General features: G+C 46.6%; 1 protein-coding gene and 2 pseudogenes across 1 annotated transcript; all 3 read right to left on the reverse strand.

Annotated features, from left to right (window-relative positions):
• Window positions 1–23122: 23122 nt before the first annotated feature.
• On the reverse strand, window positions 23123–23789 carry LOC125518025 (annotated as a pseudogene).
• Window positions 23790–26209: 2420 nt separating this feature from the next.
• Window positions 26210–26893, reverse strand: LOC125518477. Its single transcript, XM_048683306.1, has one exon. The coding sequence runs from the start codon at window positions 26891–26893 to the stop codon at window positions 26210–26212; it is 684 nt and encodes a 227-aa protein (XP_048539263.1).
• A 35602-nt stretch (window positions 26894–62495) lies between these two features.
• On the reverse strand, window positions 62496–67007 carry LOC125519011 (annotated as a pseudogene).
• Window positions 67008–72089: the final 5082 nt, after the last annotated feature.

The following is a 72089-nucleotide window of genomic DNA, read 5'->3' on the forward strand; positions in this document are numbered from 1 at the left end:
CCAAGATTGTGTGGGCGTAAGTGGTTAACTTACTGCTGCTGCTACATAGTTTTTGTTATATGGTTTGTGTGAGCCTTTTATAGTACCTTGCTGCATGGCAGGCTGTTCTGCAGGTACCCTATTTTCCTTATTACCATTCCTTGCTGTGTAAAAATGCCCAGGCGTTAGCAGCAGTAGAAGCAAAATTTAATTTCACAACAAAAAGAGGAGATACATCCCGTGGACACAAAAAACGGCACTGCCGGAGAGGCACATATTGTTTCACGCTATAAGCACACATCTAGATCTATTATTAGAGCACGGATGTTGATATGAGAGAGGCACATAATTTGAAACAGATACAATCAACGGATATATAGAATCTCGTGTAAATAGCAGGTTTTGAATTTAAGGATGCTCTCATGGTTTGAATCTAGAGCGGTGTCCTAGATAGTTCTGGCATGCACAATACGTTTTAGGCAAATATCTTGCGAGCAGATTTCTGTGGCGGATAGTGGTAGCATCCTATTGCACGCGTGTCTACCTTATTTCAATTTTGCTAGAAAAGTCTAAACAGACGTTTTGGAAACGCGGTTTTGTCTGGCGGTTAGGGTTCATGTTCGTCAAAAAGGGGGAAAACCGCTTTGATCGAACTATGGTAATGGAATGTAATGGATTAATATTTTTTACCTTCGATTGCTTGTGAGGGACTCGTCGCATCCATCGGCTACTTTTTCTCCCTGCTCTCTGTTGGTACCTCCGCCGCGAGCAGGGGTCGTCGCCATCAGTCGCCGCCGCCGCCGGGAGAGGTTTTTGATGCTTTCGCGGGCACCCACCGACTGTCTGTATCTCGAAGTGGATGGCGGCTAGTGGGTGAGGCAAACGCGATTTGGATTTTTGGTTGGTCTGCTGGATTGGACAATGCGGGCAGAAGGAGAGAGGAGGGTGTTCGAGAGAGGGGAACTGGTGAAGTGTTCGAGATTTTCGGTGCGAAAGCAAAAGGAAGAAAGGAGTGGAGGAAGAGAGGGAAATGCTCCAACCGTCGTGAATCTTCGATCGTCCGGTTTCACATCAAGATTGGTGTAACTTTTTGTGGGCTTCGATGCGGGAGAATTTTTTTATTTTAGTGTGGTGGCATCGACGTGGGCATGGTTTGGTGTCACCCAGAGTCACGTTCGTGCCTGCGCGTGTTGCAGACATTTTCTATGAAGTTCCACGATGAGGCGCATGGAAGTGAGGCCACCAGCGCTCAGCCTCCTATGGAAATGGCGAAGCGTCTCGAATCTTCGACCGTCTGTTTGGACATCAAGATTGGTGAAACTTTTTGTGTACTTCCATGAGCTTGTTTTTTGCTTGCCATCTTAATTGTTAGTCGGTGGGATGTTAGCATTTTTTTGATTTTAGTATTTTTGTGTGATCCACAGGGGCATGCCTTGGCGTTACTCAGAGTTACGTTCATGGTTTTTTGTGTTCCAAATGATTCCGCTCGCCAGTTCATTTGGAGAGGAATGGACATGAACTCATGGGAAGCATGTTAACGCATTGGTCAGAGTCAAGTTACCACGGTTGTATGCTTTTGGTATTTCCAAATGATTCTACTCCCTCATTCTCTTGGAGAGGAATGGATGTGAAAACGGCGGGGGCAAGTATTGTTATTAGCCAGAGTCACGTTTGTCCACGCGTGTGTTACATGCATTTTCTCTAGCGAGTCACTGTGAGGTGCGTGGAAGTGAAGCCGAGTTGGCACTGTGTTGCCAATGCAACAAGCACACTACCGGCGTTGTGTATGGAAATGTTTTCCTTCCTTTTTTGTGGAGAGTTGCGGTGGTGCGTTCCAGGGAGGCACTGTTTGTTATTAGAGAGAGTCACGTTGCATGGTTTTTGTGTTCCAAATGATTCCGCTCGCTAGTTCATTTGGAGAGGCATGTACATGAACTCATGGGAAGCATGTTATCGCATTGGTCAGAGTCAAGTTACCATGGTTGTATGCTTTTGGTATTTCCAAATGATTCCGCTCGCTCCTTCTCTTGGAGAGGAATGGATGTGAAAACGGCGGGGGCAAGTATTGTTATTAGCCAGAGTCACGTTTGTCCACGAGTGTGTTACATGCATTTTCTCTGGCGAGTCATTATGAGGTGCGTGGAAGTGAATCCGAGTTGGCACTCTCTTGCCAATGCAACAGGCACACTACTGGCGCTGTGTATGGAAATGTTTTCTTTCCTTTTTTGTGGAGAGTTGCGGTGGTGCCTTCCAGGGAGGCACTGTTTGTTATTAGAGAGAGTCACGTTGCATGGTTCTTTGTGTTCCAAACGATTCTGCTCGCCAGTTCATTTGGAGAGGCATGGACATGAACTCATGGGAAGCATGTTAACGCATTGGTCCGAGTCAAGTTACCACGGTTGTATGCTTTTGGTATTTCCAAATGATTCCGCTCACTCGTTCTCTTAGAGAGGAATGGATGTGAAAACGGCAGGGGCAAGTATTGTTATTAGCCAGAGTCACATTTGTCCACGCATGTGTTACATGCATTTTCTCTGGCGAGTCATTGTGAGGTGCGTGGAAGTGAAGCCGAGTTGGCACTGTGTTGCCAATGCAACAGGCACACTACTGGCGCTGTGTATGGAAATGTTTTCCTTCCTTTTTTGTGGAGAGTTGCGGTGGTGCGTTCCAGGGAGGCATTGTTTGTTATTAGAGAGAGTCACGTTTCATGGTTCTTTGTGTTCCATACGATTCCGCTCTCCAGCACATTTGGGGAGGCATGGACATGAACTCATGGGAAGCATGTTAACGCATTGGTCATAATCAAGTTACCACGGTTGTATATTTTGGTATTTCCAAATGATTCCGCTCGCTCATTCTCTTGGAGAGGAATGGATGTGAAAACGGCGGGGGCAAGTATTGTTATTAGCCAGAGTCACGTTTGTCCACGCGTGTGTTACATGCATTTTCTCTGGCGAGTCACTGTGAGGTGCGTCGAAGTGAAGCCGAGTTGGCACTGTGTTGCCAATGCAATAGGCACACTACTGGCGCTGTGCATGGAAATGTTTTCCTTCCTTTTTTGTGGAGAGTTGCGGTGGTGCGTTCCAGGGAGGCACTATTTGTTATTAGAGAGAGTCACGTTGCATGGTTCTTTGTGTTCCAAACGATTCCGCTCGCTAGTTCATTTGGAGAGGCATGGACATGAACTGATGGGAAGCATGTTAATGCATTGGTCAGAGTCAAGTTACCACGGTTGTATGCTTTTGGTATTTCCAAATGATTCCGCTCACTCATTCTCTTGGAGAGGAATGGATGTGAAAACGGCGATGGAAAGTATTGTTGTTAGCCAGAGTCACGTTTGTCCACGCGTGTGTTACATGCATTCTCTCTGGCGAGTCACTTTGAGGTGCGTGGAAGTGAAGCCGAGTTGGCACTGTGTTGCCAATGCAACAAGCACACTACCGGCGCTGTGTATGGAAATGTTTTCCTTCCTTTTTTGTGGAGAGTTGCGGTGGTGCGTTCCAGGGAGGCACTGTTTGTTATTAGAGAGAGTCACGTCGCATGGTTCTTTGTGTTCCATACGATTCCGCTCGCCAGTTCATTTGGAGAGGCATGTACATGAACTCATGGGAAGCATGTTATCGCATTGGTCAGAGTCAAGTTACCACGGTTGTATGCTTTTGGTATTTCCAAATGATTCCGCTCGCTCCTTCTCTTGGAGAGGAATGGATGTGAGAACGGCGGGGGCAAGTATTGTTATTAGCCAGAGTCACGTTTGTCCACGCGTGTGTTACATGCATTTTCTCTGGCGAGTCATTGTCAGGTGCGTGGAAGTGAATCCGAGTTGGCACTCTCTTGCCAATGCAACAGGCACACTACTGGCGCTGTGTATGGAAATGTTTTCTTTCCTTTTTTGTGGAGAGTTGCGGTGGTGCATTCCAGGGAGGCACTGTTTGTTATTAGAGAGAGTCACGTTGCATGGTTCTTTGTGTTCCAAACGATTCTGCTCGCCAGTTCATTTGGAGAGGCATGGACATGAACTCATGGGAAGCATGTTAACGCATTGGTGAGAGTCAAGTTACCACGGTTGTATGCTTTTGGTATTTCCAAATGATTCTGCTCGCTCGTTCTCTTGGAGAGGAATGGATGTGAAAACGGCGGGGGCAAGTATTGTTATTAGCTAGAGTCACGTTTGTCCACATGTGTGTTAAATGCATTTTCTTTGGCGAGTCACTGTGAGGTGCGTGGAAGTGAAGCCGAGTTGGCACTGTGTTGCTAATGCAACAGGCAGACTACTGACGCTTTGTATGGAAATGTTTTCCTTGTTGACTCGTTCCTTTTTGTGGAGAGTCGCGGTTGTGCATTGTAGGGAGACACTGTTTGTTATTAAAGAGCGTCATGCTCGTGCCTGCGTGTGTTACGGACGTTTTCACTAAGGTGTCACCTTGAGAAGCATGCAAGTTAATTCGCAGATATTGTAATATTTTGAGATAAATATCATTTCAAAAAAATTGGCAATGGATAATAGTATGAATTCGAAAGTAATTTCTCTGGAATACAGACAGACGTATACAGTAAGTTAACTGTGTTTGAGATGTTTTTTATTGAATATATACGGACCATTTGAAAGAAGTTGAGTGGTTGTAGTGTGGACGAATGCACGTGGAGACGAAATGATAGTACTTGTGTTTCCCAGGCGTCCGGAGTTTGAGGTATTTAAGAGAGATTGTGAGAATTCGAGGCGTCGGTTAGTCTGTTTGACCATCTGACCGGTGTGCATGTGTTATAAAAAGGTACCTACTCATGGAATACTCCACGTCCACAATCCTCCTGAGACAGGCACCTCTTTCTAGCTTGTACCTCCTTGCTTGCGCCATGGCAGGTAAGAGGGCTTCTGGGTGTTCAAGCAACCACGCAGCGAGGACCAAAGCCGCGGAAAGAAGGGAGAGGTGTCGCCGCTACGCTGTAGCGGCGGCAGGGATATCCTGCCCCGTTGCCCAGGTGTCCAACGATCTCTCGCGTGCAGGCGAATCCTCCCACAAGCGCATTCGCGATGGAGACGATCTCGGCAAGATGGCAGTACCAAATTCCTTAGCCAGCGATGACGTGCTCGATGAGCTAATTAAGCAGTAGCAGTTCATCGCTCGCCTGGAGAAGTTGGTGCAGCAGAGCAATGCCTCTATGGAGAAGTCCACTGGTCTCATATTTCGATCTCTGTATGAGAATGAGAAGCTTCTCAAAGAGCTCCACTAGAAGGATCAGGAGGCCGCCCGCTGGAAGAATCTGTATGAGCAGAGCCATGCATTGGTGTAGAAGCTGTCGGGCGAAGTGGAGCAGCTTATGGATGAGAATGTTGAGGTTCTCGTCAAGTACAAGAGCCTGGTTGAGGATTCATATGCTGCTGTGAAGGAAGGTCATGAGGCGATGAAGAAGAAGATTGAGGATGCGCTCGCCCACCAGCCGATCAAGAACGTTGCTGGAGTGTAGGCAGAGAGCTTGAAGCGTGTGTTTTTTCATTGCGTTGGGGCATGTGGCCTTTTGTACTTACATGAACATGTAAAGCATTTATGCGTTGCATTGTCGTCGTGCTGTTTCATTCGTTGGTACGTGTAGATGAGTAGGCTCTGGGCATGGACGTCCCTTGTTAGCGTCGGTCGTGAAGTGAATACAACGTTGGTTCTGTATGAGGCAGTGACATGAGTTGTGTACTGACAATGGCGTGGACGTTCGTGGTACTGTTAAGGGTCACAGGCACGAGCGTGTAGCGCTAAGAGGCATGTTGCCGTATAATATGGAGTCACGCTCCCCTGTGTTTTTGTTCCGATTGCTTCCGTCAGACTCTATCAGAAGGAGAGGCACGGCCGGTGAGGCATAGCTTTTCATTACGCACAGTCACGTTCGTTTCTTTAACCCAGCGGAATTGGTTGAGACGCCAACACTTACTATTGACTCTGTTGTTAAAAGCTTGTTTCCTTACTCACAGTCACGCTTCTTTCTTGATGTTTCGTATATTACTTGATAAAGGTGTGGACTCGATTAGATGGAGAGGCACGGGCATGGTGTGGAGTTATATAGAGTCACGCTCATCTGTGTTTGTGTTTCGAATAATTCCATTGAATTGATCAGATGGAAACCAAGCAGAAAGGCATCATTTGGTCTTACTCACAGTCACGTTTGTTTCTTTAATTGCGGAAACCCAGTGGAAAGGGTAAGAGTTCCTTGTTTTTAAAAAGCCACGGCTCTGTGCTGAGTTGCATGGCGCTTCTTTTATTAGAAGCACAGGCGTGAAGTGACTACAGCCACGGTTCTGTTCCAGGTAGCGACATGACCTGTGCACTGACGATGGCGTGGACGTTCGTGGTAGTATTAAGGGTCACAGGCACGGGCGTGAAGCGCTAAAAGGCATGCTGCCCTACAATATAGAGTCACGCTCCCGTGTGTTTGTGTTCTGAATTGTTCCGTCGACTCGATCAGACGGAGATGCACGGGCGTTCAGCCCACAAAGGTTCTTTAATTGGGGAGATCCAGCGGAATTGGTTCAGATGTGAATACCCGCTGTTTACTCTGTGAAGCACGGAATGGCCTATTCAAATAGGCACGTACGCAGGTGAATCCCATGGGGGCATGTTTTCGTCTTTCGCATAGTCATGTTCGTACATTTATCATGGAAAGAAAGCAGAATGGGTTTAGATGTTAACGCTAGTTGTTTACTTTGTGAGTGGCCGATTCGAGAGTTGAGTTGTTTAAAAGCGTAAGTTCCTTGTTTTTAAAAGCCACGGTTCTGTACTGAGTTGTTTCGCGCTTCTTTTATTAGAAGCACGGGCGTGAAGTGACTACAGCCACGGTTCTATTCAAGGTTGCGACATGACATGTGCACTGACGATGGCGTGGACGTTCGTGGCAGTGTTAAGGGTCACATGCACGGGCGTGAAGCTCTAAGAGGCATGGTGCCGTATGATATAGAGTCACGTTCCCCTGTGTTTCTGTTCCGAGTGCTTCCGTCGACTTGATCAGAAGGAGATGCACAGCCGGTGAGCCCACAGAGGCATAGCTTTGCATTACGCACAGTCACGTTCGTTTCTTTAACCCAGCGGAATGGGTTGAGACGCCAACACTTAGTATTGACTATGTTGTTAAAAGCTTGTTTCCTTGTTTTCAAAACCACAGTCACGCTTCTTTCTTGATGTTTCGTATATTACTCGATAAAGGCGTGGACTCGATTAGATGGAGAGGCACGGGCATGGTGTGGTGTTATATAGAGTCACGCTCGTCTGTGATTGCGTTCTGAATAATTCTGTTGACTCAATCAGATGGAAACCCGGTGGAAAGGGTTCAGGTGTGAACACTCACTGTTTACTCAGTGAGGCACGGAATGGCTTGTTCGAGAGAAGCTGTTGTGGTGTATTCTTTGCATGGTGGTGGGTCCCAGGAAGTGACGGCATGGTATTGTGAAGAGTTACTTTATGTTGTTTTCGTGTTCTAAATGATTCCATTGAACCGTTCGCAACGGCAGGCACATCCATGCAGCGCGAAGAGGCATGGTTATGATTTACCAAGAGTCACATTCGTGCGTTTATCGTGGAAACCCAATGGTTCGACGGCCGTCTCTTCGTACCTCGGGAGTGAATGCCACGTGGCGCCGCTCCAGAGACCTAACGGTACAACGAGCGTCTCCTCCGGTGACGCCGTTCTGGCTCATCGCCCGAGGCTAGGCTCCGGCTATTTAAGGCGGACGGACGGAGTCGCGAAACCCTAGCCACATTCTACTCCTCGCCTCGCTCGCCGCCAGGGCTTCCATTCCTCTTGCTCATCACTATTCACTGACCATCTCCGCCATGGCTAGGCAGAAGGAGACTACTCCGGATGGCCGTACCCTATCGTGGGAGGAGATCCCAGCTCGTGAGGGTTCCTCGTCTGTAAGTTCACCCTGTTTCTGCTTCTCCTTCATTCGTTTTTTGTTTCTTTCGGCTACTTTGATTTAGTTTGTGAAACATGAATTATTGTGGTCAGCTGACTCCTAATTTGATGTGTGTGTGTCTTGCTGATACTGATTTACAGTCAGTTGGAGGTAGGGTTAGTCTGCGTCATGGTCTTGAACAGAAGTCCCTTGCTGTAGAATTGGGAGCAGTTATGGCTCGAAAGAGATGGGAATGGTGAGCGGGGCGGCGACGGGAATGGTGCGCGTTGTTTCAATTGCAGAGGCTAACAAAACGTGTGACGAGCTGGTGGAGATCATCCACGGGTGGCAGGAGCTCTTCCAGGAAGCAAGGGAAGATTTGAAGAAGGCGAATGCCAGGATCGTAGAAATTACGGTTGAGAAGAACAATCTCCTTGAAAAGCACGTCGGGTCGTTGCAGGAATCGGTTGCAGCTGCGAAGCGACATGACGAGGATGTGAAGGCGCTGAAGAAGGATATTGATGAACTGCGCGTGGCGCAAACCAGCAAGAATCGGTTGTTGCGGGAATCAGCCCAGGTTTGAAGCGACATGACAAGAATATGAAGGCGCTGAAGAAGGAGATTGATGAACTGCGCCGGGAGCAAACCAGCAACAAGGTCGTTGGGGACTAGGTATACAGCGGCGTCCCTGGCTGTTGTGTGCGTCTGGTGTTCTTAAGCAGTGGAGTGGAGTTTCTTACCTTTACTTGTGAAATTTCGCTGGCAGCTACCTTGCAAACAAAATGTATTTTGGTTTTGAGTATCGTTGTAATTAGGCACCATTACTTATGATGCGCGGTACGTGAAGTCTCTGCATCCACGGTTGTTAACCTAGTATTGTAATGACTTGTGTACTGATGAAGGCGTGTACGTTCGTGGCTTTTCTGTGTTGCAGTGTTTCGGGTCACAAACACGGGCTTGCATCCCACAGATTCATGGTGTGGTTTTATATAGAGTCACGTTCGCCTGTATTTGTGTTCGAAATGTTTCTGTCGACTCGTTGAGAAAAATAGGCACGCACGCAGGTGAATCCCATGGGGGAATGGTTTCGTCTTTTGCATAGTCACGTTCGTACGTTTATCATGGAAAGAAAGCAGGATGGTTTAGATATTACCGCTAGCCGTTTGCTTTGTGAGATTCTAGAGTCGAGTTGTTTAAAAGCGTAAGTTCCTTGTTTTTAAAAGCCACGGTTCTGTACTGATTTACATCGCGCTTCTTTTATTAGAAGCACGAACGTGAAGTGAATATAGCGGCGGACGATGACTTGTGCATTGACGATGGCGTGGACGTTCGTGTCAGTGTTAAGGGTCACAGGCACGGGCATGAAGCGCTAAAAGGCATATTGCCCTATAATATAGAGTCACGGTCTCGTGCGTTTGTGTTCCGAATTGTTCCGTCGACTTGATCAGACGGTGAGGCACAGGCGTTCAGCCCACAAAGGATCTTTAATTCGAGAGACCCACCGGAATTGGTTCAGATGTGAACACCCACTGTTTACTCTGTGAGGCACGGAATGGCCTATTTGAGAGACGCTGGTGTGGTATATTCTTTGCACGGTCATGGGTCCCAGGAAGGCACGGTGTTTTATTGTGTAGAGTGATGTTAGATTGTCTTGGTGTTCCAGATGGCGTTGTTTTATGTAGAGTCACGTTCGCCTGTATTTGTGTTCGAAATGATTCCGTTGACTAGTTCAGTAGAACAGGCACGGACATGAATGCCATCAGGGCATGGTTCGGTCCGTCGGAGAGTCACGTTTCGTAAGTTTATTGTTGAAACAAAGCGGAATGGGTTTAGGTGTTAACGCTAAATGTTTACTTTGCAAGTGGCCGGTTTGAGAGTCGAGGTGTTTAAAAGCGTGATTTCCTTGTTTTTAAAAGCCACGGCTCTGTGCTGAGTTGTGTGGCGCTTCTTTTATTGTAAGCACAGCGTGAGGTGTTTAAAGGCACGGCGTGGTATTATGTAGAGTGACGCTAGTTTGTCTTGGTGTTCCAGATGGCGTGGTTTTATGTAGAGTCACGTTCGCCTGTATTTGTGTTCGAAGATTCCGTTGACTCGCTCAGAAGAAGAGGCACCGACATGAATGCCATCAGGGCATGGTTGGGTGTGTCGGAGAGTCACGTTTCATAAGTTTATTGTTGAAACAAAGCGGAATGGTTTAGGTGTTAACGCTAAATGTTTACCTTGTGAGTGGTCGGTTCCAGAGTCGAGGTGTTTAAAAGTGTAATGTTTTTAAAAGCCACGGCTCTGTGTGGTGCTTCTTTTATTAGAAGCACGGGCGTTAAGTGACTACAGCTACGGTTTTGTACCAGGTATCGACATGACTTGTGCACTGACGATGGCGTGGACGTTCGTGGCAGTGTTAAGGGTCACAGGCACGGGCGTGAAGCACTAAAAGGCATGCTGCCCTATAATATAGAGTCACGGTCTCGTGTGTTTGTGTTCCGAATTGTTCCGTCGACTCGATCAGACGGTGAGGCACAGGCGTTCAGCCCACAAAGGATCTTTAATTCGAGAGACCCACCGAAATTGGTTCAGATGTGAACACCCACTGTTTACTTTGTGAGGCACGGAATGGCCTATTTGAGAGACGCTGGTGTGGTATATTCTTCGCACGGTCATGGGTCCCAGGAAGGCACGGCATTTTATTGTGTAGAGTGACGTTAGATTGTCTTGGTGTTCTAGATGGCGTGGTTTTATGTAGAGTCACGTACGCCTGTATTTGTGTTTGAAATGATTCCGTTGACTAGTTCAGTAGAACAGGCACGGACATGAATGCCATCAGGGCATGGTTGGGTCCGTCGGAGAGTCACGTTTCGTAAGTTTATTGTTGAAACAAAGCGGAATGGGTTTAGGTGTTAACGCTAAATGTTTACTTTGCGATTGGCCGGTTTGAGAGTCGAGGTGTTTAAAAGCGTAATTTCCTTGTTTTTAAAAGCCACGGCTCTGTGTTGAGTTGAGTGGCACTTCTTTTATTAGAAGCACGGCGTGAGGTGTTTAAAGGCACGGCGTGGTATTGTGTAGTGTGACGTTAGTTTGTCTTGGTGTTCCAAATGGTGTGGTTTTATGTAGAGTCACGTTCGCCTATATTTGTCTTCGAAATGATTTTGTTGACTCGCTCAGAAGAAGAGGCACCGACATGAATGCCATCAGGGCATGGTTGGGTGTGTCGGAGAGTCATGTTTCGTAAGTTTATTGTTGAAACAAAGCGGAATGGGTTTAGGTGTTAACGCTAAATGTTTACTTTGCGAGTGGCCGGTTCCAGAGTCGAGGTGTTTAAAAGTGTAATGTTTTTAAAAGCCATGGCTCTGTGTGGTGCTTCTTTTATTAGAAGCACGGGAGTTAAGTGACTACAGCTACGGTTCTGTACCAGGTATCGACATGACTTGTGCACTGATGATGGCGTGGACGTTCGTGGCAGTGTTAAGGGTCACAGGCACGGGCGTAAAGCACTAAAAGGCATGCTGCCCTATAATGTAGAGTCACGCTCCCGTGTGTTTGTGTTCCGAATGATTCCGTCGACTCGATTAGATGGAGAGGCACCGCCGTTCAGCGCACAAAGGTTCTTTAATTGGGGATACCCAGCGGAATTGGTTTAGATGTGAATACCCACTGTTTACTCTATGAAGCACGGAATGGCCTATTCGGGAGACGCTGGTGTGGTATATTCTTCGCACGGCTATGGGTCCCAGGAAGGCACGACGTCACATTGTGTAGAGTGATGTTCATTTGTCTTAGTGTTCCAAATGATTCTGTTGAATCGTTCGCACTGAAAGGCACAACTATATGCGTTACACGGAGTCACATTCGCGTGTTGATTGCAGAAACCCCACCGTTCGACGGGCGTCCCCTCGTATTCGGTGTGAACGCCGCTCCGGAAACCCAAGGGTCCGACGTGTGTTTCCTCCGGTGACGCCATTCTGGAGGAGGTGGAGGTATTTAATAGAGTGAATGCCACGTGTCGGCGCTGCGGAATCCAAATGGACCGACGGCTGTCTCATCCGTCGGTGAAGTGAACTCCGCGTGTCACCGTTCCGTCGCCCGAGGTCAAGAAAAAGTTATTTAAGCTGAGCGGCGTCCGCCACCACTAGACATCATCCTGCTTCTCCCTCTTTCACTGGCAATCTTAGGAAATCACCCATCTTCCTCTTTTCGTTTGTGACGTTCCCCACCATGGTTCGACACAAGATAACTACTTAACCGATGCTTACTCCCGAGCGTCGCTTTCAATTGCAGGAGGACATTCATTCGAGGCGCGCCGCTCGGGTCGTAGCGGGCATGTCTCCGGACTCGCCGGGGCCAGAGGAGATTGGGGAGGTGGAGGAAGTGGAGGGGGATCCGTCGGAGGTCATGCAGGGAGTTGATCCAGTTGAGGGAGATGTGATGGAGGAAGAGGAGGGGGTGACAAGGATGAGGAAGACGACGTGGAAAGCATGGAAGAGGATGACGAGGATGACGAGGAAGGCATGGACGAGGATGAGGAGGAGGACAAGGAAGGTGTGGACGAGGACGACGAGGAAGGCGTGGACGAGGATAACGAGGACGACGAGGAAGGCATGGACGAGGATGAGGACGACGACGATGAAGGTGTGGACGAGGATGAGGACGAGGACAAGGAAGGTGTGGACGAGGACGACGAGGAAGGCCTGGACGAGGATGACGTGGACGTCGAGGAAGGCTTGGATAAGGATGATGAGGACAACGAGGAAGGCATGGACGAGGACGACGAGGACAATGAGGAGGGAGATGACGAGGACGACGAGGAGGCGGGTGACGAGGAAGACGAGGACGACGAGGAGTGGGGTGACGAGGAAGACGAGGCGGAGTTCTATCTCGGTGAGTCGGCCTTGATGGCGGAGCAAACCGCTATCCTGGAGTCCATCCAAGATGAGGCGTATGTGGAGTCCAACCGTCGCTTCCTCCGGGAAGAGCAGGCGAAGACCGATGTGCTCTTCGACGAGCTGGATGCGGAGCAGGAGGCGGAGGCCAACGATGTCGATGTCAGAATGGAGATAGTGGATGTCGGTGTCAAAACCAGCGGATCTCGGGTAGGGGCTCCCGAACTGTGCGTCTAGGCCGGATGGTAACAGGAGGCAAGGGACACGAAGTTTTACCCAGGTTCGTGCCCTCTTGATGGAGGTAAAACCCTACGTCCTGCTTGATTAATATTGATGATATGGGTAGTACAAGAGTAGATCTACCACGAGATCAGAGAGGCTAAACCCTAGAAGCTAGCCTATGGTATGATTGTTGTGTATGAATGTGTTGTCCTACGGACTAAAACCCTCCGGTTTATATAGACACCGGATAGGGTTAGGGTTACATAGAGTCGGTTACAATGGTAGGAGATCTACATATCCGTATCGCCAAGCTTGCCTTCCACGCCAAGGAACGTCTTTCCCGGACACGGGACGAAGTCTTCAATCTTGTATCTTCATAGTCCAGGAGTCCGGCTGAAGGTATAGTCCGGCCATGTGGACACCCCCTAATCCAGGACTCCCTCAGTAGACCCTGAACCAGGCTTCAATGACGACGTCCGGCGCGCAGATTGTCTTCGGCTTTGCAAGGCGGGTTCCTCCTCCAAGTACTTCATAGAAGATTTTGAACACAAAGATAGTGTCCGGCTCTGCAAAATAAGTTTCCACATATTGCCATACAGAGAATAATATTTACACAAATATAATCTGTTGACGTATTCTGTAGTGTGACATCACACCACGGCCAAGCTTCTATTCGAATCGTTTTACTGTCCCATCTCAGCGTGTTATGCGAGGCGGTTTCCTTGGCACGTCTTGTTAAAGCAGAGATCGTGTCCCCTTATTCCGGGATTCTCATCAATACGGGCGTGGGTAACCCAACCGCTTCTAGGACTCCTAAACTATAGGCAAGTCCAAACGGCCACGGAGAGGACGCTTGATATTCACCTTCTTTATAAAGGGACAAGGTTTTTACTTTTTCCCTCCCGTGCTCAATCGAATCCGTCCCCCACCTCAAGCTCAAACACTTAAGGTTTAGGTCAGGTACTCCGAACCCTCAATCATGTCCGGATCTAGCCTTCAAGGCCTATGGATGCCTTCCTCCGTCACGGAAGAAGACATCAAAAAGTTGAGGGAGGCCAGATATCTGACCGCCACGGTTTTGCATCGGCTGCCTGCCCGAGGGCAGGCCGTCCCCTCCCTCGAACCCAACGAGAACATCGTGTTCGTCTCCCACTTCCTCCGAGGTCTAGGCCTTGCTCTGGATCCTTTCGTTAGGGGTTTGATGTATTATTACGGGCTAGATTTCCATGATCTAGCTCCGGACTCCTATCTTCATATCACGACATTTATTGTCGTGTGTGAGGCCTTCCTCCGGGTTACCCCTCACTTTGGCCTGTGGCTCAGGACCTTTGAAGTAAAGCCGAAGATGATCGAGGGGCAACATGCAGCGTGCGGAGGTGCCTCAATACGCAAGATGACGGGAGCCCCCTGGCCCAAAGGTTTGATTCCAGAGGTGTCTGAATTGTGGCAACAGGAGTGGTTCTAGATCACGGCTCCTAGAAGTGCCAAGTGGGCGGCCGCCCCTATTTTCCGCTCGGGCCCTCCACCACAACTGATGTCATGGATCAGCAAAGGTCTGAGCTGGGGTCCAGCCAAGGACGTGCCTATATTGCAAAGCCGCATTCGAGATCTCTTCAATGGAGATTTTAGTTTGGTTGCGGTAATACAAGTTATGGTGGTTCGTCAAGTCCAGCCTTGCAAACGCTGGCCCCTTCGCTTGTGGGAGTTCAATCCCGGAGGACCGCGTGTCATTCAAAATTTCCTCGGCCTGATGCACGAGGAGATGTACAAGTCATTCTTTAGACCTCGGGTAGAGTGTCCGGAAATCACCGAGGACGCGGGCCTGAGCAGTAACCGCGCCGCCGAACAGGTAAGGAATCTTCCGGCTGAACATACTATCTCTCATTTGTTACAAAGTTATTTCTGAGAGCTTGCTTTTTGACCAGGACTAGATAACAAAGGAGAAGTTGATTCGTTGTTCGGCCCCCCTCCCTGAGGATTTGGACAATCCGGTATTGGAAAAGATGCTCCAGGTCGCACCCTGCCCGGAGCCCATGAAGGAAGATACTGGGAAGGATAATACGGGCGGATGTGGGCCCCCAACGCTGCCCATTCTAACCAAGGGAGCGAGCGTCTCCATGAAGGAAGACGGCCGTAGGAGGAAAAGGACTGCGCCCTGGGATTCGGAAGCCGAAGCTTCCAAACAGGAGAAGAAGTCTCCCACAGAGGGTCCTATCTCGGGGGGTGCTTTTGCCGCACCAAGTCCACGGGGGGATCAATCCTCCAGCGAGTCGTAAGTGACCCGAAATACTTTAATAGTACAGGTATGCCATCTTTGTCTTCTGAGAAAATAACCACTGCATATATCTTTGCAGTTTGGGCCTTAGCCCCTCTCAAATGAGTTCGTCTTCGGGGGATCTTCTTCCAGAGATGATGGAGAGCGAAACGCCTCCTACGGACTCCTCCGCTTCGGAAGCGGGCGACCCCGAAGTGTCGTCACGGAGGGCCTCTCCGAATCCGGTGAGGCCAGAAGATAATCCCATTGACCCCCGAAGCTCCTAGTGTCCGGGTCCCAAAGAGAGCAGACAAAGGAGTCCGGCACTGTCTGGTGCGCGATCGGATGTTCTGAGGGAGTTGGTGGGGCGAGCGGCCATCTCAGATGAACACCGTATGCTGATGAATACGGTGATGGAGAGAATCTTGTCCGCCAAAAGCGGATTGCATGAAGCTTTTATGAGTCTACTGACAGGCTTTGAGGTACGTAAAATAATGTATAATAGTCCTGCACATGCTAGGTGTGCCCTGTGTAGATAGTAGCCCCTGAGACTCTGGTGGTCGTCGGAAGCGACAACGAACAGAGGATCATATTCCCAGGTAATAACCATACTGCCTCTATGTGCAGGTGGTGGAAGCTCCGGTGGCTAGCCGGACTAGCGAGTTTGCCTATTTAAAACGGCAGTTGGATGCGGCAGACGCCGACATTGAGCTTGTTAACAAAAGGCTTGACGAGGCACAGGGTAAGTGTCATTGTCTGGTAAACGCCACATAGTAAGAGCAGCATGATGCCAGTATCTTTAATATGTTGTGACTGCAGATGGAGCTGCCACTGTTGAAGCCTTGCGGGCAGAACTTGCCCGAGCCAAGGAACAATCGAGGTTTGGTAATGCGGCTGCTTTGAAGGCGGCCGAAGAGTTGCAAGCCGAGAAGGCCGCGCATGGCGAGAGCCGAGATAAGATGGACAAGATGGCCACAGAATTAAAAGCCGCCGCCGACCGTTGCCGGATTCTTGAAAAGGAAAACTTAGCGAAGGCATCGGACCTGGAGAAGGCTGCTGCAACGAAAAAAGACATCCGCTCTGCTATGAGGGCGAAGAAGGAGGAGCTGCGGGAAGCCGGGGGTATTGTAGCTGGGAAATCCTTTATGTTGCGGAGGAAGTTCGGAGATCCACGGTATGCCCCTCTGGATCGGCTGTGGAGTTCGGAGGATGTGTATATGGATTTGGCGGCGAGCGCTGCCGGTGGGTCAAGTACTTCCAGGGTCAAACGGACCGTGAAGTGGACCAGCTGTTTTGGACAGAATTCCATTCTCCCGAGCGTCCACTTTCATTGACTAACCAATTAGCCGAATGGGCCGAACTGAATAGGTTGTCCGAATGCGCCATGAGGTCTGTTGTGGATCAGCTATGGCCGGAAAGGCCAAAACCGAACAGCTATTTCAGCTTGGTGCAGCGGCTCCTTGACGTGGTGCCGTGCATCAATGCGATGAAGAGGTCGGCATGCATAGAGGGCTCACGGATGGCCTTTGCCCGTGTTAAAGCATGCTGGGCGGAAATGGATGCCACCACTGTTGCAGCGCGGGATTCGGCCATAGGCCGAATGGCTGCTGAGCACTACTTTGAAGAAGTTCTTGAGGGTGCTCGTTTGATAGAGACCCAGTGCTCAAAAAATATTATGTTTGAGTGATATGTAATCTCATTGTAAGCGAAATGCTTTTATAAAGTTTTATAAGGCTATTTTTATACTTTTGCCTGAAAGTAATATGATGCCTCCTGGGCGGCCGTTTATGTATACATGTGTATAACCTGAAAGATTGCAGCCGTCGGCTTCAACCCCCACGCATATAATGCGGAGGTGCTCGCAAAAACACGCGTTCACACTTAACCCAACGTCTTGGTCCTATTAAGGAGGTGATAGCGGAGCGAGCGAGGCAACCGGACTATAATGCTTTAGCACTTTCACTTAGCCATAGGAGTTTGACAGTGGGCTACTAGATAGCCCCTGGTGGCTCCGCACTCTCCCGATCCCGGGGTGCGTACATGCCTGGCCGGAAAACGGCCCTTCATTAAGGCCGAGGAATTCTAACATTCCAACAGGTCATCGAGTGGTTGACCAGTCTCACGCTATATCATGACAGTCAGTTTTCGGCTTTCTCTACTGAGGTGCTCGTCCGGATGAACCAGAGCACAATCGCAGTAGTTCTCCTGGTGCTACCTTAGCCAGTAAAGCGGAACGTAAGGCACCAAAACACAAGAGCTGGGCAAACCCAACATTTGACCAAAGACAATGATTCGGAGCTGATGCATATAGGGCCAAACTCGCGACGCCGAACACTCCCTAAGGTATTCGGTCTTTGTGGTATAAACCGGGCCTGAATAATGGCCTTTGTAAGAAGCCCCTTGTGTCCAGGTACGTGCATTGTTCTGGCGTGGCCACATGCCAAGACGTCAGCATCCTTCTCAACGGTGGATATGTATCAACAAGAGACAGTAAAAAAGGTTTACGCAGGGTCTTAATCTAAAAAGAATCCTTGGAGCGGGTCCCTGCTGCACGTCTGCGCCTGTGTCTCCGTTGTGCCGTATCCTGGACGGGTGTAGCACGATGATCGTCTGTAAAAGAGAGGAATTTAGGTGAAAAAGTTGTCGTATAAAAAGATAGTTTTTAAAGAAACCATGTATAATTCAAGATGAGAAAAGATTGCCACTTGTCTGCGCGCGTTGAGCCCCTTGCATTGACAAATAGGGGTGTGACCGTTTATTCGGTATAAATAGCGGCACCGGACTTGGTTAGTTGTGTCTGAGGTCTTGACGACCTATTGGATGCATTCGGTGGTCCGGGCGCCTTTAGTGTGCGGCTGCCAAGGCAGCCGCACTCTCTTCGGCGCGCAGAGATCGCTTGATATTTCCGTTCACTGAAATGATGCCACGTGGACCGGGCATCTTGAGTGTGAGGGAGGCGTAGTGTGGTATTGCATCAAAGCGAGCGAAAGCTTCTCGTTCGAGTAGTGCTTGATAGCCACTTCAGAACGAAGCGATGTGGAAGGTTAAATGCTCGCGACGGAAGTTATCGGGGGAGACGAATATAACTTGCAGTAGTAGGGAGCCCGTATAGCGAGCCCCTGGGCCTGGCGTTACTCCTTTAAAGGTCGTATTGCTATGGCGAATTTTTGTTGGGTCTAACCCCATCCCGCGGATTGTATCCTGATATATTAGGTTTAGATTGCTGCCACCGTCCATCAATACTCGTGTGAAGTGATATCCGCCAATTACTGGGTCTAATACCAGGGCAGCCCATCCTGCATGCTGGATACTTGCTGAGTAATCGCGATGGTCGAAAGTGATCGGTTGAGATGACCAGTGGCAGGACTTCGCGGTGACAGGCACTTGGGTATATTTCCCTGGGAGTGCCGCATTGTTTCCCTTGATCACATGTAACACGTTTACTGTTTTGACTTCTAGTGGAAATTTCTTTTGTTCCCCGGTGTCTTGCTTGGGAGGCTCGTCCTCGTCTTCACTTTGTGTATCCTCCCCCTTGTGTACGGCGTTGAGCTTGCTGGACTGCTTGAAGACCCAACAATCTCTGTGGGTATGATTAGCAGGTTTACCAGGGGTACTATGGATCTGACATACTTGGTCTAGAATTTTGTTGAGGCTGGACAGTTCATCCCTGGTGCCTTTAGAGGGCGGCTTTTGCTGACCTGGCCGAGAGCTTTTGAATCCGGCGTTTACTGCCGTCTCCTTCGTGATGTCTTCTTTATTCCGGCGTTTGTTATTGCTGTTGCGCCGTGATTTCCCGTTTCCATCTCTAACTTCAGATGTACTAGGGTCGCTGGTGCTGCATCTGGCAAGCCAGCTGTCCTCACCCGCGCAAAAGCGGGTCATGAGGTTTGTTAATGCGGCCATCGTTCTCGGGTTATTTTGGCCGAGGTGTCTGGAGAGCCATTCGTCACGGACGCTATGCTTAAAAGCTGCCAAGGCTTCGGCGTCTGGACAGTCGACAATCTGATTCTTTTTAGTAAGAAACATGTTCCAAAGCTTTCGGGCTGACTCTCCAGGCTATTGAGTTATATGACTCAAATCGTCCGCATCCGGAGGTCGGACATAAGTCCCTTGAAAATTTGCCCGAAAGGCGTCTTCAAGCTCTTCCCAACTTCCAATGGAGCTTTCAGGGAGGCCTTTAAGCCAGTGACGAGCTGGCCCTTTGAGCTTGAGGGGTAAGTACTTGATGGCGTGGAGATCATCTCCTCGAGCCATATGGATATGGAGGATGTAGTCCTCAATCCAGACCCCAGGGTCTGTTGTTCCGTCATATGCCTCTATGTTTACGGGTTTGAATCCCTCTGGGAATTCATGGTCCAGCACCTCATCGGTGAAACACAGGGGGTGTGCGACACCCCTGTAGCTGGGTGTGCCGCGTTGTTCGGATGTTTGTTGTATTGCATTGTATGCTGGGGCGCACTTGCGTGGTCCATAGATGGATCTTGTTGCGCCGTCCTTTGGGTGCGAGCCCTCGCCTAGGTTGCGTGTTGTATTGTGAGTGGCGTCGTGTGCCGCCCTGTGTTGGTAGAGGGGTCGTCTATCTGGCCAGGTGGCTGCTTTGATGTTTGGTTGTGGAGGGTCTGAGGCCTCCTCATCGAATTCGGGTAGCAGCTTCCGCTTTGGGTAGCTCTTGGAGGGGCGATTGTCGCCGTACCTCGCTGCTGTGTTGAGTATTTTACTCCATCTGATTTGGAGTGTGTCTTGCGCAGCCCTGAGCCTTTTCTTCTGCTTTTTAAGACTCCTCGCTGTGGCAACAAGCCTTTTACGGGCATTCTGCTGCTCCGGGTGCCTGTCTGGCGTTATGTCGTCCGGACTATTATCCTTGATAGAATTTGTTTGTTCGGTTTGATTATCCGGATTGCCGTTGTCCGGCAGCGGTTCGCCCTCCTCCACCGCTGGGTCTGTGTAATCCTTATTTCTGTCGAGGCGGGATTTGGGGCGGCGCTTGCGTCGCCGCTTTGACTGCTTCTCGAGGGAACAAGCCTTCGGTGCGTCCTTCCGCTCCTCGTCGTCATCTTTTGGTGCGTCCACCATGTATATGTCATATGACGAGGTGGCTTTCCAGGGCTCAATAGGCGCTAGTTCTTCACCGTCTCCTACGTCGGCGTCCATACCGTCGATATCTTCGGAGTCGAAGTCGAGCATATCGGTTAAATCGTCGACAGTGACTATAAAGTGGGTGGTGGGTGGGCTTTGAATTGCTTCATCGTACGTATCCCAGCCTTGCTGACCGTAGTCCGGCCAGGGCTCTCCTGATAAAGAGAGAGACTTTAGTGTCTTCAGAATATCGCTGAAAGGCGAGTGCTGAAAGATGTCCGCGGCAGTAAACTCCATGATCGGCACCCAATCGGATTTGATCGGCAGGGGCGCGGAGGGTTCGGAGTTCGGAGAGGAGTCCAGCTCCTTGGAGTCACGAGTCTCGCGGAGTACGGGGCTGGTGTTCGGCTCGATCGCCGTTGGGATCGCAGCCCCTGAGGTGGCGTCCAACCACTCATCCTCGATCGGCGCAGTTGGCTCCGAATTAAGGGTCGAAGCCGATGCGGGTGAGGCCTCCAGGGCACTTTTCGGCGGCAGAGCTAGATCATGCTCGTCGTGACAGTGCAGCATGCTCGGCAGTGGCTCGAATCTGTCGAAGATCAAGTCCCTGCAGATGTCAGCCGTGTAGTTTAAACTTCCAAATCTTACCTGACGGCCAGGGGCATAGCTTTCGATCTGCTCCAGACGGCCAAGTGAATTGGCCTGCAGTGCGAAGCCGCCGCAGACGAAGATCTGTCCGGGGGGGAAGGTCTCACCCTGGACTGCATCGCTATCGGTGATAGTAGGAGCCATCAAGCCTGACGGCGACGACACAGAGAAACTCTCAATGAAAGCACCAATGTCGGTGTCAAAACCGGCGGATCTCGGGTAGGGGGTCCCGAACTATGCGTCTAGGCCGGATGGTAACAGGAGGCAAGGGACACGAAGTTTTACCCAGGTTCGTGCCCTCTTGATGGAGGTAAAACCCTACGTCCTGCTTGATTAATATTGATGATATGGGTAGTACAAGAGTAGATCTACCACGAGATCAGAGAGGCTAAACCCTAGAAGCTAGCCTATGGTATGATTGTTGTGTATGAATGTGTTGTCCTACGGACTAAAACCCTCCGGTTTATATAGACACCGGATAGGGTTAGGGTTACATAGAGTCGGTTACAATGGTAGGAGATCTACATATCCGTATCGCCAAGCTTGCCTTCCACGCCAAGGAAAGTCTCTCCCGGACACGGGACGAAGTCTTCAATCTTGTATCTTCATAGTCCAGGAGTCCGGCTGAAGGTATAGTCCGGCCATCCGGATACCCCCTAATCCAGGACTCCCTCGGTGGACATCTCCGACGACGGGGAGTAGTGTAGTTTTGTTGGTAGATGTTTGCGTTTCCATGCTTTTTATCCTTTTCATGTTTTGTGTGTCTGTAAAGGTTGAACAATGTCAAGCAATCGTCGTTGTCAGAACGGAGACAGTTTCGTTTCCATGTCAAACAATCGTGTTTTGTTCTTAAGTAGTAGTACTACGCCGTCCAAAATAAATGTGTCAACTTTGCAGTACAATTCACATTGTACTGGTTAGTACAGCGATGAGAGAATTAATTTGTGATGGAAGGTGTATGTTTTATTACAAATTGCAGTTTTAAGTACCATATTTGGGCCGGAAGGCATATGTTTTATTACACTGTGTTGTTTTATTATAGATTGCAGATTCAAGTACAAAATAAACGTCTCAACTAGGGCACATATTTGATTCTAGCGATTTCAGTGTGGTTAGATTTGAATATGGTTTCAACATGGTTAGATTCTAGAGAGGCACTCAACAACATGCACAAAAAAGCCACAGATGTGCTTCTGAGAAGCACCGTCTTGCATGGTTTTACCGCAAGATGGGATTTGACATTTATCCAGGACATTTCAGGTTTTATAAGTGTAGAAAGAATTTTTTTCACTTATATGTTGTGTGGCAGAGGCACGGTAATTACTTTTGTGAGAGGCATGAATGTGCCGACGGAACGGGCACGGTCACGTATGAAATAGGTGCAAGGTGGTCCCTAATTTCTCCTTAATGTATCATCTATACACTTTACTGTTACAAGCACGATCGTCGTTCTTGTTGAGGCACGGAGGTGAAGGATGGAGCCTTTGCGTCTGCGATAGTCACGTCCTATATTAAGGAAGCAAATCTTCACAGACCCGATACGTCGGAAGCTGGCTGTAAGGCACGCTCCTGCCTCTGTGTTTTCGATGATGTCATGTTTAGTGCCAGTGGGGTGGACGTAATGCTCGGCTTGCTGATGTTTTTGTTGTCAGCAACTTTCTTAACATGTTACGCCTGAGAGAGGCACGGTGTTACCCACGTAGAGGCATGCATGTAACTAACTGAAGGCACGGAGACGTGATTTCAAGGGAGGTACGGACGCGAAAATGATCGTTATGCAAGCACGTGAAGGTGTGCCTCTGCTTTAAAGAAGCTTTCACTGACACATTTTCATTGTGGGGGGCATGGACTATGAGCTCCATGTGTTTTCGAAGGCATTAGGCCTCATTAATGAACATATCAGAGAGAAGGTGAATCTTTTGTTTGACGTCTAGAATGTTGCGTAAAATGACGTGAAGCCAAGTTACGCATGGTCCCCTTGGTATCAGAGGCACATAGGCACATAAGTGCCTATTGTGGTGCACTGGAAATAAACTTGTGCAAAAGACATGTAAACTGCAAGCAAACTACAAGGTTAACTGTGGCACAAGCAAACCTAAATTTATAACAAGAAAAAGGCAGTCTTGAGGGAAAGCAAATCTAATGAGAAATCTAGAATGTTCTAGATAATTTTGTTTGTCGGGACCATCTGCTTCAGTAGTCGTAGTCGCCACAGGACCTAGCGCGCTTCCTGATCTGCTCCTTGTCGAGTTTTGCCCGGCGAAGCCCTTCCTGGATGATGCTGAGGCGGCTCCATATCTCGTACACATCGTAAAGCGTCCTTTGTCGCATACTCGATGTGCCTCATGGACAGGGGCATGCACGCCTAGTGGCTGCGTTCTGCGTTGGTGAGCTCTACGTCGTGGACAAGGATGCCTAAGACGTCCCCAAGGGAGTCCAGAGGCTTGGTAGCTGTAGGCACCATCCATTCCTTCTGGGTGTCGACGAAGTGGGCGATCTCCAGTCCGACACGGCCGAGCATATCTATGTCACCGTCGATGGAGAAGCCAACAAACATGTACCTGGGGTCTGCGAGGAAGTTGTCGAACTTGGTGCAGTTCTTGTCGGCCGCGCTCAGTTGGAAGAGAAGCACCGGATGATCCTTGCCGATGGAGATCTGGACGAGGGCGGGTTTCTGATCTTCGCCATGGTCGTTGGTGTACTTCACATCAACTCCGACGATCTTGTGGCACTCGAACTGGAGGTGTCGCTCGAACTGCTCAATGGTGGTCGCCGCCTTGTGCAAGTCATTGGTGTGGATCACGTGCAACTTTGTGTTGCCGTGGGCCTGCACCTCCATGAATTCCCTAGTGAATCCCATCGCCTGGAGTAGTTGGTCCTCCTGTAATCTAATTTTTTGTGGGGAACAATGAGTGGGAGCGCAATGGCGATTTCTGTTCTTTGTGTGTGAGAAGGCCGCGGCGGGAGTCTAAATTTAAGGGCGGGGAAGTGGCAAAGGAGTGCACGATCTCACTGTCGACGCGGTTGTGCACATTGTGGGTTCTGGATCGTGGTTTTTCTTTATAAAAAATAAAAATAAAATCAGCAGTTGTATTTTTAACAACCGTCGTATCTCCAGCAAGTCGTGGAGATGATCGTTGTCTTTCGTAGTTTGTTGTCAAATTTAACTTCTACAATCTCGTGAGGAATGCAGTTATATTTTTAACAACCATCGTATCTCGTGAGGCATGCTGGGGCAGTATGTAGAGGCACAAGTCTCTGACCAAGAGAAGCATGCTTCAAATGGCAGCTTTAACTCTCAGACACACGGGCGTGGTACATTTATTGGGAGTGGCAATTATTTTCAGTGATACATTCGCTGGTAGGAGCAATGCTTTGTTTCTTCAAAGGCACTGTTGTGTCTCCGTGTTGCAACTAACGCTACGAGATGGTCAGAAAGAACGAGAAGCAAAGAGAGGCGCCGTCATGCAGCTGCAAGAAGCACTCATACAGCTAGAGGCGAAACAAGAGGCACAGATACGATGCTACATGATGCACGGAGTTGAAGCTACGTGATTGCACGGACGTCTATTCGTGCTATGATGCTACGTGAGGCACGGGCACAAACAAATAGCCGTGCACTCAACTACATGCGCAAAAAGCCACATACGCGTTTCTGAGAAGCAGCGGCCTCCATGGTTATACCGCAAGGTGGGATTCGACATTTATCCAGGGCATTCCGAGTTTTACAAGTGTAGGAAGAATCGTTTTTCAGTTATATGTTCTGTGGCAGAGGCACGGCTATTACTTGTGTGACGAAGGAATGTACGTCGAATGTACGTGACGCGAGGATTGACAATAGGCGTCCGTTACTATTTTCTTGGAAATGTTTTTGAATTAACTGCGAGAGGCATGAATGTGCCGACGGAATAGGCACAGTCATGTCTGAAATAGTTGCAAGGTCGTCCCTAAGGTGTCCTATACGCTTAACAGTTACAAGCACGGTCGTCGTTCTTGCCGAGGCACAGAGGTGAATGATGGAGCCTATGCCTTTGCGATAGTCACCTCCAATATTAAGAAGGAAGTAAATCTTCATAGACCCGATACGTCGGAAGCTGGCCGTAAGGCATGCTCCTGCCTCTATGTTTTTGGTGACGTCACGTTTAGTGCCAGCGGGGTCAACGTAATGCCTGGTTTTTTGATGTTTTTGTTTTCAGCAACTTTCTTAACACACGTTACGGTTTTACCAGACGAACTGGAGGCACGAACGTGATTCTAAGGGAGGTAGGGACGTGAAGGATCGTTATGGTGAAGGTGTGCCTCTGTTTTCAAGAAGCTTTCATTGACACGTTTTCATTGCGGGGCCATGGCCTATGAGTTTCTTATGGCATTCGGCCTCATTAACGGACGTGAAGTCAATTTACGCAAGGTCTCCATAGGAGTGGAGGCACCAAAGTGCCTTCGTGGGTGTTTTAAGTAGCTAGTTGGTGTTATTGATGGACAATCGTGCCTCTGTAGTGTTCTTCTCTGAGGGTCACGGGCGTAAGTAATGTTTTCCAAGGAGAATAAACACCTAACTACCTCTGTATTCAAAATGTTTTTCCAAAGTCTTCCATACGAACGATTTTTAATATTTGTGTGTGCACTGGTTTGTTAGAACATTGTGCACTGCTTTTAGGAGCATTCTGTAATTGTTGTCCCTGCATTTCAATGCTGCATCCACAAAGGTACTAGTGCATTGCATGCTCGTCATTTTTGTGGATTGCTATGTGTACCTACTCTGTGCGTTACGCTAATCGTATAGTATCTATAATGTGTTTATATTTTTCAGTTCACGCCAATATATTCTAATAATAGAAAACTGCAACATTGTACTGGAAATAAACTTGTTCAGAAGATATGTAAACTGGAAACAAAACTACAAGTTTATCTATACTGTGTTTATATTTTTCAGTTCACGCCAATATATTCTAATAATAGAAAACTGCAACATTGCACTGGAAATAAACTTGTTCAGAAGATATGTAAACTGGAAGCAAACTACAAGGTTATCTGTACTATGTTTATATTTTTCAGTTCCCGCCAATATATTCTAATAATAGAAAACTGCAACATTGCACTGGAAATAAACTTGTTCAGAAGATATGTAAACTGGAAGCAAACTACAAGGTTAACTGCGACACAAGCAAATCTAAATTTAGAGCAAGAAAATGGCAGTCTTGAGAGAAAGCAAATCTAACGGGAAATCTAGAATGGCATGAGAAATATTCTAGTTACTTTTCTTGGCCGGGACCACCTGCTTCAGTACTCGTAGTCGCCCCAGGACCTTGCGCGCTTCCTGGTCCGCTCCTTCTCGAGTTTTGCCCGGCGGAGGCCTTCCTGGATGATGGTGAGGCGGCTCCATATCTCGTATGCAGCGTAAGCATCTTTTGTCGCGTACTCGATGTGCCTCTTGGACAGGGGCATGCGCGCCCAGCGCTGGTGCTCTGCGTTGGTGAGCTTATTCTTTATGTTGTTGTAGTAGTCATGGACAATGATGCCTGAGACATCCCCAAGGGAGTCCAGATGCTTGGTAGCTGTAGGCACCCACCATTCCTTCTGGATGTCGATGAAGTGGGCGATCTCTAGTCCGACGCGCCCGAGCATCTCTATGTCGCCGTCGATGGAGAAGCCAGCAAACGTGTATCTGGGGTCGGCGAGGAAGTTGTCGAACCTGGTGCAGTTCTTGTCGGCGGCGCTCAGTTGGAAGAGCAACACCGGATGATCCTTGCCGACGGAGAGCTGGACGAGGGCTGGTTTCTGATCTTCGCCAACGTCATTGGTGTACTCCACATCAACTCCGACGATCTTGTGGCGCTCGAATTCGAGGTGTCGCTCGTACTGCTCGATGGTGGTCGCAGTCTTGTGCAAGTCGTTGGTGTGGATCACGTGCAACTCGATGTTGCCGTGGGCCTGCACCTCCATGAATTCCTTGATGAATCCCATGGCCTGGAGCAGTTGGTCCTCCTGCAACCTGGTTTTTCGTGGGGAACAATGAGTGGGAGCGCAATGGCGATTTCTGTTGTTTGTGTGTAAGAAGGCCGCGGCGGAAGTCTAAATTTAAGGGCGGGGAAGCGGCAAAGGAGTGCACGATCTCACTGTCGATACGGTTGTGCACATCGTGGGTTCTGGGTCGTGGTTTCATCTCCCTGGTGGTGCGGTTGTGTACATCCTGAGATCGTGGTTTTTCTTTATAAAAAATAAAAATAAAATATGCAGCTATGTTTTTAGCAACCGTCGTATCTCCAGCAAGTCGGGGAGATGTTCGTTGTCTTGCGTGGTTTGCTGTCAAATGTTAACTTTTACAATTTATCTCGTGAGGCATGCAGGGGCAGTATGTAGAGGCACAAGTCTATGACCAAGAGAAGCATGCTTGAAGTAGCTGGTTTAACTCTTAGACACACGGGCGTGGTACATTCATTGCGAGTGGCAATTGTTTTCAGTGATACATTCCCTGGTAGGAGCAGTGCTGTGTTTTTTCAGAGGCACTGTTGCAACTGACGCTACGAGATGGACAGAAAGAACAAGAAGCAACGACAGGCGTGGATATGCAGCTGCAAGAAGCACTTATACAACTAGAGGTCCAAGTAGATGCATAGATACGATGCTACGTCAGGCACGGAAATGAAGTTACGTGGTTCACGGATGTCAATTCATGCTATGGTGCTACGTGAGGCACGGGCACGAATAAATAGACGTGCACTCAACTACATGCGCAAAAAGCCACAGATGTGTTCCTGAGAAGCACCGGCCTCCATGGTTTTGCCGCAAGGTGGGATTCGACATTTATCCAGGGCATTCCGGGTTTTACATGTGTAGGAATAATCGTTTTACACTTATATGTTCTGTGGCAGATGCACGACAATTACTTATGTGACGAAAGAATGAACGTCGAATGTACGTGACGTGAGGATTGACAATAGGCATCTGTTTACTGTTTTTCCGGAATGTTTTTCAATTAACTTTGAGAGGCATGAATGTGACGACGGAACAGGCACGGTCATGTCTGAAATAGTGGCAAGGTGGTCCCTAATGTGTCCTGAATGTATCACCTGTAATGTTGCACTGTTACAAGCACGGTCGTTATTCTTGCAGAGGCACGGACATGAGAGTCATGAATGTGTCGACTCAACAGGCACGGTCATGTCTGAAATAGTTGCAAGTACGAGATGGGCAGAAAACAACGAGAAGAAACGAGGGGCGTAGGCATGCAGCTGTGAAACGCACTTATACAGTGAGTAGCACAGCTAGAGGCATAGGTACGATGCTACGTGAGGCACGGACATGAACCTATGTGAAGGCATGGATGTTTAAGGTGACTGGGCCATAGGGGAAGGCGCTAGGTTTTTAGGAGAAGTGTTGTGCGGTTGACAGAGGTGTATGTTTGAACTCATCGCAACAAACTACTTGGCATGACGCTATTCTGCGGAGCACCATAGTGAAAAATATGTATACTACTGACGTGCGGAGCTAGCAACGTCACTAAACTATTCTGAAACATACTTCACCACAACCATTCATCCTCCATTATTATTCAGCGAATCCCTTTATTATTATCAGAGATAAATAAACTAACTCACGTAAGTGTTTCACCTTCTTTGACAGGGAATTTTCACCACCGTCCTCTTGGACGTAATTATATGCTTAGTTACATACCATGACATAACTAAATAACAAAACTGATGTGTACAGGTTGTTCAAAAAACAGACATAAATTACTGAACTAGGAAGTATAGCCACCGGCAACGCTCTATCAGGAAAGGTCGTTGAATATTATCCGCAGCAGCTTCATGTTTCCCAATGTTGGCCACCGCTTTTCAATTGTGACAAGGACAATTGAACCAACCTTTAGCTGAGCTTTCCGGGAAAAATCTGAAAAACCGGTCCTCCATTCTGCCATCGGCTCGTATGGAGTATGTTGTGCTCATGTCTACTACATCATACATCTCTGTTAGGCTGATACCACCATTTTGATGTAGATGTCCCAGGTTCATCTTTAGAAGCCTCACAACGGCAGACGGGATTCTCTACAGATTGTACCGATATTACTAGATAAAATCAATGTACAAGGACATAAAACATCGAAAATAGCAAACAAAACCATGGCAGTGGATCAAAACAAATATTAAATCACTAACCAGACGACCATTTATGACATTGGTGACGTTTAGATGCTCCACAAAGGGTATGGTGGGGAAGTCGTCAGACTCAAACACATAGTATATCATCTGTCCTAATTGTCTGTATGAGAGGTTTACGCCTCGACCGAACACTACTTTCCCAATGTACTCCCTCTCCGAGTCATTTAGAAAATCAAGAGCTGCATGGAAAAAAATAACTCATTTTCAAACAAATTTGTTTAAACAGATGAACTCGGTATTTAAGTTTAAAATGAATGGTTAAATTCAATGCATGTGATCAAGTTGGGATGATAATCAACAAAATTGCATAAAATGTTTTCAAAAGAACTTTGACTGTAAGTATGTCATTAATTTAGTGGACAGGGGTAGGAGTACCAAATTACGCTGATAAACGTAGTTGATAAAATAGGATGGAAGTTGGTGCACTTACCTAGTGATGGTTTGGGGAGGGGCCTGTGACCTCCTCGAGAATCACTGAGTCTCAGATCTATCTCAATGGACAGACTCCCAGTATCCAGGTTTATGATGATTAGATCTCGATAATGAAGATCGTAGTCACTAATTAACTTTTCCCAGCCAGGTCCATGAATTTTAGACCAGTTAGGTTCATCGGTGATGTAGATCTCATATGACAGATCCTCGTTGGTGATCAGTACTGGATTTCTTTGTTTTCCTTCTTCTTGAAATGCTTCCTCTTTCCACCAATAGATTGAAGAAGTGACTTGCTGCCTGCAGTAGCATGGCACATACTGCGCAAGAAAAAAAATCTTACCAGGCATGTATAACCAAGACAGATAGCGCTTATCATATATGTACCAATTGTTTTCAACAGGTTCCTATTTGATAAAACAAGATACATCAAAAATTGAAAACATATCATTAAATGCTTAAATATAGGCATTCCATTCAAACAATATGGTAGAAACTTTTATTTCCTTCATCAGAAAGATACACTAGTTGGTAGTAACTGATGGGCGGCATGGGGTGGAAACATTTCTCCTTACCAGGCATGTCTTGAAGCATCGAGGAAGATGCACTGTTATCGCGCTGTGAAGAACGCCTGACTCCAGTCCGGAGCAACCAAAGTTGGTACATATATCACAGTACATGGTTTCCCCTGGAATACGTTGCAAAAATACGTTTATATGAAATTCTCAACACAAGGAAATTTTTATTATCTTGAAAAACTATTCGGCTAAACCGGCATTTTTACATAAATAGTCATTCACAAGCAATTTCCTAAAAAGGATTTCTGCTGCTTGGTTTTAAAAGCAGTTTTAGCAAATGTATATTTCAAGACAAGATAGGCAAAAAGGAGAAACAATAGTCTATCATCAGGCGGCTCAAAGGAGTGTTTGTAAAATTAAAATTATATGTAAATTGGTCGAAGCTGCACCCAGCAACAACGTCATCCGCGACCATACGCCACCGTCGCCGACGCCAACCACCGGAACATGTGTGGTTAGGTGGTATTTGAAACGGGTGATCTATCAACGTTAACCTTGCCTCCAGCGTACAGGACCCCAAACGCTATCTTCAAGCATAGACGCCGACTCCCAGTCAACAGCACCCCAAACGCCAACCTCCAGCACCCTGTGGCCGGTTAAGAAATAGAGCTCAACGTCTGGCCACTCGCTTGGACTTTCGGCCACCGCCGTTGTTTGCAAGACCTAACGGGCTTCAATTTAAACTACCAACCTCCCTCAGCGAAGTTCATCGCTCACCTGTGACTTGGACGCCGCAGGTCGTTGCAGCTCGTAGCGTTCTCAGGCACAAACGCCGACTTCAAATCAACCCCACCCCTAAGAGGCACGGGTCGTGTACAGGTTCGGCCTCGTAATGCGTTGATTTGGTCTAGATCACAATGAATTTCCAGGCAATTCCTAGCATAACAGAGCAGATGTGTCGCTTTCAATCACGGAGAGACGAAACAAACAGAGAGGAAAACTGATCGTAGCGAAAAAATCACATAGAAATTAAGAGAAAATAGACTAACTCTGGATCTAGAGGGAGAATCGAGAGAGAAGAGACGATGAACGCTACAGCGGGTGAGTGGGAGGGGGCGGTCTGGGTTGGCACAAAACAGAACAGACATTTATAACACGCGCCTGCTCACTGACATGGGGCTATAGGCTTATTATAGGAGCATAGAGGCACGCACGGACGGCCCCAAAACGCACGGACTTACATGCATATAAGGCATGGTTTTGTTTCTGTTTTCGAAATTTTCTCAGTGAGGCGTTCACTGAGACAGGTTGTGCACGTCCATGACGCATGACCATGCTTCTTTTTTCCGAAGTATTTTTCCCTAGTATGGTCTCTCGGAGGGACAGGGACATGAAGCCACGGTGTGCATCGTCCTGTAAGGATAAGAATGAGACGCACGAAAAGGCCTCTGTATTCTAAATGTACATGCGGACGACGCACAGACATCTTTTGTGTTCTCCTAGTTGTTTTCGCATGACATGGCCATTCCTAGTTGTGTTCTCCTAGTTGTTTTCGCATGACACGGCCATTGCTAGTTGTGTTCTCTTAGTTGTTTTCGCATGACACGGCCATTCCTAGTTGTGTTCTCCTAGTTGTTTTCGCATGACACGACCACTCCGAGGAACAGTGGAGTGAAGCCACGGTGCGCACGGTTATCCAAGGAGAAAATGCAGTGAAGTGCCTTAGTTTTCTTAACACTTTTAGTTGCTTGTTCACTGAGAGAGGCACGGGTGTATGTTTAAATGACGCAAGATTGTGCTACTCTTTTCCGAATTGTTCATTTCTGAGACGGTCTCTCGGAGGGACACGATGTCTGCAAACACGATGTATGCAATTAAAAGGGGCACGTAATCTTTCGCTTTGACGAATTCTTCGGATGCATCAGTTTTGTTCAATATGATAATGAGAATGGAAACCCAGCATCTAAAAAGTAATTGGAGGTTCGTTGCTGACCTTAAGTCATTATCACAGCATTCCAAATGTTTTCAGAGACGTGTTCACACGGGCGTATGATTTTCACAACCTCTTGATGCACGTTCGTTTCCCGTGGGGTGCACGAACGTCCTTCAGAGAGGCGCGGTTGGAACAGTTGCAGGTTTGAAGTGGACGCATGTTGCTTTTAAAAGACAGAATTTCATGCCAAGCAACTGAGATAAACAAGAGGATACTAGTTCGATTTTTGAGCATTTGTGTGAGCTGATTTCTTTTATCATAGGGTCCAGAACATATGATCGATATTGAAAACAGAAAGCATGTACATAATTGCTTGACCATGTTTACACAATGCACTCATTCAATATAGCAAGTACATCTTTTCAGACCTATTTTTCAGCATCCACAGTTGAATGGATCTGGCAAATCCAGATATTCAACACATGTGTTTTTAAGTCCATGTGCATGTGCTCGCAAGTTGTTGTTAATTTAAGCTCTGCGCAATTAGAAGCCCTTTTGTCCATCTGCAGTACCTCTTCTTGCCGTTTGTAAAATTCACGAGTGAAATCTCCGCGCAGGCCAAACTTAAGCCTGATGGTCAGTAGCATCCTGGCATTGAGAATAAAGAATGTCACAAATTCAGTGTTTGCATCTGTGACTTCATAGTCTTCCAGCGTTAATGTCCTCAAACAAATGTCGTGATTATTGAGAAACACCCGCTGCTTTTGGCGCCATTCATTTGTTGTACCTCTTTGATCCCATCCTCCCCCCTAAACACGCGAGAAGAGCAAACTTAAGAGTTAGTGCCAGTATGTTATGCATATTTTGCGTGGGCTTACAACGTGTGTGAAATCATCACCTTGATAAACAAGTTTTGCAAGCATTGAAAGCATCGCAACAAGTCAATAATCTCATCCAGATTAAAGCATGTCTGTGAGATAAACAAGGTCTTGACGGAATCCAGCACCGCGTGTAGGCTACTTATGCAGAGACCCTTCATTGAGCACATAATGTTATATTATTAGCTCGTGGATGTGAATCTCAAGTGCTCTTGAATAACGCAGGTCAAAGTAACGTGCAGAGGAAGTACCTAAATAACTGTAGTCCCAATGACGATATTTGTTTCGTTGGGTAATTCAGAAATTTTTCCCAGTGTGTCCAACACAGGTGCGGACAAAACTGTTATCTGTAGTTGTGCATCTACAGAATCATGTAGCAGTCTCCGGAGGGAAGGCGCATCCTCAATGGTCAGTTTTCCTTCGTCGGAACGAATGCCAATGCTTACAAGCCTAGCTGAGTTTATTCATAGACAGCATAATTTCTTGTTGCAAACAAGTAGCAGGCACTGCAGGGCAGGGCAACCGTGGTGGATGAACTTCCCCAAGGAGACATCCGATGTATAAACCTCCACCAGCGAAAGTCTCCTGGGCAGTGGGAGGCAAAGCATTTCTACAATATTATCTTCTAGTTTGCACATGGCGAAGGTGATGGTGTGGAGAGACGAGCGAAATCTCGAGATGGATGCCGGTGGCGACGGCATAGAAGAAGGGATTCTGGGTGCTTGCCTGGGCCCTGGGTAGAAGAACTTTGGGAATATATGATAGAACTCTAAAACCTGGAGTTGGTCCACATTTCGAGACAGGAACAACTCATCGACGCCACAAGGTTCGCACTGGAGGTAGCTTGTCGGGATGCAGAGGCGGCGAATCGGGCCCTTGTGATCGGAGAGGATAGATACAGGAAGACTGAAGCCATCAGCGACAGATTCTTCGCGGCAGTTGCAACTAAGATGTCGGCAGTGAGTTCCGACGTATGTTTCCTGGACGATTTGCTTGCCCGGGAGAACGCGGATGATTTGGCAACATATTTTTTCCAGAGATCTGGTAGAACGAGTATCAAGGATCACACGAAAGTCGAGATCGAGTGGTGCGGTGTGCCATATGCGGCGCCACCGAGATGCGAGCACTTGTGTGCGCATGCCTTCCTTTATGGGCAGGCGAGAGATGATCTCACCGAGGAAGGCGTCGGGAAGATCGCTGATGCGGTCCGGACCAGACTCAACATGGTTCTCGGATCTAGTGGGCGAGCCATAGCCGCTCCTCTTAACGAGCTTAGAGGGCACGGGTACAGCAGCGAACCTCGTCTTCTTGTTGCTAGAGGCACGCTTCTTCATCTCCATTGCCAAGCTCGTGCCGCCTCCGTTGCAGGTCTCTGTGCGGTGGATCTGGGAAAAGGGTTAGGGTTTTACGATCCATAAAGACGACAATATATATACGTACCTAATCTAGAAGATTTCGACAAACGTGGTGGAATAGTCACGGCGTGGACAGACGTGCGTCTTCACGAGGCACGGGTATCAACTGTCCAGATACACAGAAGTTTGGTGGGGGACGCATGTGTCCGAATACTCAGTTAGAGACGCACGGTTGCGTGGTCTGTAGAGACACGGGGGTGTGGTGCCACGACACGGGGGCAAATCTCATGTGAGGCACGTGCGTGCAGGCGGTGGAGGCATCTAATTGCAGTCTATACAAGCACGGACCTCGCTGAAGCCTCCACAGAGCCAGCTATCAACTCCCTGGATGCACAAAAGTGTGGTGGCAGAGGCATGCCTGCGAACACTCAGGTGAAAAGACACGTGTGTGAAGTCTCTGGATCCACGGCAGTGTGTCTCTAGTGGAACGTAAAAGCCATGGCTCGTGGCACGTGAGGCACAAGGGTGCAGGCTCCGGAGGCACCGAAGTCTAGACTCTATAGGCACGTACGATTGTCAACCCTCTGAATGCACAAAATTTCGGTGGCAGAGGCATGGATCAGAATACTCAGCTATGGAGGCATGGGTGTGTATTCTCTGCAATCACAAGGGTCACGGCAACTATCATGTGAGACACGTGTATTGAAACAGCAGAGGCGCGGAAATGAAGCCTCTTAGGCACGAGTGTCAGCCCAATCGATGCACAAAAGTGTGGTGGCAGAGGCATGAGTGAGAATGCTCTGCTGGAGAGGCGCCGTTGTGAGCTCTCTGGACCCGCGGGCGTCTGGCTCCACGGGCACCTAACAGCCACATCTTATGTCAGCTATGGAGGCACGTAGATGCAGAAAAGTGCCTGACTCAGCATAAACCCTCTCTAGGTGCAGAAAAGTGTGAGCAAAAGGCGCCGAAGTAAGGGCTCTACATGCACGTGTACCAACCTTCTTAATACTCAGTTAGAAAACCACGGTTGTGAAGTTTCTAGACAAAGTCTGACCTTAACACGGACGCACGATCGCAACTCTTCTTTTTGACATGGGAGGCACGACCGCAAGTATTCTTCCTAATATGGGACCGTGCCTCCGCCTGCTCGACCAACGTGCCTATCTGAGTAAACGACTCAGCTGAAATAATGACAACTGGGAGGCACGACCGTCCCCTCTTATAATATATGACTGTGCCTTGACTAACTTCACGGTTGTGCCTCTCTTACTGCACAAAGTCAGCTAAGCTAATCATAGCATAGAGGCATGACCATGAGTCTTCTTAACAGAAGACTGAATCTGCACTAGGTTCAAGTGCCTCTCCGAGCAAACATGTCGAACCGAGAAACACACCCACAACAACAACAACAGCGACGACAACCACGTTTAGGATCGCATCTGCTTTCAGTACCATAGTTTGAATAAGAATTTGAACTGATAAGTTCTATTAGGTATGTACTATGATGATTTGAACTGCACTCATAGTTTGAAATAACACACGTACGATACTTAACTTAATACCACGGTAGCTAAAAATTTTATGTGGTGTAATGCCATCTCTACATCACCATACACATATCGCGTCATTCCGTTTTTTTGTAAAGACCGGTGATCACAAGTGAGAGTGAGTCCTGCACGCGCACAGTGTGCCACTCGATACTGATGAGTACAACGCAATCAACTGTGAGCCTAGTTGCATCTGCAAAAGCAGAAATCCCGGTGATCACCATCCTTCCATCTTTGTGCATACAGTAGGTGCCAGGCAAATCAACGCTGCTGAAAATTTGTACAAGCCTGATGCTGCCCTTGAGAGGCCAATATTGAAGCTTCATCCTAAGATCATTGGTAACAATAGCTGGGATTTTCTGTACAATAACAAACTATTCTGGCATCAGATTACGAAGACACGCATGTTGACTGTGGTTTAGAGAAAGAAACAACGACGTGCCAAACAGTCTGTGTGAACGTTGGTGAAACATAGACGGTGCACAAAAATCATGCAAGCCATGTCGATATAGGAAAGTTTTATGCCCCGGGTGTAGACTGTCTCGTCTATGTAGCTCCTTTCCGATAAACTGAGGCCTTCAAGGGCTAAATAAATACAACCACGTATTAGCCACTATGTGTGAAGCAATGAATAGAGCATTTAAAACGAATATTGGCTTTTAAAACATAAATTACAGTTTTAAACTACATTGTGAGTACAAAGAAAGATTTAATACATTATATCATAGATATTAAGCACATAAATATCAATGGCATACCACAGTAAAATTATAATAGATAAATGTTAAACCAGAACAAATATTGATAAGCGATCAAAACATACCAATGGAAGGTTTGGGTAACGCTTTGTGACCTCCTCGAGATTCACTCAACATCAAGTCAATGGGAAAGAACAAATCTTCTGCTTGCAAATCCAATTGTATAATATCACCATAAAACAGATCATAGTCACGTATCAACTTTTCCCATCCAGGTCCATGAAACTTAGACATGTGGTTGCCATCTGTAAACTTAATCCTGTAAGACAATTCCTCAGTAGTGCCGAACACAAGGTCAAAATCTTCATCTTCAAAACCATCCTCGAAAGCTTCATCTTTCCATAAAGAGATCAAAGAAAGGACCTGGTTCCGGTAGTAGCATGGGACATACTGCATAAAAGTAAAATTAAGACAAAGGTATATAAATGTTTCACTGATTTTCAGAAAACAAATGCATGAAAGAGTTTTTTCCCTTGAAATTTCTTGGTTTTCAGGCACGGGCACAGGCAACATCTATGATATTTAATTAAACCTATACAAAACAATTGAACTTCTAATTACATCAAGGCCTATAAAATAAAAACAAGCATGCACAATATAGTTCGCTCCGAAGGAATACGTGTGGTTGCTGGCCGCTGAATAAAGATAACTGTAACAAATACAGTGACGAAGGTTTTTTACTGGTCACGCATGATTTGGTAGCAAAACTTACCAGGCATGACTCATAACAATGAGGCAAAGACACAATCAAGAAAGATTGGGCAACATCAGATTCAACACCGGGACAGTTGAGGTTCCTGCAAACATCACACGCCATCTTTGTCTGCGAGATGTAACAATATATAAGACTCGGGTTCATTAATTATTAAAGAAAAATTTATTTCAACACTCCGCTAATGGTACAAAGAATTAAAGGACTGTATATCACTAATACACGATTGTTTCAATGAGTAAGACAGAGCGAAGCGAATGCTGATATGGTGATATCCATTGATGTTAGTGTCTCTGTAAAAAATGAAAGAGCACGCACAGACCTCTTCAAATCTACAAGCTCTTGCAGTGAACTAGCTGGAAAAAAAATCAATTGTTGTCCTCCAAGATTATTCCCCTATAGAACCTCTTCAAAGGGGTAGGATATTAACACAAAAACTAAAATTAAGAGGGTAACAGACAACAAGAATCCATCTAAAAAAGAGAGTGCGCAACGCGTAAGTATTAAGCGGAGGGGAAAAATTACTATATTTTAGAGCAAGTGGGCGAATCGTAGATCCATCTATGTGGACTGTAGAGTGAAGAAGATGAAGCAAGAAAGACGGAAGGAACCAGAGAAGGGGAGCGGAGGAGCAAGTGACTCAGAAGGAAGACGCACATAACGATGTATTTATGGAGTAATTATGGAGAGGGAAGAAATTTTGTGTACTCGCTCGCCAAAGCTGAAACTACTGACAACAGTAAATGGCTCCTTGCCATCCCATCGCAAAAAAAGGGGTGTTGTAGGGGGTGGGGGTTGGTGGGTCTGGCGAGTAGGTGGAGTATTTGGTCGAGCCGGACCATGTCGAAGTCCCTCACCTTCATTTCCCCTCTCGCTCTCTCACTATCTCTCTCTCTCTCTCAAATTCGACGCCGCCTACGGCATCGGAACTGCTCACACCCTTTGGTCCATGTCGACACAAAACTTCGGACAAGAGGGGAGGAAAGAAGGCTTGAACTTCCTTGAACTGGATTTTGATTTCTATGTAGGTGATTTCTTGCTACATGCGGAGCGTTGAGTTGGGGTTTGTTTTCCAAACAAAAGATCTGAGCTCTGAACATTCATGTGTCCTTGTAGGAGAACCCTGACACCATCGAAGACCATGATTTCTGTGGCAAAGAGCTCGACTGTCCTCTCTACTGTGTTCTTCACAATACCAAGCCTCTCAGGTGTGTGGCTTTTGAAGGAAGTGACACGGGGAGGAGGTTCTTCGGCTGTGCTATGAAAGTTAGTCACTTTCGAAAAGCCGAGTTACTTTCTTGTTGAACCAAACTGTTTGGATATAGGACTTGTAGTCTACCAAAGAAGACTAATTTCTTCTTGTGTTTTCTGGTTGATTGTAGGAAACATTGTGTAGTCCTTTTACTTTACAAAAAAGGGTAAAGGTCGCTACTTATTTTACATAATTGAACACAAAAGAAGTGATCTAGACACTCTCATGTTTGTTTACAAATGGGACTTCTGTTTAATAGTCAGTATATTATTCAAAAAAAATCTCTAAATAAGTTGTCTGCAGAGGTAGCTCTAGATTAATTCAAGATGGCTTAAAAGAAACTAAGTACAATTATGAAATAACTCCGCATACAGGGTGGGCGAAGCACCATAATTAGTGTTGTGGGTACCTAACCATTGAAGTGCCACATTGCACAAGCACGGTCCATAGTTAGTTGAATGAGGTTATAAACCAAGTATATGTGAACTTTATTATTTTCCAGAGCTTCTGCAGCAGTGTATTAATAGTCTCTGTTTATTTTGTTCCTTTTTTGTTCGCAGAGAGGCGTGAACTGTGGAGTCGTCGAATGGGTTGACCGCCCATGGCCTATCATTATGCAGAGGTGCCTACTCAAGCTCTGGGGGATGTTAGATGGGAGCAATGATGATAGGCAAGCAAAGGATGAAGAGATAAGCAGGCTTAAAATGGATAATGAACAAGTGAACCTTAAGCTCGAGAATCTTGTTGCAGCTCTAGAAAGAACTAATGTAACTACCATGAAGATTGACAGGCAGAAGAAGCGGATGGGTATCATTGATAAAGACGTCAAGCTCATTCAGAGGTCTCCCACAAGTGCCATTCACAATCTTAAGGACGACAAGGGTGAGATTAAGCTGGACAGGGATTTTCTGAAGGAGGAGGTGCATAAGCTGAAGGAGAATAGAAAGAGGATGCAAAGCGTCATCTATGATCTTTTGGGGCAAGGGTTTGCGAACACTGATGACCTCCTGATGATCAAGGCTATCCTCGAAGAATGATTATTAACAGTTGCCTTCTTTTGAAACGTTGCAAGGGATACTCGTCCAGTATAAGTTTATGCTTGGACATGGTTACTTGACTAAAGGCATGTATCTCATTTTTTGCAATCTTTCAGAGGGTGTGTGACGGTCTACACACATCAAATATTGATCTCCTGAATATTTTTATATTTCAAAGAGGGCGCATCCAGCAATCTTTCGTCTTGGATCGTTCCACGAGACATGGGTTACTGTAATCTAGCAAGGCACAGATGTCGCTTTGGCAGGCATGGGGAACCATGCCTCTGGTGACGTAGCACTGACTTGTTAAAGGCACGGTCCTATGTCAGACAGGAGCGCCGCACTAGCACTAACACACATAAAACCTACAATCTACAGAGTAGCGCTTACTCCTGAAGCCGCCGCACGCCAGTGCCGACTCGATTGTTTGTACTCAGACATAAACTCGTTCACGGACATCCATTTACAAAAAAGGCACGTACAGTCTGAGGTCGCTGGGAGCACGGTTTGACATTAAGCAGAGCCACGGCCATGTGCATGTACAGTCTGCCACGAAAGGAGGCAACATCGTATGGTCACTGCAGACACACTGGTTTACATGCACTAGATGCACGTTCCTTGCAGAACAGGCAAGGCAGTGCCTCTTCTCTTCCAAATGTTTTTGTAGCATCACGATAGTGACATAAAACTATCAAATTTTCAGAACAGCGGGTGCATAGCACAAAAGCATTGTTATAACAAGCTTACAAAACGGTGCAAAAGGCTTCAGCCATGTTTAGACATAACACAGAATCAGATTTGTGCACCAACATCTAACTGTACTAGCTTGACGAACTAACTACAGCCCTGTGTCCAGCAGGCACAAGTGAACGGATCTGACAAATCAGGGCATTCAACATGCCTGTGTTTCAAATCCAAGCACAGATGATTGCAGCATGCTGATAACTTGAGATGGGCGCGTTTGGAAACTTTATTCTCCCACAGGAACAACTTCTGTTGTTGTTCGTAAAATTCTTGCGTGAAGTCTGAGGGAAAGCAAAACTTAATCCTCATGGTCTCTAGATCCGTTGCATTCAGAATAAAGAACCTCACAGACTCAATATTCTTCCTGCTATTTTCATAATCTTCCAGCATTACTGTTTTTAAATGAATGATGTGTTCTTTGAGAAACGCACGGTGCTTGCGACGCCAAAAATTTCTTGCACCATCAGGAACGTTTCCTCCCTGAAAACACATAAAGGTTGAAAGATACTCAAGATCTATGGAAGGACAAAATGAATGATAAATTCCATGACCCCCGTCCCAATAAGTTTGTCGAGCATTTCCCTAGATACGGATGTATGTATAATAATAATAAAAAAAAACATGCCTAGACATAGGGTGCGTACATTGCAAACAAAATGTAAGATAAGCTTTTTGAGATGCAAGGAGTGCTGCACTATGCACGGTATGACCTTTTCATTGGGCGTGAGAATCATCACCTGAACAAACAAGTTCTCCAGATTTGGAAGGCACTTAAGCAAGTGAATGACCAGGACCACTTGATAAGTCATGTCCAAAAACAAGGTTTTGACAGATTGCCGCATTGTAGATAGGCTGGCCGTCGCCAAATCCTTCACATAACATGGAAAAATAAAACATAAAATTATTAGAACAAAAGGTTGGATGACATGAAACTACTTTCTCAAGGAAATGCAGCTGGAATTGTTGTGAAATGTCAGTACCATAAGACATGTGGAGTCAAGCGAGATCCTGAATTTGCCCAATGTCTCCAGTTTGGGTGCAGAGACGATGAATACCTCCATGTTATTGCTCTGGACATCATGGATCAACCTTTGAAGTGAGGGGGCATCCTCGATGATGAATTTTCCTATCTCATCATGGATGCCGATGCTTACAAGGTTAGGGGAATTTATTTGATCCGGTGCCTTTCTCTATTGCAAACAAGCAGCAGGCACTCGAGTGCAGGGCAACTAGAGTTGATCATGCTTTGCAACGAGAAGTCTGATATATCAACCTCAACAAGCGAAAGTCTCTTGACCAGTGGTAGTTCAAGTACCTCTATATAATGGTCTGGTATCTGGCAACATGCAAAGCTCACAGTGCGCAGAGAACAGGAAAACCGAAAGACGGACTTCGGTAGTGAGGGCGTAGATGAAGAGCATGTGTGCGATAGTTTGACAGTTTCTTTCACAAATCGTGGAAACAGGTAGTAAAACTCAAGCACCTGGAGATTGTTCAATCTAGGGGACTCAAGCCAGGCATGGACAGTAGAGGGTCTGCATTGGAGGTAGCATGTCGGTATACAAAGGCGGAGAACTGCGCCCACATGGCTGGAGAGGATGGACTCTGGAAGGCAAGAACCATCACCAGGAACTGTTTTTCCCTGATGCCAAGTTCCGATGTATCGTATACGAGCAAGCTCCTCGATGTAGGCAGAGACCCTACTGATCATCTCGACATGAACTGTTTCTAGGGCGTTAAAAAGACGAGCGACAAGGATCTCACGGCAGTCAAGATTCATAGGAGCGGTCAGCCAAACAGGATGCCAACGACGTGCGAGCATCCGAGTGCGGATGCCCTCCCTAGTGGAGAGACGGGAGATGACCTCGTCGAGGATGGCGTCCGGGAGGTCGCTGATGCGGTCCGGACCAGACTGCTCTTTCTGATCCTCGGATCTGGTAGGCGCACCCTCGCCACTTCCAGCGGCTACCGCCAAACCACCAGAGGACGTTGTCGCCGGTGGCGCGAGCTTCGTCCTCTTGGTGCATGGCGCACCGGAGTGGATCTCCATCTCCGTCTTCATTGATGTGATCGCGTTGCCTGTGAGCGCCGCTTAATGTGGCGTGGATCTGAAAAGCCCAAGGAAAAGGGTGTGGCTAGGGTTTCGAGACACCGTCCGTTCGCCTTAAATAGCCGGAGCCTGGCCTTGGGCGACGAGCCAGAGCGACGTCGCCGGAGGGGTCACCCATCGGACCCTTGGGTTTCCGGAGCGGCGCCACGTGGCGTTCACTCCCGAGGTATGAAGAGACGGTCGTCGAAACATAACTGGGGACGGGAGGGAAGGGGAGAAGAGTGCAGGGGTCCATTCAAAATCATTTCGTTGACTCTATCACCAGGAGATGCGCGGTATGGCGGCCTCGACAGGAATGCTTGCGTTTTACGTGGGGTCACGTTTGTGCGTTTATAGCGGAAACCCGCGGTAGCTGCCTCATCCTTGATTGAGTGTTTCCGGTCATAGGCACGGGCATGAAGCGTTCAAAGGCATGGTCGGTGGTATTACATAGAGTCACACTAGCCTGTGACTCTATCAGACGAAGATGCACGTGCGTACAGCCCGCAAAGGCATGGCGTGCTATTATATAGAGTCACGCACAAAGGTTTTATGATTGTATTCCGAATGAGTCTGTCGGCTCGGTCAAAAGGAGAGGCATGCACGTCAAGCTCTCAGAGGCATAGTTTGTTCTTACTCGAAGTCACGTTTGTGCGTTTATTACGGAAACCTAATAGATTCGGGCGACTGTCCTTGGTAGAATTGTTTTTGTTGTATTATTTTAACTCAAATGCATGAAGATGACTTTCTGTGTGTCAGTGTTTCAGGTCACAGGCACGGTTGTCAAGCCCACAAATGCACGAAGGCGACTTTATATGTTTAGTAGCGTCACTGTCCTTTACACGTGTCAGTGTTTCAGGTCACAGGCACAGTTGTCAAGCCCACAAACGCATGTCATGTCATTATCCAGAGTCACCTTCGTGTCTCTTTGTGTTCCAAATGCATCCGTTGACTATATTACCAGGACAGGCACGGTCGGATGTCGAGGGAGGCATGCTTGTGTTTTACGCGGAGCCACGTTCATGCGTTGATTGCGGAAACACAACGTTTCAACGGGCGTCTCCACCTACTCGGGTGTGAACTCCACGTGGTGCCGCCACGGAAACCCAAGGGTCCGATGGACGTCTCCTCCGGTGACGCCGCTCTGGCTCGTCGCCCGAGGCCAGGCTCCGGCTATTTATGGCGGACGGACGGAGTTTAAAAACCCTAGCCACACACTCTTCCATCCTCTGCCCGCCGCCAGGCCATTCATTCCTCTTGGTGCTCTCTATCCTGACCCTCTCCGCCATGGCTGGTCAGGAGGAGACTACTGCGGAACCCAGTGTCCAGACACTGCAGGAGATCCAGGCTGACGAGGGCTCCTCATCTGTAAGTTCACTCTACTTCCGCTTCATTCGTTTTTTCTTTCCTTCGGCTACTTGGTTTAGTTGTGAAACGTGAATAAGCCAGACAGAGTCTCGAAACCCTAGCCACATCCCCTTCGTCCTTTTGTCTGCCTCCAGGCCATCCACTCCTCTTGTTGTTCTCTATCCTAACACTCTCAGCCACGGCTGTGCAGAAGGAGACTCCTCCAGAGCACCATGTCCAGTCGTAGGAGAAGATCTCGGCTGGTGAGGGTTCCTCATCTGTGAGTTCGCTCTGCTTCGGCTTCATTCGTTTTTTCTTTCTTTTGGCTACTTGATTTAGTTGTGAAACATGGATCATTGTGGTGAGATTCATCCTAATGTTGATGAGGGTGCGTCTTGCCATCAATCTGACATCTTCTCCTTTGACCAGCTGAAGAACCTGTTCAATACTGTGGAAGACTTCCTGAAGATATCCACGAAGTTGGACGAAGAGAACAAAGCCGGCATTGCACTTCTGATGCATGAGAAGGCGCAGCTCGAACATCAGCGCGATAAGCTGAAGCTGGAATCATATGTTATGAAGAAACAGATCGAGGAACTTCGCGCCGAGCAACCAAAAAAGAAGTCTCGCCAGACTAAGTAGAGAGCAGCGACCCGGGTCCTCGTATCTGAAGCTGTTAAGTAGTGCACTAAAAGTTTCTTATTTTGTCTTCCGTTACCTCATGCCGTCAGTAACTTTGATAACAAATGTGTTTTACTTTCTTGGGTCACGTTCATTCCAAGTTTATGGGTACAGATGAACATTAACGTAATGGCCAGTTATAGAGACATTGTTTTTAAAAGCACGGACGTGAAGTCTCTGCAGCCAAAGTTTTTGAACCAACTAGAGTCATGTCTTGTGCACACATGAAGGCACGGACATTCCTGCCTTTCTTTGTTTCAGTGTTTCGGGTTACAGGAAGGCATAGTCGGTGGTATTACATAGAGTCATGCTAGCCTGTGACTCTATCAGACGGAGACGCACGGGCGTTTAGTGTTAAGGGGCATAGGCACGAGCATAAAACGCTCAAAGGCATGGTCGGTGGTATTACGGACATGAACTCTTGTTGATAAAAGTTCACAAGATATGAACTCTCTAAGGACACAATTGCGTACTGAGTTGGGTCACGCTTTTTTCTTGATGTTACGTATATTATTCCATAGAAGCGTGGAGGTTTGTTGTTGTATGTGTCACAGTGTTAAGGTTCACAGGCATGGGCGTACAGTCCTCAAAGGCATGGTATTGTATTATATATAGTCACGCTCGCCTGTCTTTGTGTTCCGAATGATTCCGTCCACTCGATCAGATGAAGAATCACGGTCGTTAAGCCCACAAAGGAAAAGCTTTGTCTTACGCACAGCCACGTTCGTTCTTTAATTGCGGAGACCCAGTGGAATTGGTTCAGATGAGAACACCCACTGTTTACTCTGTGAGGCACGGAATGGATTATTCGAGAGACGCTGGTCTGGTATATTGCTCGCACGGTCGTGAGTCCCAGAAAGTCACGGTTTGCCATTGTGTAGAATCACGTTAGTTTGTCTACGTGTTCCAAATGAATCTGTTGAACTGTCCACGAGCACAGGCACCGCCATGAAGCCCAGACAGGCATGGTTATGCTTTACATGGGATCACGTTCGTGCGTTTATAGCGGAAACCCGCAGCGGCCGCCTCATCCTTGATTCAGTGTTTCGGGTCACAGGCACGGGCACGAAGCGCTCAAAGGCATGGTCGGTGGTATTACATAGAGTCACGCTAGCCTGCGACTCTATCAGACGAAGATGCATGTGTGTTTAGCCCATGGAGATGAACCTTTGTCTTATGCACAGCCACAGACGTTTACTCTGCGAGGCACAGATTAGCCTATAAGAGAAACGCTGTTTTTAAAAGCTTATTTCCTTGTATTTAAGAGCACGGACGTGCAGTCCATACAGACACCGTTCCATACTGAATTGTGTCATGCTTCTTTCTTGATAAAGGCGTCGAGGTTCCTGGCTGTCAGTGTTTCAGTGTCAAGGGTCACAAGCACAGGCATACAGCCCTCAAAGGCATGGCGTGCTATTATATAGAGTCACGCACAAGGGTTTTCTGATTGTATTCTGAATGAGTCGGTGGGATAGGTCAAAAGGAGAGGCATGGACATCAAGCCCTCGGAGGCATAGTTTGTTCTTACTCGGAGTCACGTTTGTGCATTTATTATGGAAACCTAATAGATTCGGGCGACTGTCCTTGTTAGAATTGTTTTCATTGCATGACATTCGTGCCTTTATTGGGAAAACCCAACGGTTCAATGGGCGTGTCCTCAGATTCGGCTATGAACGCCACATGTCGTTGCTCAGTAAACCCAGTCGTCTGACGGGCGTCTCCTCAATAAATAGTGTTGGTACCCTAGCTAATAACAACATATATCAACATTGGCCCTAGTTGCAGCTTCACTAGACCACTTATGCCACACATGGAGCACAGCCTCGGTGCATGCTTTTTTTGTGTGTCTGTGTCTGGATAAATGTCTTAAGGAAAGGCAAATTGGTTCGGCTGAACACACTACATCAGCCGAATTGGTTCGAATCCCCGTGAGGCAGTTGGAAATGCCAATTTTTTCTATGGGTACCGACACGTGGGGTCCCCTCGTCATCCACACAAACGCGCCACCACATGTACCACATTTGGCTAAGTGCACCTAGTACTCCACATCATTTTCAACTTCTTCTTCCCCTTCTCGACAAGCGATGTCGCCGCCAGCTCCCGACAACGCATCTCTTCGCCGTCTGATCTGTGCGGCCGCCGCCAACTCCGGCAAGTAGGTGAGATCTCCCCTCATCCCCCTCGCGAATCTTATTCCCTTCCCAAACCGCATGCATCTCCCTCCGGGCGCGGATCTAATGCAGAAATTTTATTTGATACATGTGGTAGATGATTTGTTGATAGATATGATGGTTCTTTGTTAGATTGATGGATGTCGTAGTGTAGGATCTGAGCCGTACCAGGGAAAAGAGAGGAAGCACCGTGTATTGTACTATGGTAGCGTACAATTCAACTTAGAGTTCAATATGTTCTTTTTAGAATGGAGGAAGCACCATGTCGACTGTGCAAGTCACGTTGCCGGACCGGCCTTTGTACTGCCACAATGTTCGGCATCTACTTCCAGCCTACTTTTGTTTTTGCAGCGGTAACAATTTATATGAACCTTCCGATGGTTCATTAATTTTATTTTTTATTGCTATTTCCACTAATGCATTGTGTTTGTTATTTGTTTTTATCTTGCACAGATCGTTCCATGCAATGTGAGATTGGCATTCAATGAGCTCGTCGGAGACACCGTGACCTTCGACGCTCTTGGGGGCGTACACTATGCAGGTCGATAAGGGGCGAACGATAACCCAGATTGGAGGAGATGAATGGGATCGTTTCATCGCCCGCTTGCATCTTAGTGGGGGTGAATTGATCAGCTTCTTCTTCAGAGCAGAAAGGCCCAGGATTTCTGTTATCTATCTGAATTTGATTTCCGATAGTGAGGATGAAGTTCATGAGGAGGACGATGGTGAGGATTCATATGATGATGAGAACCCACTTGATGAAGCACTCTATGCCCAAAGACTGAGGTTGAGCGGCGATGAAACATGCAACCTCTGGGACATGCTTCCGCTATGTGAAGACTACGTTGGGATGCCATTCGTGACACGCCTCACAAGGACGAATGTTAAACAGCATCTCATGGTATGTTACTTACTGTGGTAATTACATGATATGCATGCTTAATAAGTTTACTAGTTGATATGATATGCATGTTGTAGTACTATGATATATCCTTATGTAGTTTAGTAATATGCGATGATATGGTTAATTTACGTAGTAAACTAATGATATGCTTAATTACTGTAGTAATTTGATGATTAGCGTCTAGTGTAGTGATGTGATGATATATATGCTCAGTGTTGAATCCAATGATATATGTGTCCTCAAGTGTATGATTTGCTGATAATTGCACATGACGTGCTCATATATCATACCAACTGTTTTCAGAAATTACCTAAGAGGTTATCTATTAGTTGTGGCATCGAGACGCATGAAGAAGACATGGCTACTAGACTACGCCTTACCAGAACGGGCTCCATCACCACCTGTGCCTATGCAGTGGACACGGACAGTCGCAATGTCTTCAACCGGGCGGGGTGGAAGAAGTTCCTTCATGGCAAGAATCTTCGGGTAGGTCAGGGCATCCTACTCACTATTGCGAACACCCGTCGCCGTGACTTGAGGATGATGATCACCATCAACGTCATTTAGAACTGGCTGGGCCAAGTTTCGATGTGAAATGAACTTGGTATGTTAGCTCTTGTTTCCAAGTACTTGTCGTGTATTACCATACCTATCTATCTATATATATCTAGGTTCAGTAAATAGGCCGTGTATCGCTGTGAAATGAACTTGTTATGTTTCGGGCTTGTTTTGCTGTTGCCCCAGCGGTTATTTGAGACTTCCTTCAACTTGGAATTGTCTTGACTTGTTGTTGGATGCTTGGTGTTGTTGCTTTATTTGACTTCCATCAATCCTATGGATGAGAAGGAGAAGGCGAAGCTCGACCTTCAGTACGACACATACGTTATGACAAGCTCAAGCTGGACACAGGCACGGGCATGAAGCGCTCAAAGGCATGGTCGGTAGTATTATTACATAGACTCGCGCTAGACCGTGACTCTATCAGACGGAGATGCACAGGCGTTTGGCCCATAGAGCCAAACCTTTGTCTTACACAAAGGCATCATGTGGTATTATATAGAGTCATGTTCGCTTGTGTCTGTTTTCCGAATGATTCCGTCGACTCGTTTAGATGGAGAGGCATGGGTAAGAAGCCCATCGAGGCATACTTTAGTATTAGAGAGAGTCACGTTCATTCGTTTATTGTGCAAACCAAACATAACTGGGTTCTGATATGAACACTCGATGTTTACTTTGTGAGGCAATGAGTAGCAGACCAGAGAGACGCTGTTTTTGAACCTTTGTCTTACGCCCACCCTTAGGCGTTTTCTCTGTGAGGCACGGAATGGCCTATGCGAGGGGCGCTGTTTTTAAAATCTTATTTCCTTGTACTTAAAAGCACGGACGTGAACTCCCTATGGACACGGTTCCGTATTAAGTTGCATCATCCTTCTTTCTTGATGTTACGAATATTATTCGATATAAAAGGCGTAGACGTTCGTGGCTATATATATATATTTCCTTGTATTTAAAAGATAGCGACAGCACGCTTTTAAACAAAGCACAAGCACAGTGGTTCCACGACAAGCACGTCTCAATTTGCAGAAACAGCACTGTCGTGATTCTACAGGACGCTATGTTCTAGGCTGTGCACCATGTTTCCACCCAAACGTTCACCACAGGGTCATGGACATACACAGAGGAAGTGTCGTGTTGTGATAACAAACGCATAGTCTTACAGGTACAAGAGGGACGAGGAGGCATGTAGATTAGCATCACCACAAATGAAACAGGTTATACATGCGCACGCATATAGAGAGATGCATAAAAAGTGGACTACAAGAGATAAACTAAGTTGGTAATACTAAACGACCGATGGTATTAATTAATAATGGAAATTAACGACAGGCATACAATATTAGAGTCAAATTTATAGCAGAGCACACACGATAAATAGAAGTCCTGATCATGATAGATCAACTGGGTCACTGGAAACTCAAAAGTAGTAGAAGCTAGCATAAATATATAGAACTTGCCTCCAAGCATGTGGGATGTGGCTTGCAGCAAATGAACGGAGAGCCAAGGCAAGGACCTAATCAAGGCGCCCGGGCTTGTGCCCTTGATGGTCCAGAGGTTGGACGAGAAGTGGGGGCAGCGTCGGCGAGGTGGATGTGCTCCTGAACGAGCTTCACCAAAGTTTGCCTGTGGTCGAAGTAGGCCGCCATGCTCGACTCGTGGACGGCGCTGCAGCTGTCCTCGTAAACAATCTATCCGTAGATCTGGCTGAACTTGTTGATGTCATCATGCATGATGAGGCTCTGCGCAGCGAGAGCAACCTCCAGGTGTTCCTCCAGCGGCGTGCCAACTGGGAGCTGCAGGGCCATCAGCGCGCGAAAGAGATCATTCCCATGGAGGCCGGCGAGCCGGGTCACGGAAGCCGAGGCAGAGGCTCGGCCTTTACGGAGGCGACGCATGGAATGGAGGCAAGCAGTCAGGTCCTTCACCTTGCTGTTGGCGAAGCTGAACTTGTGAATGAAGTCTTCCAGTGCACCCTTGAGCCAGGCGGCGAAGCTGACGTCGAAGAAGGAACGCGCCGTGGCAGACATCAGTAGCCCCTAGAGGCGCTGCAGCGCGTTGGGCTGCGGGTTGCTCTCCCTGAACACCTCGATAAGACGTGCGGTGGTCGCCTGAATCGCCTCCATGGCCGATCTCTCACCGTCTCGCGCTTGCTCTGATGGCCAGATACTTGGATCAGAGTAGAAGAAGATGGATGGTGACGATTTTAAGCAAAGCACAAGCACAGCGGTTCCACGACAAGCACGTCTCGATTTGCAGAAACAGCACTGTCATGTTTCTACAAGACACTATGTTCTAGAGTGGGAAGCGTGTGTCCACCCAAAACGTTCACTACAGAGTCACGGACATGCACAAAGGAAGTGTCGTGCAGTGATAACAGACGCACAGTCTTACAGGTGCAAGAGGCACGCCCGCCTCTGTATTGTAAAATACTTCAGCTAACGAGTTATTTGGAGAGGCACGGCCGTAACATCACACGTGACTGCGTATTCCAGATGATTTTAGTCGCTCTCTCTATTCACAAAAGGAAATCCAAACATACAGACGGTGCACAAAAACATGAAAACTTGATAGTTTTTTGAGCTTGTAAGTTGCTTCACGGCTGAAGATCACAAAAACAAGTTCCTGACAACCTTACAGACAATGGATAAAGTACAAGCTCGAAGTCCAAACTGGAAAGCACGCAACAACACCTATCTCTGACAGCCAGATAACCGTTTTCAACATCCACAGGTCAATGGATCCGGCAAATCCATGATTGGACACTTGTTTGTCCAGATGTGTACTTTTAAATCCAAGTTCATATGCCTACAATACCCTGACAATATAAGACGAGCACGTCTAGAAGCCTTGTTGCCCCATTGAAGCACCTCTTCTTGATGTTCATAAAATCCTTCAGTGATGTTGTCTGGGGGGAGAGAAACTTGAGCCTCATAGTCTCTAACTCCTTTGCGTTCCGAACAAAGAACTTTGCAAATTCAATGTTTTTGTTGCAGTGGACATATTTTTCCAGTGTTACTGTCTTTAGGCGAATGTCATGCTGTTTGAGAAACACCCGGTGCTTGTGGCGCCACTTATTTGTTACACCTTCCTCGCGGCATACTCCTCCCTGAAAATGCATAAAGAGTGAGAATACTCGAGGACTACAAAGGGAGATAGAGGCCTCGAATATAGTACGTTGTGTTGTATGTGCTTTCAATGTGTCTGGAAATCGTTACCTCGATAAACAGGTTCTCTAGGCTAGGAAATCATCACATCAAGGCAACAACCTTGTTCAGATTTAATGACATGTGGATAAGTAGGGTCTTCACAGATTGAACCGCCATTGATAGGCTGACTACAGACAAAGCCTACGACAAGCACATATCATAAAATTAGCTGGATAAAAGGTCGCGTGACATGAAACTTCGGCACTGCAAGGAATGCAAGTAAAGAGTATAGTGCAAAAGGTGAGACGATGAACTATGCCCCCATGACCGGAGAGGATGGCTTCGAGAAGGCACGAACCATCAACGTCAGGTTGAAAACTACACCGAGTTCCAAAATATCTAATGCGAATGACATCCTTACTGGGAAGCATGGACAATACGTCGATATGAACTGTTTCTAGGGGCTTAAAAAGACGACCGACAGGGATCTCATTGCAGTCAAGATTCAGAGGAGCGGTGCGCCATAAAGGACGCCATCGACGTGCGAGGATTTGAGTGCGAACACCTTCCTTAGTGGACAGACGGGAGATCACCTCACCGAGGATGGCGTCCGGGAGGTCGCTGATGCGGTCGGGACCAGACTGCTCTTCTTGATCCTCGGATCCGGTAGGCGCACCCTCGCCGCTTCTAGCCGCTACCGCCAAACCACCAGAGGAAGGCGTCGCCGGTGGCGCGAGCCTCGCCCTCTTGGTGCTCGGGGCACCGAAGTAGACCTCCATCTCCGTCTCCATTGCTGGGATTGCGCCGCCTGCGAGCGCCGCTATATGTGGCGTGGATCTGGACAGACGGTGGATCTGGAGAAATGGACTAGCCTGTCCATCCACGAAACGACTTAAATACCCACGACGAGGAGTGGAGAGGTCTAGATTAATTACTTCTTCTATTTTTCTTTCTGACAGGAGGGCCCGGGTTAAGTACTACATGTAGCAAGTCAATGGTAGATGGGTGCTTGAAACATTAAATAAAACCACGACTTTCAAGGTACGAAATGCACTGTTGCACACGCAGACCAGGCACGGACGTGCCCCTCAGTGTTGTAATTATTTACGGCACACAATCACTAGAAGAATTTGTTCGACGCCGGAAGCACGGTGGACTCAGTAGGAAAGAGAGGCACGCACGTGACGCCCACGAAGGCATGGGCTAGCACTCTCTGCAGCCACGGTTATGTACGTTTGTGACTCTCTGTGTTTCAGTCACTAGGGTCACAGGCACAGGCGTCAAATCCACAAAGGCATCGTGTGCTATTATATAGAGTCATGTTCTCTTGTGTTTGTGTTCCGAATGATTCAGATGACTCGTTCAGACGGAGAGGCACGGACGAGAAGCCCATGGTGGCATACTTTAGTATTAGGCAGGGTAACAATCATGCGTTTATTGCGCATGGTCGATGATATTACATAGAGTCATGCTCGCCTATGAGACTCAACCAGACGGAGATGCACGACCGTCTAGCCCACGGAACTGAACCTTTGTCTTACGCACAGCCACGGGCGTTTACTCTGTGAGGCACGGAATTGCCTATATGAGAGACGCTAATTTTAAAAGCTCATTTCCTTGTATTTAAAAGCATAGACGTTAAGTCCATACAGACACGGTTCAGTACCGAGTTGCGTCACGCTTCTTTCTTGATAAAGACGTCGACGTTCGTGGCTATATGTGTTTCAGTGTCAAGGGTCACAAGCACGGGCATACATCCCTTGAAGGCATGGCGTGCTATTATATAGAGTCACGCACAAAGGTTTTCTGATCGTGTTCCGAATGAGTCGGTGGACTCGGTCAAAAGGAGAGGCACGGACGTCCAGCCCACTGAGGCATGGTTCGTTCCTACCCGGAGCCACGTTTGTGCGTTTATTACGGAAACCTAGTAGAATCGGGTGACTGTCCTTGTTACAATTTTTTTCATTGTAAGATTTTTAACTCAAATGCACGAAAGGCGACTTTGTATGTTTAGTAGCGTCACGATCCTTTACGCACGAAGACGACTTTTTGTGTGTCAGTGTTTCAGGTCATAGGCACGGTTGTCAAACTAACAAACGCATGATGTGTAATTATCCAGAGTCACCTTGGTGTCTCTTTGTGTTCCAAATGCATCCGTTGACTATGTTACCAGGACAGGCACGGTCGGGATGGCGATGGAGGCATGCTTGTGTTTTGTGTGGAGCCACATTCGTCCGTTGATTGCCGAAACACAACGTTTCGGCGGGCGTCTCCACGTATTCGGGTGTGAACGCCACGTGGCACCGCCACGGAAACCCAAGGGTCCGACGGACGTCTCCTCCGGTGACCCTGGTCTGGCTCGACGCCCGAGGCCAGGCTCCGGCTATTTAAGGCGGACGGATGGCGTCTCGAAACCCTAGCCACACCCTCTTTCTTGGACTGTCCAGATCCACGCCACATAAAGCGGCGCTCGCAGGCGGCGCGATCCTAGCAATGGAGACGGAGATGGAGGTCAACTCCGGTGCCCCGAGCACCAAGAGGGCGAGGCTCGCACCACCAGCGACGCCTTCCTCTGGTGGTTTGGCGGTAGCGGTTGGAAACGGCGAGGGTGCACCTACCAGATCCGAGGATCAAGAAGAGCGGTGTGGTCCCGACCGCATCAACGACCTACCGGACGGTATCCTCGGTAAGATCATATCCCGTCTGTCCACTAAGGAAGGCGCTCGCACTCAAATCCTCGCACGTCGGTGGCGCCCTGTTTGGCGTGCCGCTCCTCTGAATCTGGACTGCCGTGAGATCCCTGTCCCACGTCTTTTTAACCCTCTAGATCAAGTACATTTCGAGTTGGTCACCGCGAACTCCGCCACACCAGAGGAACTCGTCCGCGTAACATACACTGGAACTTTTTTTAGAGGAGAACATGTCGGTGAAGATAATTCCTATGATGATTCGTACCTTCCAGAGGCCATCCTCTCCGGGCGTCACAGTGCAGCTCGCCGCCTCTGCATTCTGGCGTCCTACCTCGACTGCAGGCACTCCACGGTCGACGACTGGCTTCGATCCCCAAGAATGAACAATCTCCAGGTGCTCGAGTTTTACTACCTATTCCCACCATGCTTGAGACAACATGACATAGGGCCATTATCGTGCCCTTTGCTCATGCCATCACCACCAGCATTAAACCCTCAGATTTCCTCCTCTCTCCAAACCATCGCCTTTGCTCTTTGCAAGTTACCAGACAATTATGTATGGGTACTTAAACTACCACTGCTCAGGCGACTCTCGCTAGTAGATGTTTATGTATCAGACGTCTCATTACAAAGCATCATCAGCTCTACGTCTCCTACACTTGAGTCTCTGCTACTTGTTTGGACAGTCAGGCACCATTCCATCAGAATAAACTCACCTAACCTTATAAGCATCGGCATTTCTGGTTACTATGGGAAAATTGTTATAGAAGATGCCTCGTCACTTCAACGGTTGCTTTGTGATGGTGATTGCAAAAAGTTGCGGATAGTTATCACCTCTGCACCTAAACTACAGGTCATGGGCAAATTATCTAATTTTTTTTGAATCCTGCATCACAAATGACCGTATAATTATTCAGGTACTGACTTTCAACAATACTTTCACCTCCATTCATTGGTACGAAGAAGTTCCATGCAATTCAACCTTTACTCTACTAATATTATGTTTTATTCTACATGAAGTGTTTGCCGACAGTCAGCACATCCACAGCGGTTCATTCTATCAAGACGTTGTCTATCATCATGGATTATGACCTTCACGCAGTCTTTTCCTTGGTGGAACACTTCCGAAGCTTGGAAAACTTGTATATCGAGGTGATGCTTCTCACACAAATTCTAAAACACATACCATGCATGGTGCAGAACTCCATTCAACAAAAGGAAAACGTCACATACATTTGTATGTAATGGACAAAGGTGTATATAGTCATGGACCAGTATTAGGACAAAACTAAAAAGAAAACTTTTATTACAACAGAGGTTATAGACTTATTCCTTCACTTGCTCTCCCAGCAGAATCACTCTTTATCGAGCTTAACCATTTCAAATATTCATGTTTATTTAGGAAATAGCCTCTAATGAAGAAAGTCTTGCAAACGACTGTTCTTGCAAGCACCATCATGACGTTCGTTTGAAGTCACTGACGCTGGAAAGCTATGTTCAATGTGACAAAAGCATTCGATTTGCAACATTCTTTGTTCTCAACGCAGCACAGTTGCAGACTATGAGGATCAAGTTTCTTCTTCAGGAACACTTCACGGAAGAATTCTACAAACAGCAACAAGATGTGCTTCAGTGGGACAAAAAGGCTTCTAAACATGCTTGCCTTAGGTTGTCGCCAAGTTGCAACCACGGGAACTTGGGTCTAAGGCACGCATGTGTTGAGCACCTGGATTTAAAGGATCCATTCACTTGTAAGTGCTAAAAACAGTGCTGGAGTGAGATGTTCCTGCCACTTTCCGGTTTGGAATTTACGTAGGTGTGCTAAAACAATGCACGTACCTTTTTTGCTCAATCTGTAACCTTGCCAACAGTGAACTCGGTATTTCGGTCGATGGCTAAACGGTCTTTTGCTCATGCCGTACATTTCATTAACTAAAAGGGCTTCAAGTCTCTGCAGCCACGGCTATGTACACTTGTGACTTTCTCTGTTTCAGTGATAAGGGTCATAGGAAAGGGCGTCAAATTCGCAAAGGCATCGTGTGGTATTATATATAGTCATGCTCGCTTGTGCTAGCGTTTGTGTTCCGAATGATTCAGTGAAGCGCGGTTTGTCAGCAAACACACAGACGGTCATGACTTCGTAGAAAAGTGATTCGAGACGCACTGTTCTACATGTCACACAGGCACGACCATGGCAAACGCACGGTTTGCCATGAACCACACAACGGCCATGAAGTGATACGACGCGCACTGTTCTACATGCCACACAGGCACACCCGTGATTCCATGTGCTTCAGTAGCACATAAAGACGTAATTCTTTCATAGGAAACGCAGGAAACCTACTGCCAGGCACTATATGCATTTGTAAAACAGAAACGCAAACACAACCGTGACCCGTTGTGTTTGAAATCTTTGCATCATAGAAGCACCGCGTGAAGGCACACGGTTGGACACGCATCGCAAGCACGGTTATGCACACGAGGTACGGTTAGGCACATTGCAGGGACATAATTGCAGATGTCACCACTGTTGCGCGTTTTTTAAAAAGCATAGTCTTGCACTCTTTGTGTTTCAGTGTTTCAGTCATTAGGGTCACAGCCACGGGCATCAAATCCACAAAGGCATTGTGTGTTATTAAATAGAGTCATGTTCACTTGTGTTTGTGCTCCGAATGATTCAGTCGACTCGTTCAGATGGAGAAGCATGGACGAGCAGCCCATGAAGGCATACTTTAGTAATAGGCAAGATCACAATCATGTGTTTATTGCGCATGGTCGATGGTATTACACAGAGTCATGCTCGCCTTTGAGACTCGATCAGACGAAGATGCACGGGCGTCTAGCCCACGGAACTAAACCTTTGTCTTATGCACAGCCACGAGGGTTTACTCTGTGAAGCACACAATTGCCTATATGAGAGACACTGATTTTAAAAGCTTATTTCCTTGTATTTAAAAGCACAGACGTGAAGTCCATACGGACACGGTTCCGTACTGAATTGCGTCACGCTTCTTTCTTGATAAAGTCTCTGCAGCCACGGTTATGTGGGTTTGTGACTTTCTATAGTTTAGTGATAAGGGTCATAGACACGGGCATCAAATCCACAAAGGCATCATGTGGTATTATATAGAGTCATGTTCGCTTGTGTCTGTTTTCCGAATGATTCCGTCGACTTGTTTAGACGGAGAGACACGAACGAGAAGCCCATGGAGGCATACTTGAGTATTAGGCAGAGTCACGTTCGTGCGCTTACTACAGAAACATAACAGAATTGGATTCAGATGTAAACCCTCACTATTTACTTTGTGAGGCAATCAATGACCGACCCAAGAGACACTGTCCTTAAAAGCACGGGCAAGAACTCTCTGCAACCACGGTTCTGTACCAACGAGCCACTTTCAAACGCATGAAAGTCATGCAACGAGGGCCACACATCTAGTAGTAGAAAAAACACTTTATCAGCTGGTGTTGCTCCTTTTCTACGCGCACAGTAGGGTGGCTGTGAAAGGCATGTTATTCAAGCAGAGAACGAAAATCACAATGCCAGGACAAGGTCAAAAGCATGGTTGTGAGTCTGCAGTGTCACGGCTAGAATCCTCGAGACGCATTTCGGTGTGGCCTGTTGAGTAGAAACTCGGTTGTGCGGTAACCATAAGCACTACATAACGCCCCACAAAAAAGGTTTGGTTCACCGTTGTGGTGGCTCTATATGCTTTCATCTCTTTTCATCTCGCCTGTGTCGCAGCTGAGTAATAAAAATACCTAAACAAGCAAAATTTGTTATGCTTACGTTTGCTTTGTTTCTAAAACTACACCAAATAAACTTACAAGCCGTTTTTTATAACCATAGTATGAGGACCAGAAATAGTGCAGCGGCTCAAATGCAGCTCCATCAGTGCAAGGCACCCATCACCATATATAAGACAGGCACCATGCAAGTCAACCATCATGCAGCTCTACCTGCAACACAGGCATGGTTGTACATCCATTGTGTGCATGACAGGTACATTTATAAGACAGGCACCGTCGTACATACAACACAGCACGCTTACACATGCAGCGTGCATCTCTCCACTGAAACATTAAATCTACTTTATGTATCTTAACCTTGGTGCCACAGCATTTTACGGTCCTTCGGTCATACAAAGCCGCAAAACCACACATTTCCTTCATGACTGCACGCAACACAAAAACAGACAAGCCTACACACGGTGCAAAGACTACAACAGTTGTCTGGTAAAGTTTACATAAAACCCAAGCTCAAAAGAACGCAACAACAAATAACTCCATACACCTGGACAACTAACACAAGGCCTGATTTCAGCATCCACACCTGAACGGAACCGTCAAATCCAGGTATTCAAGACTCCTCTTTCTTAAATGCGGACGCGCATGGCTGCAACTTGATGATAATCTAAGACGTGCACGTTTAGAAGCCCTTCTATGCCACTCCAGAACCCTTTGTTGCTTTTCGTAAAATACTCCCGTGAACTCTGTGGGAGGGGAGGTAAACTTAATGGTCATGGTCTCCAAATCCTTTGCACTAAGAACAAAGAACATCACAAATTCAGCGTAACTCCCAGAGCGAACATAATCTTCCAGCGATACTGTCTTCACACAAACGTCGTGATGTTTGAGAAACTACCGGTACTTACAACGCCATTTGTTTTTTTCACCACGAGAAATCAACGATCCCTAAAATATAAATGATAGGTTGAAAATACTTAGCATCTATAAAAAGAGATACAGACCATCAAAAAACCAAATTCAACAATTAGTTCTACCACCTCCGTAACAAGAAGTTAGACATAGACTTGTCTATATATGGATGTATACAACAATAAATCATGTGTAGATATGGGTGCATCAATTCAGTCAAAATTAAGACAAGCATTTCAAAAAGGAACGAGTACTACAGAATGCAAATTTCTGAAGATCATCACCTCGACAAACAAGTTCTCCAGTTTTGGAAAGCATTGCAGCAATTCAACGATGGTGTCCACCTTATAATACATGTAGATAAGCAAGGTCTTGACAGATTGACGCATTGTTGTTAGACTGACTGCCTTCAAACCCTTGATGAAAATTAACAGAAGATGGATCACAAAACTAATACCATAAAGGTTGGATGAAATAAAACTTGTTTCCTCACAAATAAAGTTAAGCTGGAAGTATCATAAAAACTCAATACCTCAAGACACGGCAGACGACATGGATACGGTTCAGACGCAGAGACAGCGGTTACCTCCAAGTCCTGACTCTGCATGAAAAATACAACATAGACCATCAAATTAATAGAACAAACATCGGAACAAGTACAGCTCTGTTCCAGTATTAAGTAAAGTCGGTACCTCAAGACACTTTGAGGGAGACACAAACACGAATTCACCCAACGTCTCCAGTTTAGGTGCAGAGACAACGGTTATCGAACAGTCGTCAACCAGACAATCAACAATCAATCGTCGAAGCGAAGGGGCATCCTCAACAATGAGTTCCCCGTGTGGACAACAAATGCCAATGCTTACAAGGTTAGACGAGTTTATTGTGACACGATGACCTCCTCTATTGCAAACAAGCAGGAGAGACTCAAGTGCAGGGCAACTAGAGTGGATTATGCTTTGCAGCGACGCGTCTGATATATCAACAGCCACAAGCGAGATTCTTTTCACCAGTGGTAGCTTAAGCGTCCCTACATAATTGTCTGCTATTTGGCAAAGAGCAAAGCCGAGGGTGTGGAGAGAGGAGGAAAACCGAAACACAGACTCCAGTGCCGAGGGCGTAGTTGAAGTGCATAGATCCAATAGAGTTACCTCTTGCGTCAGAAATTCTGGGAAGAGGTAGTAAAACTCAAGAACCTGGATATTGTTCAAATTCTAGCATCGAAGCCAGGCATCAATGGTGGAGGGCCTGCACTGTAGGTAGCACGCCGGAATAGAGAGGCGGCTAACTAAGCCAGCATGGCCGCACAGAATGGATTCTGGAAGACTGACAACAGGATTTCGACAGAGGCGCGTTCCGGAATAGCATTTGCGAACGGGCTCCTTGGTGAAGGCGCACAGATGAGATATGGTATCGATATGAACTTTTTCACCATCGTTAAAAAGACGAGAGTCAAAGATCTCGCGGCAGTCGAGATTCAGAGGAGCGATGGGCCACAAAGGACGCCAGCGACGTGCGAGGATTCGAGTACGGATGCCATCCTTGATGGGAAGACGAGAGATGATCTCACCTAGGACGGCGTCGGGGAGATCGCCGATGAGATCCGAATGACATCCCTCTTCTTACTCCTCGGATCGAGAGGGAGCACGATCGCCGCTTCCATCCCCTCCGACGACCAGTGCACCACCAGAAGGCGGCGTCGCCGGTGGCGCCACTCTCGACCTCTTGATGCTATGAGCAGCGCTTTCCATCTCCACCTCCGTTGCTGGGGTGGCGCTGCCCATGACCAGTGCTCACTGAGGTGGATCTGGAGAAATGGATTACAGCCTGTCAATCCATGAGACGACTTAATTAAACACCCACGACGGGGAACGGAGGGGTCCAGATTAATTACTTTCTGACAGGGGGGCCCGGGTTAAGTACTACTCGTAGCAAGTCAATGGTAGGTGACTGCTTGAAACATTAAATGGAACCACGGCTTGCAGGGTACGAGATGCACTGTTGCACACGCAAACCAGCCACGGGGCGTGCCCGTCCGTGTATTAATTATTTACGGCACACATTCAATAGAAGAATCTGTTTGACGCCGGAAACATGGTTCTACAGTCATCTTGCCTCTACGAGCAGCAAAATTTTCCACGGACACGTTCACATTTTAAGTCAATAGAAGATTCAAGGCCGTGCCTCTGCTTTGCAAATGATTTTGCTTAAACGCTCCTGTCACGGCTTGTCACGTACCAGACACACGGTACGGCTTGGCATTGTCACGTACCAGACACACGGTCCTGCCTTTGGCATTCTGACGCACTGTTCTACATGCCACACAGGCATGTAGAACAGTTCGTGTCTCTTTGTGTTCCAGATGACTCCATTGACTCTAACACCAGGAGAGGCACGGTACGGAGGCCCAGAGAGGCATGCTTGCGTTTTACGCGGGATCACAATTATCACAGGCACAGGCATGAAGCGCGTAGAGGCATGGTTGGTGGTATTACATAGAGTCACACTAACCTAAGTCTTACACACAGCCACGGGCGTTTACTCTGTGAGTCACAGAATGGCCTATACGAGAGACCCTGTTTTTAAAAGTGTATTTCCTTGTACGGGCATAAGCACGTGCATACAGCATAGAGGCACGGGCGTTTACTCTGTGTTTTAGTGTCAAGGGTCACAAGCACGGGCATACAGCCCTCAAAGGTCTTCTAATTACATAGAGTCACGCACAGAGGTTTTCTAATTGTATTCACAATGAGTCGGTGGAGAGGCATGGTTTATTCTTACCCGGAGTCACAATTGTACGATTATTATGGAAACCTAATAGAATCGGACGACTGTCCATGTTACAATTGTTTTTGTTGTAAGATTTTAACTCAAATGCACGAACCGTCAAGTGTGTCAGTGTTTCAAGTCAGAGGTTACCTTCGTGTCTCTTTGTGCTCCAAATGCATCTGTTGATCTATAACCAGGAGTGGCACGGTAAAGATGCGGCATGCTTGTGTTTTACGTGGAGCCATGTTCTTGCGTTAATTGCGGAAACCCAATGTGCGTGTTACAATTAAGTCACTAGAAGATTCAAGGCCATGCCTCTGCTTTGCAGATGATTCTGCTAAAATGCGGTCAAAACCAAGTGAATGAAGTGATGGCAGAACCACGGATTTTCATGAACGAGACACACGGTCCTTCCTTCAGCATTGTAAAGCACTGCTCTACATGCCACACACAGGCACGACCGTGATTCCACGTGCCTGGTAGCAACAGCAAATGCCGTGAACCTATTGCCAGGCACTATATCCATTTGTAAAATAGAAATGCAAACACAACCGTGACCCGTTGTGTTTGAAATCTTTGCATCATAGAAGCACCACGTGAAGGCACATGAGGCTCGGTTGGACACGCATCGCAAGCACGGTTATTTGAATTACTTACAGTCATGCATTCATAATAGAAGAACATGTGTTAGAACAGGCGAGGCACAGTTACCACGAAAGCCACGGTTATGCAGCCCCAGAAGCACGACCCAGATTATGTGCTTAAAACATTTTCGTTCCATAACGGCGGGCGTGACCATGCAACCGTGAGAGTCACGGTTGAACACTCACCGGTGCCATGGCCGTGGCTGCCTGTGCCCTTAGGTTATTTTTATCTCTCTGTCACGCAGCAGAGAAGCATGCTTGTATGCTTACAACATCCACGTTCAGAAACCGACGCGGTTGCGGAAAATAACAAGGAAACCTGTGCCTCTGATATTTTCGTCCGCCGAGTAAAAAATACATAAAGAAGCAAAAGGCGTTCTTATTTAAATTTGTTTTGTTTCTATAACTGCAGCAAATTAACTTACAAGCCGTTCTTATAACCATAGCACAAGAAAATAAACAATCCCCACCAATTACTTGCTATTTCATCGCTCCACGTGCGGCCTTGTTTTTGAATGTTCAGCGATCCATTCTTCCTTCTCGACCCTTGTGCAACCCCACCCTTCTGAGTAGCTATTCAACCTATTTACCTGTAAAATTAATATTCATACATAAAAACAAAGCGAAAGATTGCGGTCATCACTATTTTTTGCTTATGTCATGTTTAAGCTTCATTATTACCTTTTAATTTTTCTATTCGTACTGTTCTCCGGTACCAAAAAGTCTCCACTCAGACCTTTCCTTTCTGAAAATGGACTGCGCAGATTCTGTGCCTTGTCCCGGGCTTCCCTGCACGCATTCTGTGTGCCTAGCTTGTGTGATGTTTGATTCTAGCGTAGATGCAAGACTTTGGTAAATGCTCCCTGCTGCCAGTGGGGTCGTTGGAATTGCTAGCGTCTGACGTCTTCCTCCTAGGCTTGGCGTGCATTGTCCTGAGCCGTTTGATGTCCTTGATGGTGTTGTCGGCCATTTCATTGACCTTGCCCTCTTCTCCTGCTGCGATTTCCTCTTTTCCTCTTCAATCCTCATCCTCTCCTGCACTTCTGGGTTATCCGGGTAGTTTGTTTTCCTGTGACCCTTTTCTCCACAACGGCCACACTTGGTTGCGGCTTTGTATCCTTTTCCTTTCTTCTTAGAACCAGCTTTGATTCGATCTCCTTTTTCGTACCCTTTGAGCCACTCATGGGAGGGTTCTTGAGAGTTTCGACAAGAATGCCTGTGTCTGGTTCCTCTGCAAGTGCCGCCATGACTTTTATTTTCATATCTACCATACACTCATGCAGCACATGGTATGCCTTCTCTTTTCTGCATGCATTTGAACAGATATCCGACAACTCAGCGTAAGCGAGGCTGAATCTCATAGTTTCATCGTCTTGTATGGTCATGATATCACCTTGACTTGTAGACAGAACTTTCATACTTTCTGATAGATTCCTGGTCCATCTGGGGATGACAAGTTGATCGATCATGCCTGTTTGGTCCATCACCTTAAGCACATGGCAGCACTGAATGCCATCCCTACTCATTTTCTTGCAGCTGCAACTGTATATTTCTTTTTGCTCATCCACATCTACCCCGAACTCAGACCTGTCAAATTCCTCGCTGGGATATGGTCTCCACACTTTATCTCCAGGATCAATAATCTTTTTTAAAAAAATACTGCCTCCCCTTTGCCAGATCAGAGCACTTGAAATAAGTCTGGTTCCGTAGCTCCAGCTGGAATTTCCTGAAAATTTCATTCGTGTATACTTGACTTGCTTGTCTTTCAATCAAAAAACCCGTCTCTAGTGATGGCGCCTTCTCTTCTGTTCGGTATCTTTTCTTGTCAAGCATGGGGAGGCAATTTTGCTGAATCGTGTGATACACATCAACAAACCTTTTTATAGTGTCCTTGTGGTCGATGTAATTCTTCCACATCGAATTCGTGCTCTCACTGCGAGTGGTTGTTGACGAGAAAGGATAGAAACAGTCCTTGAAGTAGGTCGGCACCCAAAAATTTTGGAGTTCCCATAGCGTGTTCAGATGTTTGTTGCCTTCCGCCTTGTGCAGAGAAATTGCTACTTTCCAGGCACGCTCAAACTCGTCTTGATCTAGTGAGTTTTTCACGATTCGAAATATATCATCAGACATCCCTGGGTGTTGAGCAAACACTGCTGCGTTATTTTCCTTCAGGTTCTTCCTAATATGCCACCAGCAGAACCTGTGCCTTGTCCTCGGAAGAGCTTCCTTTATTGCAGTCTTCATCGCCTGGTCCTGGTCTGTTATTATGTATTTCGGCTCTTTACCTCCCATTGCCTCGACATACATGCTTAGGAGCCACTTGAATGACCCTATTTTCTCGTCCTTCAAAAGGCCTACTCCAAATAGGACGGTCGACCCGTGGTTCTCGACACCTATAATTGGTGCAAATGGCAAGCCATATATATTCATAGAGAATGTGGTGTCAAAAGACACGAAATCTCCATATAGATCATAATTCATCTTACACAAGGAGTCTGTCCAGAACAGGATGTGCACTACATTGTTCTCTGTCTCTTCCATATGGTGGAATCCCGGCCTCCGCCTCTGCATATCAGCAAACAATTTCATGGTGCCTGCGATATCAGTGCCGCACTCTCCAGCCCTGTCCCGGCATGCAATGTTGCTTATGTCAATCGTGTCAAACATAATTTCTCGCCTTGATTTCCCCATGGCAGCAAAAATCTGCATAACCTTCCTTGGTTCTAACCTCGCCTTCTGCAGCACTTGTATAAAGAATTTCTCCTGAGGTGTCATCTTCTTATAGCATCTCATGAACTTCAGCATCCAATCAGATGGGTGAAGCTCGTGGTTGTGCTCTAGACGCACGTTCTTCAGATACCATTTCCTCCTATCTGTATCCCTCTTGGCTGTTATTTGGACTGGGAAGCTTGTCCGGATCAAGCAGTTGCTCCTTCTCTCCTTAACATGTCTCTCAGTTGTTTTATTCTGCCCTTCCTTGGTGCATTGAAAAACCTGCTTGTCAAGCTGCTGATCATATGTCGATCTTCTGCTCGTTGATCGCTTGGCAGCAAAGCCAACCTTTCTAGCATATCTGCAGAAAAAGAAAAAGCACTCATCTAATGACCCGAATACCATACCACCTTCTGGTTCGACCGCTTCGGTGACCTCCTGAATCATTGGGTATATGCCTTCTTTAAACATGTCATCCATTTCTTTCTCTACAATGGTCGGCGGCGCCATGATGATTATGTCTACCGTGTCTTCGTTCGTCTGATCGCATTCACTTCTGACGACATCAGTATCATCACTAGCCACAGGTCCACTTACAGCGGAGCTGCTGTTGCTCTCTTGTTTGTCACACGCAGCAGCATCGTTTCTGCATGGCACAGACAAATTCATAAATGAGTCTGCCTCTCCAATGTTGCATTGTGCAATGCTGCTCCATGTTTCTTCGGCACTCATGCAACCAAGGTACTGTGCTGCTTCTACCATGCAATCCGTGCTGGCATTGTATGCTACTTGCTGCTGTGAACGTTGCATTTCCTTCGAAATGGATGGAGAACTATGATATTTCTTTCCCTCATATGTTATCCCCTCCGCCAAATCCTGAACACATGGCAAGAAACTGAATTAGATGTCCAGAGTAGCATATGCATTTTTTTAATTTCTAAACAAAAGATTTATATGACTCATCAGGGCTCATATGGTATACCAAAACCAGACCCGTGCCTCTTCACCGAGTATAAGCGGTACACCAGAGGCACTGTTCACATCGCGAATGTGACAATGCTACACACATCTACACAAAGAGGCACAGATGTGCTTCTGTTTACACCATACAACCAGAGACGCACAACAACATCCTATATAAAAGAACACAACTGCACATACAGCCGTACAAGACGGACAGCTGTCCTCCTGTTTTCCACTTTACCCTGTTCTCCCATAAAACGGTTTGTGTGTTGAATTGAAAAAGCATAGTTCCAGCGTCACCTTTGTTTTCCCATGCCTCTCTTGTCCAGCAAATCTTGGCGACAACCTTCGTGCATTGGTGATTTCGCTGACGATTTTAAATGCAATCGGAGATCCTTTGGAAGGACCCCTCATGTTGAACGCCACAGGTGATCCTTTCAAAGGACCTTGCCTTATGTTTTCATTGATTTGTGGACTACCATGATACTTGCTTCCTTCCTCGTACACCTGCGTGTGGAAGATACTGCAATTTAAATATACCAGACGAGAACAAAGAAAAAATTGCTCACAAAAAATATACATTTGCTTTAAATGTTGTTGCACGTTCGTATATGTTGTTACCTGTATTGCTTTCTGATGCTGCTGTATGGTAGAGCTTATTATTCCTATGTTTGATTTTGTCGTTGGGCTCTTCTTGCTTGTGCAAACCGTTCCGAATCCTTGAACACCAATGCTTTTGTTGCCAATGATCCTTCTGCTTGCATCAAAGGAAATTCTGTTACCCTACACCTCTTCATTATGACCGCCTACAAACGCTGAGCCGTCACAACGCCCGCTCTGCGCCTTTGTGGGCATCTGTGTCTTCAAAGCAAAAAATAATTAGAGGCATGTGCGACTAAAACTTCCACATGCGTTAAAACCAGTGTTTGAAATTTTCGTCGTTACCTGCACAATCTGCTTAGTGGAGTCTCTGCTGCTTAGAATGCTCCTCTTGGCAGGTGTCTATTTCACACCATGCTCCTGGTTGGGGCGTTTGCCAAGAACTTGTATCTCACTCTTGACTCCAATTATTCTAGCCCGCATAGCATGTGCGTGTTTGACAACATCTGCATCCTTGATCTTCTTCTCGTTTTGTAGTAAAAAAAATTCTTCCACCTCTCGATACTCAACTTCAGAGTGGATGCACATGATAAACAGATATTACAGCATTCATCCAGGATATATAAATCATTTTTGTTGTTGTTAATGATCTACTATTTGGTGTTCTCAGTGGTGACACCTTGACAGCAAACGTCCCAGAAATAAAAGACCAAACACTAATGTTCAACTGCCTTACTATTACCTGCCTCCCATAATCCTTACCGATGTCGTTCAAAGACCGACCGTCCCTGTTGTCCTGACCAGATGACGCACTCCTGAACATCTGCCCCGAAAAAGAGACGTAATAAATATAAAGGTTATAAACCTGCAGTATCAGTGTTGAAACTTTTCGAAGTCGATATCAATAGACATATATTTTTAGTTCTATATAATTAACATATATAAATATATACATATATTAATTTTTCATTAAACTACAACCTCAACCAGAGTGAGATCCTCTCATGCTAATTTGCTTGTGCAACACTTAACACAAAGATAACCATGAAACCTAACAAAAGTAACAACCTCGTATTACAAGGACGAGAGGATACAAAACAAAAAACAAATTCAAAACAAAGCTACAGTGTAAACTAAACAGTTTTATTCTACGAATCCCGACCACAAAAAATTCATCAACGAATTGAATCTCGTGTATCAGGAATCGCCACGCAAAAGGTGCGTTGATAAATTTTTTACTAACCTTTGATTGTCGAATCTTATGCGCTGATTGTTCGGAAGTCACACCTTTCTAAATTGTGGGGGGGTCTCCTTCCCTGTAGTTTGTCAGCGATCCCCTTCAATGATTTTGAATCTCGGAGAGAGAGAAAAGAGAAAGAGATAGGGAGAGAGAGAGAAAGAAAGAGAGAGGCTACTTCGTTTTTTTGCGTGCACGAGAAGAATAACCTGATAGGTGAGGTGAGTTTTGCGACGCATGAGAGATGGGCATGTTTCTTGGGCGTGACGAGATGTGGTAGGTCGACTTCACTTGACCGTCTACGACACTGACAAGTGGGCTCTCAGTTACTAATTCCTCTAAGTCTCTCACGAACTTGTGGGGTCGGCCTTATATGAGTCCTACGAGGAGTACCTCCATCTGAGGTGAGAAAATGTGGTAGGTGGACTTCAAACTCATACTGACATGTGGGCTCTAAAATAGTTCCTCCAAGTATTTGACTAACTTGTGGGGTCATCCGCAGATGAGTTCCAGATCTCTCTCCATCTAGCATCGGCGGCGACAGGCGAGCTCTCCAAAGGAAAGCCAATCCTGATCCCTCCGTAGAGTTCGCTCGTCACTGAAAAATTATCGGTCTCCTTCATCTCACTCGCCGTGGATCTCCTGTTCAGGTAATCCATTGCATCCTCACCATGATTATGCCACCGATTCAACGTTTGAACAAAAAAATTACCAGTGCTAGCAATTCCGCGGGCTGCGTACACACCGCATGTGCGCAACATAGCAGGTGGGACGCGATTTGAATATCGGCCCCACATCCAATTATCTTCAGCTGGTCCGTGCTCAAACTGTTGCGCCGTCTTAACAGCAGAGGGGTTACGGATTTAAAATTAGGACTCAGCTAACCTCACTTTAACGAAGCCAACTGCATGCTTGCGCCGTGGTTTTGCTAACTTGAGTTATATCTCCATCCATGCAAAACTTAAGCACTCGTCTTAGCTAACCAACTAGAGACAGGTCAAATTATTTGTATAGATCCGCAATCTATAGCAGAGATCCAAAGGATTTACGTCTGTTTTTGCAAAGCACTTACTAACTCAAAGTTAGAACCTGTCTTAGCTAACCAACCTATTGATGATGGTCTCACATGGACTGCTAACAACTGTCTTATATAGCTGACCTGGTAATGATGACGTCTCATGACCTCTTATGTAGAGTTCAATGAGATGGATTCCACCCCACAGCTATCGGAGACTCAGTCTCAGTCTGTCGAAGGCGCGGAGATTGTCACCCAAGATTTCATGGTTCATGACCAACTAGAGGCAGAGAGACTAAGGATCGAGTTAAAACATGCAGTGCACAAAAAGCTTGTTGAGGGGTACAGGACAGAGAAGCAGCTTGCTGCCTCGAAGTAGGTGTTTTTTATCATGCATCTCGCTTGTGTTGTCGAAATTTCTTTGGAAATCAATGCCTCTCATTCTAGCTGCATTTTTAATCATGGCTTAAATATTTATCTCTGTTTTGCTGACTCAGTGTTTATATGTAAGCTTCTGCCAGAAAAGCATGTGGTTCAACAATACATTTGCTAAAGGTCATTTCTTATCTTTGTCCACAAAGCTGCTGCAATGGGTGAATACGAAGAAGAGTTCAGCAAAACTTAGCTTCCAGAAATTCATTTCTGTCTGTGAAAAGCTAACAGAACCACAAAAACAGCTAGTCAGATATATTGGTTTTGGGTACCTTCTAGATCTGTGCTGTCGCGAGCTTCCAAGGTGTTTCGTTCGCTAGCTTGTCCGCTATTTTGATTGCCCTTCCAGGTGTTTCATACTGCCTGGTGGATACAGATTCCTTATTAACTCGTACACCGTGCACCGGATCTTAGGAATTCCACTGGGCGGGCACATTATCCCTAGAAAATGCTTAGAAGCTTTCAGATGTCAGATTAAGTCTGAAACACGGTGTGCTGGGCATGCTCCAAACATCAGAGAGTTAACTGATCTCATAACCCCAGAGCTGACAGGAGAAGTGTTTCAACGGGTTTTCGTGATGTTTGCAACAGCGGTATTTCTATGCCCAACGACATATGATTGCGTTAGCCCCGACTATTTAGCCTCTCTAGAAGGACCAGCAAGTAATATATCATCATATGATTGGTCCAATGCTGTCACAGAGAAACTGGTGACATCACTCCAGACCTTCAAGGACAAAGGATTTGCAGGCGCCCTGTGTGGCTGCCTCCTGATTCCAGTGCTTCATTCACTAACTTGTACACTTCTTTATACCCACAAGCAGCTACAAGAACATGATTAAATTTTACCTCTTCCTCACTTGCAGATAACGTATTTTGAGTACCTGGATACGAAGATTATGGACCTGGAACCTGACACTCCTGCAAGACTTGTTATGTGGGACACAGAGGCCATTAAGAATTATGCTAACATAGACAGCCTGTCAACATAGGACGAAATTTTTGGGAAACACATGGTGAGTCAACTTTTCATCATTTTCCTTTGGCGAACTTTTCGACTCAACATAATGACTTAGCTGCCATATATTAATTTGACTTGACTGTAATTCTTTCCTTCCACATGACAGCTGAAAGACATTAGGCGCATGCCTTTCCAACCACCGCCTGGCTTTCAGGCGCCATTTTTCAAATGAGTCCCAGACTAGAAGCCTGCATAGAAGAATTTGTGCCTCAAGAAAAACTTTGTTCCGTAAGTGATTTCCAGCTTCTGCACCTGATTTTATGTTTGAAATGATGTTCCCTAAGTTTTTACGAAACAGATACATGTCCTATTGTGTTCATCCAGATAGTTGCCTATAGTACGTTAGTTGTGCCTTTGTGTTAAAACCAGAAGTGATTCCTATAGGACGTTAGCTCTGCTTTTGTGTTAAAAACAGAAGTGCTTCCTATAGGACGTTAGCTGTGCTTTTGTGTTAAACCAGAAGTGCTTCCTATAGTACGTTAGTTGTGCTTTTGTGTTAAAACTAGAAGTGCTTCCTATAGTACATTAGTTGTGCTTTTGTGCTAAATATAAAAGTGCTTCCTATAGTACCTTAGTTGTGCCTTTATGTTAAAACTAGAAGTGCTTCCTATAGGACATTAGCCGTACTTTTGAGTTAAATATAGAAGTGCTTCCTATAGTACGTTAGCTGTGCTTTTGTGTTAAATATAAGAGTGCTTCCTATAGTACCTTAGCTATGCCTTTATGTTAAAACCAGAAGTGCTTCCTATAGGACGTTAGTCGTACTTTTGTGTTAAATACAGAAGTGCTTCCTATACTACGTTAGCTGTGCTTTTGTGTTAAATATAAAAGTGCTTCCTATAGGACGTTATCTGTGCCTTTGTGTTAAAACCAGAAATGCTTCCTATAGGACGTTATCTGTGTTTTTGTGTTAAAACCAGAACTGCTTCCTATAATACGTTAGCCGTGCTTTTGTGTTAAATATAAAAGTGCTTCCTATAGTACGTTAACTGCGCATTTGTGTTAGATATACAAGTGCCTCCTATAGTACGTTAGCTGTACTTTGGTGTTAAAACTAGAAGTGCTTCCTATAATACGTTAGCCGTGCCTTTGCGTTAAAACTAACCGTGCTTCATATAGTACGTTAGCTGTGCTTTTGTGTTAAAACAAGAAGTGCTTTCATATAATACGTTACCCGTGCCTTTGCGTTAAAACTAACAGTGCTTCCTACAGTACGTTAGCTGTAATTTTGTGTTAAAACTAGAAGTGCTTCCTATAATACGTTAAATGTGCCTTTGCGTTAAATATAGAAGTGCTCCCTATAGTGCGTTACATGTGCTTTTCTGTTAAAAATACAGGTACTTCCTATAGAACGTTAATTGTGCCTTTGTGTTAAATATAGAAGTGCTCTCTATAGTACATCATCCGTGCTTTTTGTGTTAAAACTACAAGTGCTTCCTATAGTAAGTTAACTATGCCTTTGTGTTAAACATAGAAGTGCTTCATATAGTACGTTAGCTGTGCCTTTGTGTTAATTGTAACACTGCTTCCCTACGACAGTAGATCAACCATGCTTCATAATGTAGGTCGATTGCGCTCTTTCAAGGAATGTGTTCACCATGATCCATGGACTTTGTTAGCCGCGCTTCCCGCAGCACACCATGTGTCCTTCTGCGCACATTATTCCATGCCCTTTCTGCAATTATTGACACAACGTACAGTAGTTCACAAGATATTTTTCATTTTTGGTATTAATAACTTCTTTTCATTCTCAGTGTTAATAATATCTGATGGTTTTTCTTTCAATTCCAAGCCAAGATGAAAATTGCCAAAGTTACCAATGAAATGTACACAGAACTTTTCTCGCGGTTTCAACCAGTTCTCGAGCAGAAATTGGAGAAGCTCCGTTCACTTGGTAGGGATCTTAGTGCAAAAGAAACCAAGACCAGGGCGTTTATTGTAACTTGCAACAGGACAACTCAAATGAAAAAGAAACATTTTCATCACTCCCTTCAACATATTCTACGCTTCCAAGTTCTAGCACGACAAGCAGTCAAAGTTCTTCCAGCAGTGGCTCAACCAGTGTCCTTCACGCCACATCATACTCCCTGGAAAATTTAAAGGGTTGTTGCGATACCCCTGACCCAGAATCCCAGAATCCGTATGAAAAAGAGCAGTCCCAAATTCGTCTATCTTCACACCTAAAATCATCAACCCAGAT

The sequence above is a fragment of the Triticum urartu genome, chromosome 7 (genome assembly GCF_003073215.2).
Source record: "Triticum urartu cultivar G1812 chromosome 7, Tu2.1, whole genome shotgun sequence".
NCBI lineage: Eukaryota > Viridiplantae > Streptophyta > Magnoliopsida > Poales > Poaceae > Triticum > Triticum urartu.

What these genes read in the sequence shown, in the direction of transcription:
- LOC125518477 (XM_048683306.1), bottom strand. Translation starts at nt 26,893, where the DNA reads ATGGGATTCATCAAGGAATTCATGGAGGTGCAGGCCCACGGCAACATC.